At 36.3% G+C, this 72089-nt stretch overlaps 2 protein-coding genes and 1 long non-coding RNA gene across 4 annotated transcripts; all 3 read right to left on the reverse strand.

The window, feature by feature from the left end:
- Positions 1-525: 525 nt before the first annotated feature.
- On the reverse strand, positions 526-13335 carry LOC126816043 (transient receptor potential cation channel subfamily M member-like 2). 2 transcript variants are annotated; one of them, XM_050542170.2, is made up of 13 exons: positions 13241-13335; positions 12531-12631; positions 12120-12226; positions 11186-11432; positions 10435-10506; positions 8765-8893; positions 7651-7905; positions 7098-7275; positions 5258-6380; positions 4127-4247; positions 2818-2932; positions 2640-2684; positions 526-2104 (listed from the first exon to the last, which is right to left on the reverse strand). In XM_050542170.2, exons 1-9 carry the CDS (start codon positions 13254-13256, stop codon positions 6220-6222), a joined length of 1266 nt encoding a protein of 421 aa, XP_050398127.2. In that variant the 5' UTR covers positions 13257-13335; the 3' UTR covers positions 526-2104; positions 2640-2684; positions 2818-2932; positions 4127-4247; positions 5258-6219. The 2 variants fall into 2 exon arrangements, with proteins under 2 accessions (XP_050398127.2, XP_055956023.1); XM_056100048.1 differs by lacking the exon at positions 5258-6380.
- A 266-nt stretch (positions 13336-13601) lies between these two features.
- Positions 13602-21514, reverse strand: LOC130010543 (transient receptor potential cation channel subfamily M member 2-like). Its single transcript, XM_056099324.1, has 10 exons — positions 21457-21514; positions 19287-19467; positions 18720-18898; positions 17741-17942; positions 16582-16676; positions 16047-16111; positions 15311-15507; positions 14531-14649; positions 13728-13881; positions 13602-13621 (listed from the first exon to the last, which is right to left on the reverse strand). Exons 2-10 carry the CDS (start codon positions 19351-19353, stop codon positions 13602-13604), a joined length of 1098 nt encoding a protein of 365 aa, XP_055955299.1. The 5' UTR covers positions 19354-19467; positions 21457-21514.
- LOC126816044 (uncharacterized) lies at positions 21515-24493 on the reverse strand. Its single transcript, XR_007678193.1, has 4 exons — positions 24392-24493; positions 23207-23347; positions 22616-22731; positions 21515-21561 (listed from the first exon to the last, which is right to left on the reverse strand). It is a non-coding gene; the product is annotated as an uncharacterized LOC126816044 (long non-coding RNA).
- Between the last annotated feature and the right edge of the window lie 47596 nt (positions 24494-72089).

Consider the following 72089-nt stretch of genomic DNA (forward strand, 5'->3'; position numbering starts at 1 on the left):
CTTTCTAACTTTCTTGCACTTAATAACCTACTTCGTGTTGAGTGGTCGTTAAAATTGTTGAAATAAAGATAGACCATATCTCGAAATAACTCGTTAAACGCCATCTCTCTCTCACTTGAATACGTTCAATCGAAATACCATTCAAGGGACGTAACTCTTACAACCAAACGGATGCAGACCACTATTGATTTACTCATTGCCTTCAATGTTACTTCTGGTCTGCACCCCCCCCCCCCCCCGCGCCTCCTCAATATTCTTGACCCCATATTCTTTATTCCATATTCTGTATGATGTTGACCAATAATATTTGAGATACACAAGCTTGAAGTTGCATACTAAAACATGTAACTATAGGTTATTCTTCCGCTTCTATTTCTACAGAGTAACGAGATGCTGAAATGTAATGGTGGCCTGCCTCCTATATGGTTTTATAAGTTCATATATCAGCAAAATTTTTACTTCATAGCTTTACATTTATTCTAGCATCATTTGTATAATTCTAAATCAAAATAAAATAATAATTGCAACAATGGTGACCCTTTAAAGTTACGTGCTCTTTTGTAAACAGGGTTTCAGCTATCACTAACATTCCATTTCCAATAATGCAAATTGCTGCACGCTATAATATAAAGTTTATCGTGGAACTTATACAGATTACAGAAAATAAAAAACTGAAATGAAATGAAATGGGGTTTAACGCCTTATTGTTCTGCTCCGACTTGGCTAATGAAGACGGGCATACGCCATACAGTGTGCTATGCGAGACATTTTGCCGGGGCAGCGGCACTATCGTCTACTCTTATATCGAATTTCATCTGCCAAGGGATCTTTAACCTGCAAGCCAATGTATACACGGGACCTCGGTGATTTGTCTCATCCGAACGACTAGACAGTTGCCATTCCCTCCGTCCTGCACCACGAAATAAAACAGTTTGATAAAATCAAACACATACAGATATAACAATATACTGTAGTATTTTCTAAAACGAAAGCCATGCAAAGCGCGAAATACGCCCAAACAACAGCTTTGTCTCAACTGCAGCTTATCCCAAATGAAAACTTGGAGATTGAGAAAATTTGAACGGAAACTTGCAGAACGTTTAATATCGACAGGATTCATCCTCTCATTACCTCAATCCTTGAAAGAGATCCGTTAAATACAAGGGTGATTGGGAGGGGATATTACTCGTAGATATAAAGTATTAGAACGCTGAAAATCGACATACCTCATCCCTCCGGACCCCAATACTATAGTCTGTATCGCGTTAACAGTGCTTTTGGCAAAGGGTTCATCCTCACATGAATCACATATAATGCATGCTTCCCATCAAATTTGTCAAAAATCGGTTAAAAATTTGGGACTCGCGGAATGCTGAAAAGCAATAGGGTTCATCGATTAATGGCTCCAATGCTTTCCACCAAATTACAAAAGCATCCGTTAAAAACTACAGCCGCTATCGCGCACACGATGTTTTCTGAAAAGGCGAATAACCCCGGAACGAAACATCGCGGTACCCTGAAAGTCACTAGGGTTCATCCTCTCATGACCCCAATGCTTCCCACCCAATTTGAAAAATATCAGTTAATAACTACGGTTTTCGGCAAAGGGGAATTACTCAGGAATGTCAAAAACTGTAGCTTCTATCGCGTTGACAAGTCAATTGTTGACGGATCGACGGACAGGATGACGACATAAAGCGCCAACACATATAATAATAATCTGTAGGTAGGCAGAATTGGAACTCCGAAATGATGCCTAATTTAAACATCACTAGTAACATTAAACCGGTGAGAATTAAAATGTTTGTATAAAGGGATTGATCACAGCAAACATGACACATTTTAATCGTGATGTTTAAAATGTGTTAAATATAGAACACGCAAGATCTGAATTAGTTTCAACATGTGCTCCATTGAAAAAAAAATTTTAAAATACATAAAGTTGAACATTAACAAAAGAGAATTTCACATATTATCTGAAGGCCTCGCTATAAATGTTCATTGGTAATATTATAATCTGAGTACTGATCTGAATTCCGGTTACTGCCATAGTCCTTTATGGTTTCCTTGGCGAGTTCATCAGCTCTTTCAACGTCTCGTTAATCTACAATTTTGAACACAAAACAGTAAAAACGAAATGAAATGAAATCGGGTTTAACGTCCCTATTATGGGATTGTTGTAAAATGCAAAGGGAAAAACAAAATACACGAACTGCTAATAAATCCCAAAATACGTACATGTGTATAGTAATAAACCATGAATTTGTAGTTCGTACATGTGTATAGTAATAAACCATGAATTCGTACTTCGTATATGTATATAGTAATAAACCATGAATTCGTAAAGAAACCATGAATTCGTAAAGAAACCATGAATTCGTACAAATATATAGTAATAAACCACGAATTCGTACACAGAGTAATAAACCACGAATTCGTATACAGAGTAATAAACCACGAATTCGTACACATAGTAATAAACCATTTGTACATGTAGTAATAACCATGTATTCGTACACATAGTAATAAACCATGAATTCGTACAAGTATATAGTAATAAAAAGATGAGAGGCCGTTAATATCTGTATCCTGCTTGAAGAGTCAAAATAAATAATACCGTAGAGGTATACTCTGCTCACCTTATCATCTACCGTTTTGGTTATTTCTTTCTGAACTTTGCTTATCTGTAAAATATATTCATTAAATTTACAGGTCTAGAATATCTGTATACATGTCAGTAGACATAAAACAGCCCCCGCGGCTCCCGAAAATGATTTTGCTATTATAATATTTAAAGTGAGGGCAATATGACCCTACCTCTTTTTTGAATGACTGTCTCAGCTTTTTTATTTCTGTTCTGAAATCATCTTTGTTTAATGAAGGTTTCTCAGACTTGGGTGTATTTATAAACTCTTCTAGATCAGACTGCAATCTTGTAAATAATAATTAATTCATATATATATATATAGACATGTATTGTAACTTAGATAATTAATTCTATTTTAAGGCATAAACATATAATTTATATTTTCTCTTTTATATCCTCGAGGATTCGAATCCTGACACAGGTCGAGAAGAACCTTCAAGGGTTTTCCATCCCGGCCATCACTTGTCAGTGTTGATGTCTGCGGGGTTGACAAGAAAAGCCTGCCTAGTCGTTCGGGGGGAACAAAAAGCGGGGGTTAACCCGTTTACATATTGACGTGGCAGTTGGAAATTGTGGGAGGGTGGGCAGATTTTCCCAACGACGCATACTGAAGTAATCATAGAAATAACAATCATTACATGTTAGTCTTAAAATAACCAAAGTGTTGTGTTGGAAAGTCATTTAAATTCCATGGGAGAGAGAGAGAGAGAGAGAGAGAGAGACAGAGACAGAGACAGATATAAGGTTTAACGTTCACTCGACACAAACTAGGTCATTTTGGGACTAGCATATGGCTTAATTTTATTTTAATAATTCGCTTGTGATTAGGGCTCTTTGGCAGTGGGACTGGGAGGAAACCGGGGGATCCGGAGAAAACCCACGAGGTTGGACAGGCGACCCTACTCCTTATCACGTACAACCGGGCAACCAAAACCACACCAGTTTACTCAATGATAGACCTTATGATACAGCGCGCATGTGCTAAACATTCGACCATCCTATCCCCCAATATGGCGGGGTATCGGGTCGGGTTCAAATTGCTATCTATAGTAAAAGGTAGAGAATAAAAAAGTGCATTAAAACCTGAAGCTTTTCAACTTTAAACTCTCAGAATGAAAGTTATAGGTTTCCACCGTAAAGATACCCTTCTGGATAAGAAATTTCCTCTTCTTACTTTGAATTTCTGCTTTTTACCCTATATTGCATTTTGAACCCGATACTCCGCCATATTGAAACAGTTAAAAGAAATATCAACCTAACTTCCTGGTTTATTGTACTATTCATACTACTTTATATTTTATTGGTTATCCGCTTAAGCCTTCTTAATTTCGAAAGCAGACTAACCCCGTCATGACATAAACGTAAAATATTATTCAATTTCATAAAGTGCCAATATTAATTTGAATATATTTCCAGTATAATTTGATTGCTTTTGTCCCCATAGGCCAAAAGAAAGGGTTTGAGTGACTCTTGACATACCTTTGAAAAACGTGTTTAGAATTATCGAAAAATTCTTCTTTTCTTTTCTGTAAACAAGCTTTAGCCTCCCGTCGTTCAACATTGTCATAATACAGATGTGTTTTATAATCTAAATTAACATCTGGAATACGAATAGAACCGTTGGAAAATTAATTGCACTATGCATTCAAGCTTTACTATAGTATATTCCTGGTAGATAGTAAGGCACAGAACCAATTGACACATGTCAGATTACCAAAGTTTCAGACTACTACTGTATAGGTATATGGTAAAGAATATAAAATTTGTCGGCGGGTTGAGTGCGGTGTTGATAACAGCCACAGTCTTTCATACTAAGTATCAAATATAGACCATACACAAGAATTACCACGCATAAGAAGTAGTATTAGCAAAATACAAAGTTGTCAAAAATTATATAATTTGATCGCAGTTAAAGCGAGAAATTTAAATTTTCTAAGAAAGTCAAAACATAATTATTTCTATGTCTTTTGCTCAATAGGTTATCAAATCACTATTATACGATCATGGGCATTATTTCCCACCCTTAAAAATCTATGACACAGGAAATAACAACACAATTACCTCCCCTGTTTTGCTATTGACAACATGGGGCAGCCATTTTCCAACGTTGGAATTTGAAGTTAAAAATGATATTTTTGCCAATTTCTCAGCTGGCAATAGCGAATTATAGGATTAATAGGATTATTCTTTAACAAGGTAGGACTGTTTATGGATACCATCTATTTTAAGGCTTTATTTTCATACATTTTAAAAATATAACTTGATGATTTGCTATTGCAACTTTAACGTCTTATTAAGGCTATGTAAAATTCACATTATACTGGCCAGTTGACAAGTGAAATATAATTCACCTCTATCGGGGCCACGACGGCACATAATTTTTAATTTCAATTATCTAAAATACCACCGACAGATATCATTGTTAAATTTAAATCCGTAAACTTTTTATTAGCATGGAACATTTAATCAGCTTAAGAAGAATAAATAGTTTCTTTCCACGAGGCCAGTTTTTTTAATCGTTTAAACTACTATCGACTCTTATAAACATGCATATAGCACACTCCCTACTCGAAACCCGCCACATTCACCGTTATTATTAAAATAACATACCAAAATTTGAGCAAGAGTTATATGATTCTGGATTAAAACCATCTTCAACTTTGTTTAAATTGCCACATCGAGCTCTACAAGATTTATACAATCTATACAGATGTTCACAGATAATCAGCGGAGGTGGAAGAACAGGGCGTGCATAATATTCTTGAACCAAGTGGAGATAATTCAAACACCAGTACAGATGAGATTGGTCTTGTATACTTGAGAATGTATAACTGTTAAGATACAGAAAAGACTGACATGGATGGTTTAAACTAGTATTTCATTGATATTGATCTATACTGCTGAATTTCAGGCAATCAACGTTTCCCAAAGTCCACGCTGGCTCCCTAACAAGCAGGTCTTGAGTACGATTCAGAAGTTCATTTGGATTTTCCAGCCTTTTGCCAAACCAGTAATACAGTACTGGGGGTTTGGCAAGGAACAAGTGTGTAGTCGTTCAGATAGAACGAACACCAGATCCACCCGTAAAAGAACCCATCACAATTGAATTTGATGACACGTAGACGGAAACTCCGCACACTGCATGGCTTATAACTGTCTTCATAGCACACTGCATGGCGTATACCGTCTTTATTAGCCCCATGGGCGCTGAAACTTAGGTCGTTAAAACCCATATTAACACATTTCCATTGAAAGTAGCGCCTATTTCCGATTTGCTTAGGTTTGCTAAGTATTTCAAAGGGCTTAAAGATCTTAACGTTGCTTTAACCATGCTCATTGGCCTGTAGATATTTGGTAATGCCCTTGGTCAGCTCTTTGACTCGAGTACTGTGAAATGTGAGGAAGGGGGACACATGGAACTGTTGGGCAGCTTGTACAACGAAATTAGCAGGACTGATTTCAAATATGAAGAAAACGGAATGCTTCCTGAAATGCTTCCCCACCCTGAGTCAACGCCAATAGCCTTGCTAATCGTTTGGCCTATTTCTGTTGGAAGTAAGTACTATAATTATTTACCTGAACATAGCAATCAGTAAATTCAACAATAGAACATTAGTAAACAGTACATATATACCAAGTAGAATAGCTGCGACATATTTGCCCACTTCAGATGGACATCGTAGTTGATTGTAGTCCTCGTATAAAGCTGGATCATCAGTACAATCAACATCGCCTGTAAGAAAACGGTCAACGACATTCAAATATCTGAGCTCCAGAGTCCTCATTAATAATCTGTCAATCAGGTTTCATCTACAACCTAAATGTTCCATTTTAATTTCTACATTAGCGATTTTATAGTCGAAAAAATAAGTATTTATTGAAAATGTTTTGTTAGTATGAAAAATGTAAACAGATTAGAACCGCATAACACAATGGTATACTCAGTTTTGAATATGCCCGCCATTCAGATAGTTATATGTGTGCCGAATGTGAATAACCACCAGCTGTGGAATACCCGGAGCCATTCCTTTGTCCCTGTTTATTCTATTGAATAGGATAACACACTGAGGCATGATCAAAGCGCACAAGGTTAAATGTTTTAATCAATCGTATAACATTTTTTCAAAAGGATGGGTTTTAATAGGTCTTGATTTGAGATGTTTTAATAATTTCTAGACGATTGTGTCACTGTTTAAGTGAAGTCTCTGAGAACCACTGTTTTTACATACGATCGCTTAGCCACCTACAAACTCAGAGACATATTTTGAAAGGGATTCTTTTATTCATTGGAATGATTTAAAAATAAGGATAATATGACTGCATCTCAATGAAATATAGATTCGCGAAGAATAAATTATACACAGTGAATGGAACTAAAAGTCCGAATCGAAATCACATCTAAAAGTGTAATTATATTAGTTTATTATCTATACACATTATCTGACATTACCTTCAATATTTTCCAAGAACAATTCGCCGTAAATTTGCCAGTATGCCTTTCGAGGTAGTTGATAAACCAGTTTCCATGTGAGTTCTGTGTTTGGATATAATATAGCTTCTGATGCAATAGCATAAGCTACTATAAACAGCACGAAGATGGCCAAGAAAGGCAACAAATCTCGCCAGATCTAAAATAAACAGTATCACGTCAGTTTGTTATGACTTATGACGATGGCCAATTATGGAAACAAATCTCGCCAGATCTAAAATAAACAGTATTCACGTGACTTGTTATGAAGATAGTCATTACAATTTCGTCTAGTCGAACATCTCCAGGGTGTTGACACGGTATCATAAATCACGGGGAATAATTCTGTCAGTAAATTGTTACAAATCTGGAGGACCCTGAGGAACTCATGACATTGGACAGGCAACTCTACTCCATGTCACATAGAGGCGGGGTATAGAAACCACTTGACTCAGTGCCAGGCCTTATGATCTAAAGCGCAAGCGTTAAACCATTCAGACACCCACCCCTGAATATTGCTGGAAAAAAAACTTACCATTCTGTTTATCATAACAAGTTTGGGTCCGAGTTGCTCATTTGGTACAAACATGCGCAGTAACCGGACAAAACACAATATTAAATTAATGCAAAATACCACTCTGGCTGCCTCGAAGCTTGAAGCGTTTGGTACAGATCTTAATATTATTCCAATTATAAACAAACTGACGGTTAATATGTCTAATATATTTAATGACTGGCCTATATATTTCCCGAGCATTGATTCCGTCGAATTTGATTTGATGATCGAGAGCTAAAGAAAAAAATAAAATATGTATATTATATTTTACAAAAGAACAAACCTTGAACTATAGTGATCGTCTCAGTATGCAAAGAAATATATACCAACAATATAGGATAAATGAAAAGTGTAATTGGAGCCACGGTGACTGGTTTTATTACCAGGATGTCCCGGGTTTGATCCTAATGTTGATCGAGGAAGTTTCTCCGGATTTGTTAGCATGGTTTCTCCTTCTTAGAGTTGCAGGATGGCAAAATTGGTAAGATTGACAAGGAACATCGTATAGTCGTCTAGATGAGATGAAAAACGCAGGTTCTGTATACCCTTGGAAATCAACGAAGAGTAAGCGGAAACGCTGTTGTCTGGCCAATATTGCCATCACAGTACACGATACGGGATATGCCCGTCTTCATTAACCCGGTTGATGAAGATAGAAAGGACGCTAACTCTATTTCATTTCCGAATTACATTAACTACGTGGAAATATATCCAAGAACTAACATAATTTATGTTTTTTGTTTTTTTAAAAACATTAGCATCTAGTAAATATTTTTACATATATCGTTTATGACATGTTGCAAACTGAATAGGTTGCTTCATTAAATAATGTTATTACTAGTATTAATATTATTTTACCATTTCTGATCCAACATACTAACGCATAAATTGTTTAAGTGACATTTAGTAACTGAATGAGAATAACATATGGCAAAATTATAAAGTATACAAGTTACTTAAAAGTTTATTTCTGGCGATGTTTCGACGCGGGTTCTCTCGACATTATCAAGCAAAGACTTCTAAGTAAATGTAATCTGTATTTCATATAAGGGTATCATAACAAACAATGCACAGTCACAGTTTCATTACGTACCTGTCTAATTTCTTCACAAACCAAAGTGAAAACCCAGAAACAGAGAATGCCACCAAAAACATTAAACTGAGGTTTAAAGCTAACAAGCATGTGGTAACTGTACAACCCCAGAAATACGATATACGAGAGCTGAAATACAACATGTTCTCAGTTTTAGAATCACAAATTAACGTTCCTACTAATCTCCGACAAGAGCGTGTTTTGTATTTTTTGTAAATATCGCCTAATGTATTACAAAAAGTAATCGACAAGGAAAGCTGTGTTATAGATATTCACATTTTACACATCATGTCCAAAGTTAAATAAATTTAGATAAAAGAATTTACAAAATATGGATGATTGAAATATTGATAAAAACGATCTTGCTAATCACCGACCGACAAGAGAGAGAGAGAGAGAGAGAGAGAGAAATGGGTTTAACGTCCACTTGACACAAACTAGGTCATTTCGGGACTAACATATGGTTTAGTTTTATTTCAATAATTCGCTTGCGCGTAGGGGTCTTTAGCAGTGGGAGGAAACTGGAGGACCCGGAGAAATCCCACGAGGTTGGACAGGCAACCCAACTCCTTGTCACGTACAACCGGGGATTCGAAACCACACCAGTTGACTCAATGACAGGCCTTATGATACAGCGCGCACGTGCTAACCATTCGGCCACCCAACCCCCCACCGACCGACAAGGGCAGATGTTTCGTTGCCAATTTCACTTATTCATAATTTTGCCAATTTTTTATGTAATTATTTAAAATTTGCATATGATGTGTAGAATATGCATATTTATATATTTAAAACATATATTGGCGTGTCGGCCAGTTCTAGCAATACTGTAGACGATATTGACAAAAACGCTTTTTGGTTCTTGCAATGTCGGTGATTAGTAGGACCCGACATTGACGTCCTCGAGAAATAAACCAAACCATTAGATACACATCTAATCACAGTGACGGTTAAAACGTTTACAATTTGTCTTATCCCAAATTAAATAGGTTTTCGTCTGATCAACGTCAATTAAAAAGACGTGATGTTTATGTGTTGATCTCTTAGTCTATATCTATAGCTATTGTTGATATACAATTGATTATGTGTTCCTGTGTAGACACATTAAAGATACATTATGTAAGATTGAGATAAAGAGCTAGCCATTTTGCTATAATAGTTCGAACATAGATGACGTAAAATGAATAATTTGAAAATTTCATGCAAATTACTCTATTGCGATCGAAGATATTAGCCATTGAAGGTTTGACAAGACATGTGCAATAATTTCAACCACCGCATTAGTTGTTCGAAGCTAAGTCTCGCTCCTCCATTATTAGATTAAATCAAAATATATATCTTAACCGTTCTAATCTATTTAATATCTGAGGAATCAGATGCCATCGAGGGTTGATTATGGCCTGGACCAGTTAATAATTTAGAAAACATTTCAGGCCTAAAGAAAGACCTGCAATAGGCAGATTTAGCTCTTGAATAATGTATGTTTAAGCACAAAATCAAATACAAAATAGTAAATAAACCCTTAACCATTCGACACAGACATTATCGTAAGAGCGTGTCTCAAAATAACACATCATATATCAGCCCACATTAAAACATGTTTTTTTGCCCGGGTTTCGTGCCTTACATAAATAGGTCGCTTCTTGTTTTGAAATCAAAGACTAACTCACAGAATTAAACAAGAATTTCGCCACTGGAGCTGTACTTAGTTGTTTCAGTCGACTTCGCTTCCTCAGAGAAACCTGAAAGGAGAAACCAATACAAAGAGTCTTTGGGACAATTTATTCTGTGTTTCAAAAAGGAGTTATTTAAATGATTTCATTTAATGAAGACACTGGGGAGTAAAGACGTTAGTTCTCTAACCTTGAGGTCATTGAAAGTTCATCAGGATTTTCCGGTGTGGTTTCCTCTTGTCAGTGGTGCAGGACGGAGAACCCGACAAGAGACAACAGAGAGAGGGAGAAATGGGGTTTAACGTCCAATCGACACAAACTAGGTCATTTCGGGACTAACATATGATATTATTTTATTTCAATAATTCGCTAGCGCATAGGGGTCTTTAGCAGTGGGAGGAAACCGGAGGACCCGGAGAAAACCCACGAGGTTGGACAGGAGACACTACTCCTTGTCACGTACTACCGGGGATTCGAAACCACGCCAGTCGACTCAATGACAGACTTTATGATACAGCGCGCACACGCTAACCATTCAGCCACCCCCCCCCCCCCAAGAGACAACAGATAATTGCACTTACATTGTAGTGCACTAAAAGAACCGTTGACAGTTGGGATTCGAAATTAGAGTAGACTGTAGTGTCGCTGTCCAGGCAAAATGTTACCCATGACACACGGTATGGCGTACCTGCCAGTTTTCATTAGCCCAATCGATGCTAAACCCCATTTCATTTCATTTAATACTAACCGGTCGTTTTATCGATATTGTTCTTGTCCTCGGGGTGTTATTTTCCAATTTATCATTTCCCCACCATATGGAATCTAGCAATTCTTGACATGCTGGTCTTGATATAAATACCCTGTTCTCTACTTCTGAAGCTATTGATAAAACAGAACCATCTTTCCAATATTTTAACTGTCTACGTAATATGTAGTTAGACGATTTATTTTCGTAGCATGCATCAATGACCCCTACTGCTAGATCTGTGAATTCACTAAAACATGATTTAAAAGTCTGTAAATTAATGATTCGAAAGTACTCGACTCTCTACTGAAAAAGAGAACTTAAAGATAAAAAATAAATTTGTCAGGAATGCGAACACATGAAATGAGTTCTTGCTTTGAACTTGGGAAATTTTATGCAATATGTGTTGAGACATTAATTCATATAATTTAGAGTTGCCTCCCTTATTTTACTTAATATTGATATCCGCCGAATGACGTGTGATATTCAAAGAAGATACAAATAATATATGTTCTTAGTCCCAAAGGGGTTATGAAATACGAAATTGCAATAAAACGAAAAGCAAAATCAAGCCTATGGTAAATGGTCTCACAAAACGGTAAACCATAAAAAGTAGTAGTAAGTAGCAGGGGTCTCGTAAAAGAATAAGCATGGTCTGTGCACGCTTTATGTAAGTATTTGTTATTTTCCAGAAGTGCTATATTCCTGATAGATAATTAAACTGGTTAAATAATTATATTGAAAATACTACTGTTTCCAGCGACTTGGGATTTGGCCATCCCACTAAACCAACAGTTCCTAATTATGGACCAAAGATGAAGAGACACGCTACTGATGGCGGACAGCGTGGGCCCAGACTCTATTACAAGAACAGTCACTGCCACCTGTCACCATACTATCATCCAGCCACACTATTTCTAATAGGTAATGTGCTTACTTTGAAATCTTTGCGTACGTCATTAATATTTCTGAGTCCTTTATCTCGGCCAAATCGATGACAATCTGATGTAATCTTTTGACTGCTAAGGCAGCGAAAACAGGTTCCTGTGTTAAAAAAAATACCATTCCAATAGTGTTAACATCGTAATGCATAACATATGATATAAAAGTTTATACCTAAACTCATCTGTACATTATTTTCATTATCATTTGCTTGAAACGTTGAGATCAGAACCCTCAACGAAACGTCGCTTTAATTAAAATAGTAATTGTGTTCCATATTATTTTTTTGTGTGTATTACGTATGTCAATTGCTAAATGCCGCTCAAAGAAGATAAACTCATCTGATTGGGAAATAATCAAAATGTTATGATTTAAAAAAAGTAAAAGATTAACTACTCGCACGCACATCTAATTCAGTCCAAATTATCTTCGACATTTCGTGCTTTTTAAATAAGACACTCAATACAAACATCTGTTCCAGTCCTAAAGTTACTTCATCAGCTTTAACTGAAAAAAAAACAATGACACATAAAAGTGACTGTCAATATTCCTGGATATTTCCTTGGTCGAGAATTGGCCTGGCATAACTGGCAGTTAACGTGTTCTTTCAGAAAACAAACCTTCAAATGAAAAGTAATACTTTAGCACAATCTAGCTACCCTATTAATATTTAAAATACAGATGTGACGTCATCCTTTGATGTTGGCGTACCATTATTTCTAATAATGTACGGGCAACTTGCCAATCATATATTGTCTATACTAGATGAAATATTGGACTCGCGTGACGTATTTCATTGAAAAGCACGTGCGGGATAGTGTCTGTATTATAAGTTGTTTAATGGTCTCGATCTAAAGATATAGTGTGATATATTGAAACAACACTCGGCTGACGCCTCGTGCAGTATCAATATATTACTAAATGTAACGTCTCGCTCTCGACCATTAAACCATACCTATAGTAATTCCGGTTATTGTTTTCTATTTTATTCATATCGTCGCACGCATGCCAACCTACAAATACACCAATAAGCGATTCTTCTGAACAGGTATTCTGCCAGTGACGTAATAAAGCAAATTAATAAGTTTTGACGATGCGATGTAAATTGAAACTGACCTTTACCAAAATCCATTCGGCATTTTATACTAGGAAGAAAGGGGGATCCATATCCAAAGTCATTTAATTTTTCAAAAATTGGAATTTCATCGTTGTTGTCTATCTGAAATTACAAATGAATTCATTATACCGCCCATGTTTTGCATTTCGCAGAATTTGATTTACAGCGATTTTTTTCAGATATTTCATTTTTATTTTATTTTAGATAGGAGGCTGATAGCTGGAGTGGAGACATGGTGAAATCAAACCATGAAGGACGTGCCGAGTTCCGGGCGAAATTATTTGAAAGCGTTTCTGGTCTTTTCTGCCTCAGCAATCCATTCAATCAAAACAGACAGACTATTACCCGCGGAGCGGTAAGTTAGTGGCGCAAATTCGATTCTGTAAGGTTAATAAATTGTAGAGTATTTAAAAGTATTATGAAAGGATCGACGGTATGGCCACAAAATATGAGAAACAAATATTATTATATTTATATAAATTACACTTGCCTTTGGCACCACTGCTTTGTTTTCTAGAAAATACCGTTGCCATATCTCGAAGTCCAATAACTGTCTCGTATTTATTCCAATTTCAAAAAATACATTAAGGCATTCATACTTGTCTCGAAGGAAAATTTGATGAATAAAATCTTGATAACACTGAAATAATATAACTATATGCTATTTGTCATCATATTTTGTCATAAAGCTTTAAAGAATTAAATCATGCCAGATTGGACACAAAAATACCTACATGATATAAGGATACCTGTGCAATAATACTGTAGAATATAACTGTATCGGTTTCTAATTAATAGGACGATATCTATCACTCAGTTATATTAAAAATATCTAATAATCTATCACTCAGTTATAATATATCTAATAACTACACATCTAACTAAGTTATATATATATATCTAATAACTTTATATCTATCACTCAGTTATAATATATCTAATAACTTTATATCTATCACTTAGTTATAATATATCTAATAACTTTATATCTATCATTCAATAATAATTAATTTATATCTATCACTCAGTTATAATATATCTAATGACTTTATATCTATCACTCAGTTATAATATATCTAATGACTCTATATCTATCACTCAGTTATAATATATCTAATAACTTTATATCTATCGCTCAGTAATAATATATCTAATGACTTTATATCTATCACTCAGTTATAATATATCTAATGACTTTATATCTATCACTCAGTTATAATATATCTAAAAACTTTATATCTATCACTCAGTAATAATTAATTTTATATCTATGGCAATAGTAAAGGTACCTCTGTATATTTGCCACTCTGCAACAATTCGGAAACAAGTTTGGTGTCGCCAGACCGAATTGCTCGTTTCATTTTTTCTTCGCCGGTCGTCTCCTGTTTCGACTTGGTATTCTGACCACCTGCATTACCCATCAAGAGATCCGAACGAATAAAGAAGAATGACGCTGAGATTAGAAAAAAACTAAAAGACCAGCAATGCTATTGTTGACTGTGCACATTAAATATGCATTTGTGTAATTAGAATTTCAGCGAATTTTATAAACCTGGTTGGGGTCAAAACAGTGATTAAGTATTAAGTTTCTAGTTAAATAACTATAATCATATAATTTACAAGACCATTAGATTTTACAATTTATTTTATTTTACAAATTTCAACATTTTGGCTAACCTTGACATCGGATTAAGTGGTTTGGGTTAACACAGCATCATCTATGCTCAGAATACATAGGGCACTGCTGAAAATTACACATAAGCCGAAATACCCGAAGAGAGCTATTATATTTGCACAGAGGATCTGCAAGCGGTGGTTCTACAAACTGTTCATGAACAAAAGCGACGGCTCTGTAGACGAGTCGAGGATACATTTATAAAAACCGCCTTAACTTACCGTGAATAATATTTTCAAGAATCATTCTGAAATCTTCTGCCGAAATACCCGAAGAGAGCTATTATATTTGCACAGAGGATCTGCAAGCGGTGGTTCTACAAACTGTTCATGAACAAAAGCGACGGCTTTGTAGACGAGTCGAGGATACATTTATAAAAACCGCCTTAACTTACCGTGAATAATATTTTCAAGAATCATTCCGAAATCTTCTGCCTGATCGCAACTACCTAAATCAAATACTGTCAGCAATTCTTTATTTTGAAGAATTATTTCGATATGTTCAACGGTTCTAATAGACTCTTCCTCCGTTAATGCATTTCGTAGCAAATAATCGTCTTGTTCAATAGCAGACTGTACAAGTTCTTTTCTCCTGCAATTGGATAAAAGCTACATTGCTCGAATGATATCAGTGGTAGAATTGCACTAATATAGGTCTAATGTTGAATGTCGCATTAATGTTTTCAGTATGGGTGAATGAAACAAATGCTGATCCGATGAATATCGAACGTTGGTCTATGTAACTGGCTGCAGTATTTTTAGTTGTATAAGGTAAAGAGTTATTTATTTATTATTGGGAGCCACGGTATAAGTGGATAATATGCTCCCGTTTTTGTCCGAGAAAGTTCTTCTAAATTTTTTGGCGTGGTTTCCCTTGTTACTTGTGCAGAATGGGCGGTCTGACAAGGACAGCTGTCGTTCGGATTGGACGAAAAACCGAGGTCCCCTGTACAAATTGGAGCGCGCGTAAAAACCCCTTGGCAGTTGGAATTTGATATAAGAGTAGGTCGTAGCACTGTCCGGGCGTATACTTGTATGGCGTATATTTGTCTTCATTAGCTCAGTCGGAGAGAACAGTAGGACGTTAAACCCCATTTTATTACTTATTATGACGTATATATCTATACTTACTTCTTATCATCCACTTGAGTCAGATTTAAGGCAGACGATATTATATCTGCTATTCCACCATACCCCTTTCAATAAAATAAAATTGGTAGATATGTTAGTGTGAATGTGCTTGAATAATTTATAACGAAAACATTTAATGAAAGTCGTACCCTGTTCTAAGTCACAGCTGCAAAATAAGGTTTAAGGCACGGTGACTCACTAGCCAGGATGTACCCGGTTCGATCCTGGTGTTGGCCGAGAATGTTCCTCGAGATGTTCCAATCTGGCTTCCCTTTGTGAGTGGTGCGGGACGGGGGACATTGGCATTATATTAAAATAACCCATGAAAGTTGGAAATATAACTAAAAGCAGATTGCTGTCGTCACAAATTGCCTGGCATATCACACTGTGTGACATGTTCCGGTCTTCATTTGCCCCTTTGGTTCCGAAAATTAATACCTTAAATCTTTTTTTTTTCAAAATGGATTACTGTGCCATTGAGTTATGTTTACAATTATATAATAATGTTTTCCTCGGATAATTTATAAATGGTCACCTTGATTAAAAGTATGTCTTCCTGGTTTTGAGTAGCTTCATCGATAAATTTAATGGTCTCTAGGCCTCCTTGTAATACCATTAAAATAAATTTTCCTAAAACGACAGATTATTTAAATCATGGCTATACTATATATAGTAACACCGATTTTAAAAAATGGGAGCTTTAGAGAGAGAGAGAGAGTGTGTGTGTGTGTGGGGGGGGGGGTAACGTCCACTCAACACAAACCAGGTCATTTCGGGACTAACATATGGTTCAATTTTATTTCAATAATTCGCTAGCGCGTAGGGGTCGTTAGCAGTGGGAGGAAACCAGAGGGCCCGGAAAAAACCCACTAGGTTGGACAGGCGACCTTACTCCTTGTCACGTACAACCGGGGAATCTAAATCACGCCAGTTGACTCAATGACAGACCTTATGATACTTCGCACATGTGCTAATAATTCGGCCACCAAACCTCCCGTGTGGTAATAATATATCCCGGCCTAATATTAGTTTTAAATAAGCTCTATTAGATGGGACAGCATGAAATGCTACGACCATAGGTAATACATTAATTAAAATGATTCATCTTTTAACAAAATATACATATAGGATAATACTTCCATTTCCAGTATGATTTGTCATCTTGTTTTCAAAAAAGTGAAATTTGACATATGATTTCGATGTCAACTAGTTTTACAAATTTGGATACATGTACTGTTTACATAGAAAATTAGTATCTCCACATTTATTTCATGCATATTTCTTGCATAAAGTTTGGACTGTAATTAGTACAATTCGGGGGTCCTAGAGGAACAGTATGTGTAGCGTTGTCCGATGTTAGCCACGCTGGTTAGAGCAGAGTTGAGAGAGACCAAATGACATTTTATTTTTTAGTTCATTAGACTTATGCTTGTACCTGTGTATCCTGCTTTATATAAATACGCATTTAGAAGAATAGTGATTTACAGAGTCCGTGGAGACGTCTAAGTTGAAGTCCATTAAGAAACATAATGTGAAGCAAAGAATTACTACCTATTTATTTTGGTGCCGTTTTGCAGACAACGTTAACACCAGATCTATTTTTGAAAATCGACAAATTTCTCATTTGAATTCACTCTGTTATTTTTATTGTATCGATCTCTAAAACAAGGTAGCAGACATTATATAATACTCACCTTCTAAAGATTCACGTATAATTTTCTCTAGTATAAACCGGAAGTCTACTGTTGCTGCGTTATTATTATCAGCATTAATATCCACAAATAAAAAGTTTGTGTGATTCGAATCAAGCATTTCCTTGTACTTATCGTGGATTTCTTCGCGGTCGCCGGTAATTGCTTGACCGATTATTTGTCCATATTTTATTGGCCATTTTCCCTAAAATAAAACAGGGTTTATAGCAGGCAAGTCTCTAACTCAATATCATCCACGGTCTTCGATATTGCAAACACGACTTATTGGCCAATTTAAGTCAACATTGATGTTGTTATCTTACCGTGAAAAGACGGCGCGCTTCTGATACACAATATTTAAGACAAAATGAAAATTTTAAAATTGGCACACGAATCACGTGCCAGAATGCTTTCCAGGGCAATTTATATTTAAGCGACTTGAAGAACGAGGTTAAACATATCCCACAGGAGAAACTACCAGACTGCCATTCAATTTTCGCCGAACATAACTGATTAGAAATTACAGTAAAAGCAGAAACAATTAAATGTAAATCAGTTTATATACATTATTATATGCGTTGGGAGCACGGTTCATTTGTGCCCATTTCTCTAGGTGTCAACGAATAGAGATTTGGCTCCTTTAAAGCTTAATGTACTGCACCGGGGTGGGCTAATGTAAACAGGCATGCGCATTGCGGTGAGCTATGAAACAACTTGTACCCGGACAGAGGCGCTACGGCATACTCTTTTATCCAATTGCCAACTTTGAGGGGGTCTTTAACACGGAACCACGGTTTTTCGTACATTTAGCTGGACAAGACAATTGTCTCACACAACACCGACAAGGGGAAACTATGCTAGCAAACTATTAATGTAAACGAAGCAGTTAATAATCATGGACACGGATTTAATCATTTGTCAATTAAATTAAAATATAATTTAATAAAAAAAAAGTGGTGTGAAGTAGAGTTATTGTACTTACATCCGTACATATGAGTTGGTCATTCCGTTGAATTGTATTCCACGGTACGACACCTATAATTGGGGTTGCAGATTGGTTCCAATCTGTACCCGATAACAAATGCTTTGTCTTGAACGCTTCACCAATATATTTTGTAACAGTCATATTGGTACCTCCTGTTATAAACAATATACCTTCACCTGAAAGAGGCATCATAAGGTTTGAAGTAAAGTAAATACTATAACGTAACTTCGAGTGTGCCATATAATTATGTCATTAATTAGCTAAAACGCATAGTCCTTTAGTAATGGGAGGAAACTGAGAAACCCGCACAAGATACGGCAGGTAACCCTGCCCACGTCCCATCCTTTACCCGAATCCATGCAACATGGCTATTAGAATAATGATAAACTAGCACAATATAAACTCTGTCCAAAACCCGTACAGCCTTATTCAGTAAATCTAAAAATATGTTAAGAATGCTGCCTTTTTATTAGTTACAGACTAAAATTTGTACAGAATATAGATTCTCAGCCAATGAAAATGTTTAAAATATTATAGTTTAGTCTATTGTGATCGTAACGTTACCGTTCCAGGTAGCTTCTCCTATCTTCGTCAATCCAGAATACAACATCTCATTGGATTGTTTCGTCATACGAAGATTCTTATCACCACCAACGACAGAAATCAAAGCATGTGGTGTTTTCCATTTGTAAATGTAGTGATCCAATAACTCTGGTAGTGACGTGCCGTCATCGACACGAATGAACTATAAGAAAGAAAAACTTAAACATACATTATGCAAGCGCTAAATCTGCCTATTGCATGTCTTTCTTTAGGCCGGGAACGTTTGCTAAATTATTAATTACACATTAATTAACTTATCCAGGCCATAATCAACTATTGATGCCATCGGATTTCTCCGATATTAAATAGATTAGAACAATTTTGATTTAAGCTAAAAACGGAGGAGTTAGACTTAGCTTTGAACAACCAGTACGGTGGTTGAAATTATTACACACGTCTTGTCAAACCTTCAAATTTGTCAAGGGCTAATATGTTCGCTCGCAATAGCGTAATTTGAATGAAATTTTCAAATTATTCATTTGACAATATCTATTTTCGAACTATTATAGCAAGAATGGCTAGCTCTTTATCTAAATCGTACATAATGTATCTTTAATTCCCTGCTGAAATAAATAAGCTATATGAGCGATTAAATGAAAAGGGGGCTCAAATCAGGTTTTGACATTTTTGAATAAAGGATATGAAATAACTGAAGATGGTTAATACAGTTGAACTGCTTTCTTGATTTGTGGAAGTCGTGGTGACTCAGTGAGTAAAATCCTAGGGATTTTCCGGTGTGGTTTTTCCTTGTCAGTGGGGCAGGGTTGAGGTCCAGGCAAGGACAGTGCACGTAATATAACCATTGACATTTGGAATTAGAAATAAGAGTATACCGTAGTGCTGCTGTCCGGGCAAAATATCCCTTACAGCGCACTGTATGACGTATACCCGTCTTCATTAGCTCAAACGCTGCAAAAAAAGTTGAACGTTAACCCCATTTCATTTCATTTTCTTTGTTTATTTATATTTCTAAATGCGCACCTAAGTATGTAAATTATATAGACAAGCATTACATCAAAGTCATTATGCAGACAGATCAGTGCTTTGGTGCGAAGAGTAACCGTAAATTAGCACATGGGGACATACGTTAGAACACTAATGGAAAAATAATTCAGTGTCAACCCTTTTCTTTCTGTCTCTGCTCAAAAATCTTTATGGATAACATTCACTAGATTTATTAACTGCAACGTTTCAAGGCGGATACTATCACCGTTATCATACTCTTAAAAAAAGTAAGGGATATTCAGAAACAATACAAAACAAATATGGTCGGCTTATCTGACGGCCCCATTTCACTCGCAAAGCGATACACCGTCAAAAGTGCAAATGGACGTTTTTGATTTTTTTCGTAATAATGAGTAATTGCTCCACCAATCCTCAGACATTCAGCAATTCGTCGTGGCATGCTCCTAATCAACCGTCCAATCACGATTTGGGGCAATGTGACCTACTCCTCTTGCAGTGCCACGACCAATTCTTGCAGTGTTGTCGGTTGACGTTAACGTCGACGAAGGCGTCTCCCGATCAAATTAAACGTAACACACTAAAGCAAAGATACGCTAAACAGTAAATCTTATTCAAGAACCGATAGGAAAGCAAACATGGATAGATAAACCAGAACGCGGCAGTTTTCATCAACCCTTCCTTGAAGTGCCAAATTTGACAATGAACCCCTCCCATGTGTGTTGCATGTGTAGCTCAGTGGTTCTGTTGGGGCGATAAGTTCTTCATCTGTGAACATACTCTCAAAGCATATCAATTGTCCATGGCTATTTATCATATCGCAACCTGCATAGGTATTTGCATTTCAATATCCCCTAAATGCCTTTTAAAGATGAACCAGGTTGTTACAAACAAGTGGGACGTTAAATCATTTTATCACCAAATAACACATTCTACAGTAGATATCGCTAGTGTGATAACTTTCATATTCTAATTAGCGGTATCTCCTAGGGGATATCGTTTTACATGAATTAAAAATCTATACCAAAGAATTATATTTATTTATTTGTGCGTGTAAGAAAGGGTTGGGTGATAAATAAAATTGTTCCCTTTTAGATGTTTTGATATCAAAAAAATGACTCGTTGGAGATTCTCTATTTGCTACAAATACCGATTTTAAAGTACTCACCTTTGCAAGCTGGTTACTATCATTATTAAATTGTATTTCACCAAAAGCATCTGTAGAATCATGCGTTTTCCACAAGTACACATTGGATTACGACTGCGGAGGCGGCTTTAAAAAAACAATCAAAACCAGTTATGTTGTTGGTGTCCTGTAAATGGTTATATTATATTTGTAAATATCTCTCACTATATAAACTTGGTGGCTCAGGGGTTAGGGTTAGGGTTGGCTCACTAACCTGGAGGTCCACCCCCATTTCCTAATGTCAGTGGTGAGACTGGCAAGAAAAATTATCGAGTCTTATGGATGGAACGCCGAGGTACCTTGTATACTATTTGCATCAGCACACTAAAGAGCATCTGACAGAAATGGAAATAATAATAGGCCGTAGCGATGTGTATATCTGCCTTCATTAGTCCGACTGGTTTCGGGGAGTTAGATGGCCGAATGGTTAGCATGCGCGCTCTGCATCATACTGTCTGTCATTGAGTCAACTGGCGGGGTCGATTCCCCGATTGTAAGTGACAAGGAGTAGGGTCGCCTGTCCAACCTCGTGGGTTTTCTCCGGGTCCTCCGGTTTCCTCCCCTACGCGCAAGTGAATTATTGAAATAAAATTGAACCATGTCTTAGTCCCGAAATGACATAGTTTGTGTCGACTGGACGTTAAACCCCATTTCTCTCTCTCTCCGACTGGTTTCATCCCTTTCAAATGTATATACTACTACCTTTAACTTGGACGCATTGTACAATATGGAAATGAAATGTGGCTTAACGTCCTACTGTTTTGCTCTGACTGGGCTAATGAAGACTGGCATTCGAATTCCAGCTGCCAAGGGTTCTTTTACGTGCAAGCCAATGTGTACATTGGACCTCGGTTTTTCGTTCCATCCGACCGACTATACGCTGTCCATTGCCAGGCGCTCCATCCTACACTCTACAAGGGGGAACCACACCCTGAAATCTCGACCATCGCAGGAATCGAACACGGGACCTCCACGTTAGCGAGCAAACGTCCTACCCAGTGAGCCTAAGTGCCCACCTGTACAATATAGTAAAAAAAAAATATTTAGTGAAGAACATTAAAGAATTTCCCCTTCGTTTTACCTATAATTTTGTTAGAGAATTTCTAAACATTTACACAAAAAATCATAACCGAATACTTACTGCGATCCAAAATGACTGAAGCTTAGTTTTCCCGCGTACAACGGATGGAGGTATTGGTGTCCTTTACAATTCTTTTTCATGTGGGCTTTAATCCATTTGGTTTCACTATTTTGTTCCTTGAAATAAAATTAATTAACTTTTGCATGTCGATGGAATTTTGTACGGAATCCAAGCCAGTGAAACGAGATGGGTGATTAATCGTACAACATTTCATTGCTTCCCACCACAAAATAATCAAAAGTTTATTTCTGGTGTTAACTGTTCTAAAAGAAGGCGAAGGCGAATTATACCAGTATCATTCATATTTATGCGTTTCGTTTTATTTCAATCACATGGGGCATTATTATATAGAGTCAAAAGATTAAGTTCCCTGTATTTTAAAGTAGCTGTACGGTGGTCTAATCGAAGACAAGTAATTGTAATTGATTCTCCGCTTGTACGTGACAAGGAGTGGTGTGTTTTTACCAGGTACTCCGGTTTCCTGCTACGGCTAAAGACCCCATGTGTTTAATAAATAATTTTGGTAGATATTAGAATAAAAAGCAAAAAATAAACAGATATTGTCCGAAAAATGTAAACGTTTTAAGTAACCTTATAAAAATTTGATATGCTGTATCCATCACATTCATCACATCCATCCTCATCTTCGCCTTTATCATCATCTTCGGTGTCTAAATGGTCCATTTTAGATGCAGTTTGAGATTCAGGGTTATCTGTCCTTTTGTATTTTTCCTGAAAAAAGGGTGGCACTTTGGTTTTACGTTTATGATCTTTTATATCAAATAATAAGCATCTACCAAAATCTCAAGAAATTCTAAAGCAACGCATGGGAGAAATAATATTTTGTACATATAGACACACTAATTCCTTTATCCAGAAATTAAATGTCTTAAATCTCATTTCAAATCCCATCATTACGTTATTCAATTGTCTAGACCTTGTCTAAAGCTCTAATAAAAGAATGTCCCAGAACATATTATAATTGGTCGTATTGGCCAACAAGTGAAATGAAAATGAGTTTAATGTCCTACTGTTTTGAACCGACTGGGCTAATGAAGACGCACGTCGTATTGTACAGGTTATAAATGTATTCTCTAATGAAACAAATAGACAATTAAAAATTGCTAACCATTCACCCAACCCAATTACGTGTCCTAGTCGGTCGGATGGTATGGAAAACCAAGGCCCCGTGGACATATTGGCGTGCACATAAAGAACTCTTGAGAGTAGGCTGTAGCGCCGCTGTTTGGGTAAAATTTACCCCTTAGCACGCACACCACATATCCGTCTTCATTAGCCCAGTCGGCGTAGAAAAGTAGGACGTAAAACCCCGTTACATTTCATTTATTACGTATAAACTAGTCCGTTACATTTGTTATGAATATTAATACTATCAATCTACCAGTCGCGAACCCCCGGAATTTGCAAAGAGGGTGGGGGTGGGTGATCGGTTCGAATACAGAAGGTCATGAATCCAGAAGCTAACATGCGAGTTGGGTGGTGGGAGGGGGCGTGGGTGCTGCCCGGAAAGTAAACTTTTGGCGGTGTCTAGTTGAATATAAAATCTGATTATTTGAACGATGTATCAATGTTAATTAGATTGATGACTCATTTGAAATACAACAGTAAATACATCAATCTGTGATTTTTTAAATGATAAAATTAAAAATTCAACAACTCAAAAACAAATCTTTCATGTATACCATTTGATCCATCATCACCCAGCTGTATAAAATAATACATTAATCTATTAATGTTATAACTATCTTAACTAACCTACAGTTCCAAACTTCTCAAATCTAATAATTTCATAAACTGGCTTCTGTTTACTGCTGTATTAATCGAACTGCATAAAGTCATTGAAGCTGTTCAAATGATATACTTATCAAATGCTTGTAGTAAGCAGTGAAAATACATAGTTGTAAGTATTATTTAACGAAGGCCATTTATACAAAGAGACTGTACAATAATATAATGTAAAATACTCAATTCGAACGAATATAATAGAACTATTCCGAGTCTATTTAGAAGAGTGTTTAAGACTGTTTTCATCATTATAATGCACCGCAACAATTGTATCAATAAAAATAAAAAGTATTTACAAATTTTGAATAGTCAATATTTTAAAAGCTGGCCTCAAACCACAGTGGTATAGAATTGAAGCATTAAACCACGATTTATAATATTTATGGGAGACCGTTTAACTCTAAAGTGGAAATGAAAATTAAATGGGGTTTTGCATCCTACTGTTCTGCTCCGACAGGGCTGATGAAGACGGGATTAAATAGAAATGACTGCGACTCGGGGGTCACTAGAAATGGTAACACTACTGATGTATTCCGCCTTACTCCAGCCAAAGTAGTAGCTCGTTCTACGGAGTTTCTGTGAGCAAGTCTTTTAGTCAAATGACTACAAAAAGTTTACTGGCCTATAGCCCCGTTAATTTACACATAAACTGACTCCAAACTGTACTGCACATAGCTTAACATATAATAAACCAATTCCCATTGAAATAAACGTGTAGCCTTACCGCATTATTATATGGTTTGATGAAACCCAACTGTTTTACGCGAAACTTGGCGAGATTTCATCTGGCTGGTGTCATAGCGGCTTACATTAGAAGAAATGTCGCTTTGAAAATGTAGAACGCATTACCACAAAGAAAAACTGTTCAATAACTATTTTAGTGATTCAGTCTTCACTGTTTGTGATTGAATTACTTATTTCAATACAAACTGTAATGATATGTGTTGACAATTGTGCGTTTGAACCTATTTGTACTTGCGTAATGTGTTTTAGACTGTATCAATTGTAGCGTTCAACAGTTTAACCCTACGACATTTGTAGCTAAGGGGTCACTTTCGATGAAGTGATTCTATTTTCCTCACAATTTCCCTTTACTGAAAACAAAAAGGTTAAATCAATAGCAAGTATTACATTATTTTGTCAACTGCTTTACATGGACTATTTACATTTATTCACCGGGGCGGGGTGGGGGGCGAATGGTTAGCACGTCCGCGCTGTATCATAAGATCTGTCATTGAAGAAACTGGCGTGGTTTCGAATGCCCGATTGTACGTGACAAGGAGTAGGGTCGCCTGTCCAACCTCGTGGGTTTTCTCCGGGTCCTCCGGTTTCCTTCCACTTCTAAAGATCCCTACCCGCAAGCGAATTATTGAAATAAAATTGAACCATGTGTTAGTCCCCAAATGACATAGTTTGTGTCGAGTTAAACCCAATTTCTCTCTTTCGGCATTTATTCACAGTGTGAACAAACTAATAGAGTTATCCCGAAGATGTGCCATATTCAATACTCTGGGGAATACTCGATTGAATTCCGGAATAAAATTCTCACAATTCCAAAAATAGTGGCAATCAAGTGAAAAGGAGAATTTCGGGGTACAACGCATGTGCCGACTGCATAAAAAATATCTCAACCAATCATGACAGCTGGAACATATGTCACGATTCTACCCACACCACCTCAGCTGTCGGGACTGGCAGAGCTTGACAGGGCTGAATTCCATATCACTTGATTGCAATTCTGTCAATTCGGGACGTTCGAGCACGTGAAAGGGAGGTAACTCTAGGATGACAAGCAACTTTTCGGAATAAGGTTAGTATATTTATTTATTGTCTTCATATTTAAATTCATGTCGTATCTCAATTATGCAGTTATGACGTTATTTAAAATACATAATAATATTATGATTGAGGCTATTATGTCAACAAGGAGCCTAATATATCACAACTACTTTGTCAACAATTTTACAAGAGACTGCTCATGACCAGTTCGGTTTTATATGCGATGAATCGATAGTCAATATGTTGTGTCACCTACACAATTTTGATGATGGACTTAAAATTTTTTTTAATGCATTAATGTTCCCCCAAAACCCGACGGATAATCTTTTTTTCCATTCTAGACTAAAAAGTCAACACAATCGACATGCAGAAGGGAGGGATACAGATTTTCTATCGTAAACCTCAAAAATTAATTAGTCGCTGTTTTAGGCTTTGTGTGGCGAAGGAGGCCGTCTTTCTATAAAAAAAAAGTCGAACTTGAAAGCTAATTTTTTTTTTAAACAATATTTTTATACAGATTTGTATCTGACTGAATATGGTTTGGGGAACAGGCATAGCCTATATCAAACACCTCTTAATCCATGTATTGCCTTGACTATGTTGAACAGGACAGCTACAGAATCCATGTGTGTTATATTTGACAAGAGTCCACATATATTATAAAACACTGTTGTTGTTATTTTTTATTTTAAGAGACGCGTCCATTAACTGATTTAATCAACCGATGGAATATTATTCGTTTGATATATAACTCCACACTCCGCTTTAATTTAAAGATGCATTATGTAAGAATTCAATAATCAAAAATGATGAATATATTGAAAATTCCAGTCGAATTACTTTATTCTGTGAGATGTAATGGGTGTTTGAAGTTTTAAAAAAGGTAGCGTTGAGTATTTATCATTGTAGCAACGGTACTTACCCTGAAGTCGCGATCATCTTTTGTTTCGTTAAACTCTTAACTTGTCGCGGTAATCTTATCTACTTAAATCGGAGCCACCCGATGGCCCAGAGAGTTGGGCACGGGCTTGGCATATTAATAAATGTTTAAATCTACATAAAATTAGAAGCCAGAAAGAAGACATATATAGATGTGTTAGTCCCGAGATGACCTGGTTTGTGTCGAGTGGACGTTAAACAACATTTCTCTTTCTCCATCCTTGTCACGTACAAGTGAGGAATCCGCACCATGCGACTTGACTCATGACAGACATAATGATTTAATCCATTTGGCAACCACCCTAATGGATTCCCAACGTATTGTATACACGGGACCTTGATTTTCCGGCCCATTCGCACTACTATACCAAGCTTTTCCTTGTAAGGTTCTCCGTCCTGAACCACAAGCAAGGTCCAAACAAAATTGAAAATCCCTATTTATATCTAACCCTGTAGTGAATACTAATGTCGGGAGAACAAATTAAAGGTTTGTTTATTTGGCATATATTGCATGCCCTAAAGACATGGTGAGAAAAATAATGTTCAAAATGGAATTTATAATCCATAAAAAAAACTAACAAATCACACGAGATCTTCAAATTTTACTTCTATTTAACTAAGAATATTTAGTGGCCATTTTCCATGCCAGAATCACGTTATTCTATAGCATAAATGGACATAGCCCGTTGATTAGCGTCGATAAAGTGTAAAACCAATAGTAGAGACACCCATACTCGCTATACGAATTAATTAACATGAAGCTCGCCTCTATAACATGCAGAGAAGAAATCGATAAACACCACCGCCTTTTAGATATTCCATCTACCATTGATGCTGAATGGGATACTGTAATCTCGATTTCAAAAACATAGCCTTATTTTTCAAGAATAAACACACGGTTCTTGTCTAAGGTAGAAATTATTTGAGTGAAATATATGAAAAACATCAAAGCTTCTTTTTACTCTGTAACCTAGACAACGCACGAGACGAGACGACGCATGCGCTGTGGAATGGATATTGAATTTTAGAGTGTAGTTAATTGTAATATATTTAGTGTGCCGTTATTGGAGTTCTATCGTACGTTTTCTGGTTTTAAAATGGCAGAGAGATGAAATAAGAAGATTTGCTTGCAATCAGAGACCACACACAATGTTTGAGATAATATGATATAGGTAAGAGCCTTTTAGGGAATTACACATAGGCATATTCTTATCTCTAGTTGATGTTATAGTACCAAGAATGTTTCTATAGCTTTAGCTTTCTTAATTTATTTATGCTTTGGTTTACACCTTGAGCTATTAATAGTTAACTCTGCAGAATATATGATTATCATATCATATAAGTAAAACGTACTAATAGGTATAAAATCAGAATATAAGTTGGAATAATAAGTCCAGTTTTTTTTCTATGCCAACATATTCATGCCAATTTTATTACATCAATATCGGACCACATATGAAGTTGGATATTGACTTTATTTTTCTGTGTAAACAAACATATAAATGATTTATTATTGGCATCTAAAAACATGATATATATTACGAACATTTTGTAAATATTGATAATATTAATATTAAATATTTATATATTAAACTGGTGTGAACGTATGAATGTTTTTGCTGATATTGCGTTACAACCATATTATTCCCGTCCTTACGTTTTCGGGGTCACGGTGGCTAAGTGCGTAAGACGCTGGCTGGCTAGCCTGGAGGTCGGGTGTTCGATCCTTGCATTGGCCGAGAAAGTTCATCCAGATTTTCCGGCGTGGTTCCCCTTGTTAGTGATGCAGGACGGAGGGCCTGACAAGGAAGGCTGTCTAGTCGTTCGGATGGGACGAAAAACCTAGGCCCCGTGTACACATTGGCGTGCACGTAAACGATCCCTTGACAGTTGGAATTCGATAAAAGAGTAGACCTCAGTGCCACTGTCCGGGAAAAATGTCCCTCATAGCACACTGTATGAGGTATGCCCGTCTTCATTAGCCCATTTAGGAGCAGAACAGTAGGACGTTAAACCTCATTTCATTTCCTTACTTTTTCTTTTTTTAAAAAAATGCTCAAAACCAATCCAACAGTAAACCAAAGAACCCAATTTATATCGGATCTCCCCATCACGTCCGCATCCGCGTCGTATATAATTATTATATACTAGTCACATTGCCCATTAATCTTTTATATAAACGGATGTTAAAAGGTCACGTATGTAGTAATGCAAGCATTCAGTGGTTATAATTTTAATAATACATATATACATTTGTTTAGATTTTATCTGATAACCGTCTGTGGTTATTTATCAAAAATATAATTTATATTCAGCCCTGGTGAAATACTGACGTTAAAACTTGTCATCGAAGCATTCTGACAAACTAGGCCATAAGATCGGCATTGACGCAAGTGGCGTGGTTTCGATCCCACGCTAGTTGTGACAAGGAGTAGGGTCGCCTGTCCAACTCCGTGGGTTTTCTCCCACTGCTAAAGCACCGAACGCGCAAGCGAATTATTAAAATAAAGAATATCATATGTTAAAATGACCTACAATGTAGTTTGTTGACATTACTCTCTCTCTCTCTCTCTCTCTCTCTCTCTTCCTCTCTCTCTCTCTCTCCATAAAATACATTATTTCTCAATTTAGCTGATTATTGCCTATGGGTGACATTTAGATCAATTAATTCTGGTTAAAAATCGACCGGAAATAAGTAGAAAATGAAATTTACCATGTAAGTATATGTAGGTGGATATGTAAAATATAATAACCAGTGTGTTAATAATTAATTATATATTGTTCATTTTAGTTTATGTTATTGTATGTTGAAGATACGTATCTAAACAATAATTGTTCAGTCCTGACTAATAATATTACACTTCGACCGGAAATTAAAATAATAAACAAATGTTGTCATATGCTATCACTTATATCAGTATTTTAAAACAGTCGCACTATCACGAATATAATTTAATGTCGTACATATGTAGCCATCTCTGAGGTACAACGTACACAAAGAAAATAATTGCCAATGGTTGCGAAATACATGTACGAACTGATATTAAAAAATATGTTGTGTTTAAAGATACATTATAAGTTTCAGATAAAGAGCTGACCATTCTTGCTATAATAATTCAAAAATACATAATGCATATTACTTTATTCTGAGCCAAGTTATCGCTGTTTCACGTTTTGACAAGGTGTGGCAAAGAATGGTGTTTTTAGAGTCTTAGCCTCGATTCGCCATTTTGAAATTAAATCATTAAATGGCGATAGTCTTTTAATCCGTTTAAATCGCGAGGATTGATTTTAGACTTGTCATGTGAATAAATGTTTAAATAATAGTTTATAGAACATTTGTATCCAAAATAGGCAGGTTTAGCTCTTACGTAATGTACCTTTAACTACACACATGTGGGATTGGTGCCACAGAATAATGTAAAGGAAATCTAGAAAGAATGTCGAAATTCTTGTACCAATTAGCTCAAAGTTATGTATGGTGGTCTATTCTGCTACGTTGTTCTTTGTTCGTCGCTGTTTACAATGTTAGGCGACGTCGCTTTCGAACACGACATCGCTCATTGCGCCTAGATTTTATTTATAGATTAAGTCTCTTATGACAATTGATCATAATTATAAATCTTCTATCATTTTTATAATATAATCAATACGACCACTGATAATGTGTATATCTGGCGAATCCGTGGCCAAAACAGAACACCATAGTAACGAGTTGGTCTCATCTGGTATTTTTAATACAAAGACTTATTGAGTCGCGTAGGTTGATACCAGTTCAGTTGCATGTGTTACAGTATGCGCTATCTTGTCATATTTAATTCCGGAACGGCCATGCCTTCCCGGGATCCGGTCAAAACAGCCCTACATTTCATTTCGACTTGTTGCATGTCGGACCACAACTATACCTAGATGGTGATAGAGTCGCCCGTCGGACCTTTTGGTTTCTATCGAATTTAAAAAAAAAAGAAGTAAACAGAAAGGAAAGAACTATCACGTTACGGGTTCTAGAATAACCTAGTTGTGTTGATGGAGTAGATAATGGATCCCTTGTAGGGGTACCTGCCAATTTCCAAATAAATTATTTATGAGAAAGATAGATAGAGATGGGGTTAAACGTCCACTCGACACAAACTATGTCATTTCGGGACTAACACATGGTTCAATTTTATTTCGAAATTCGCTTGCGCGTAGGGGTCTTTAGAAATGGGAGGAAACCGGAGGACCCGGAAAAAACCCACGAGGTTGGACAGGCGACCCTACAAATTATTTATTTTGTTTCCCCTGTTTAATTCATTTTTTGGATTATGTCGAGCGTTCTAACGCATGGGCTCTAGATCCTAAGGCATGTCATTTTGAGATTTGTTTGTAGCGATAATGAATGAATGAACTGAGGTTTTAACGTCCTACTGTTTTATTCCAACAGACTAATCGTTAGTAAGTCAGCGCCCTGTTCACTGGTCCAACCTGGATCCATGAAGCGAAATAAAACCTGGATTTAATAAGAGAGAAAAAAAATTAGTCATCGTTGTTAAATCAAATGAAACGTAACTAACGGATGTAAGGGATATGTCCCTGAAACTTAACTTGTTGTGTCAACCTATCTAACGGTAAAAGTTGACTAGTGCTGTCAACCCATCTAACTGTATATCCCTGAAAGGTGACTAGTTCTGTCAATCTAGCTATCTAACTGTATATCTCTGAAATTTGAATAGTTGTGTCATTCTATCTAAGGGTATGTCTCTAAAACACTATAGCATTGACATTGGCAAGCTTTACTGCTAATTTTTAACGGCATGTCTATAAAAGTTGACTAGTGCTGTCAACCTATCTAACTGTATATACCTGATAGGTGACTAGTGCTGTCAACCTATCTAATTTTATATCTCTGAAATTTGACTAGTTGTGTCATCCTTTCTAATGGCATGTCTCTGAAACTCTACAACATTAAAATTTGCATGCTTTACTGCTAATTTCTAACGGTATGTCTATGAAAGTTGACTAGTTGTGTCAACCTATCTAACTTTATATGTCTGAAAGGTGATTAGTTGTGTAATCCTATTTAACGGTATATCTCTGAACCTCTAGGACCATAGATATTTGCATGCTTTACTGCTTATTTCTAACTGTCTGTCTATGAAAGTTGACTAGTTGTGTCAAGCTAACTTTATATTATGTCTGAAAGGTGACTAGTTCTGTCAACATATCTAGCTGTATATCCCATGAAAGGTGATTAGTTGTGTCAACCTATCTAACGGTATATCTCTGAAACTCTACAACCATTGACATTTACATGTTTTACTGCTAATTTCTTAAAACGTGAGCTCTCTTGGTGTGTCGTAATGATTTTCACAATACTAGCTAATTTCATCAGTGTTGACTACACGTTGTGACGATAACGAAGTCCTCGATCGATCGATATCTTTATTTTAGTTCTTGTAACGGTCGATCGCCATGACATTCTCAAGTTGTCGGCGGCCATTTTAACTGCGTATCGTCTTCCTATTCATAGTTGCTTATCAGTGCCAATCAGCGCATTCCATTTCCAAACTCCCTTGATATTTTCTCTGTGTTTATGCTTAGTATCGTTCTTTTGTATCATAAACAGGATTCCATCTGTAAGCACCGATATATGGTTCCTCCTGTTTATAAGTACACACTTGGTACAAGGCGTCAGTGTGTTGATATTACTGAAATAATACACACTTACTTCTACCGCGATATAATTACATCTTACTTGCGGTATTGGAGTAACATTAGTTGCTGGCATCTTTTCAGGCTTCCTTTCGTATCTTTCTATTAATTCTGCCAATAATTGTTAATATACGTTATCTTAAAGATGCGTATTAAGAAAGTAACGGAATTGAGCATACATCCAAGGCAGCACAATGCTTTCATTGATTTTGAGACTAATATTATATTATTTTCTATAGTGACATATATGTAGTTAAGGGAAATAATTTACCCAGGCAGCTACTTTCTCGATGTTTTAACACAAAGAGAGAGAGAGAGAGAGAGAGAGAGAGATGGGGTTTAACGTCCACTCGACACAAACTATGTCATTTTGGGACTAACATATGGTTCAATTTTATTTCAATAATTCGCTTGCGCGTAGGGGTCTTTAGCAGTGGGAGGAAACTGGGGGACCCGGAGAAAACCCACGAGGTTGGACAGGCGACCCTACTCCTTGTCACGTACATCCGGGGAATCGAAACCCCGCCAGTTGGCTCAATTACAGACCGTATGATACAGTTGGCGTGTGTGCTAACCATTCGGCCATCCCCCCCCCCCCTAATTACCAAAGGATCTGTCACGGGTACTACCCATTTGTCCATTACCAACCGATCCAGTATATATACACAAAATGTTCTTGTCAGTTCACCATCAGAGTACTTCTCGACTGATATCGGGGCTCTAATCCGGGATTTACTAGCCTATATTCAGTGGAATTGAATTATTAATAAAGATAATTTGATTTGTTTGAAATATTGAGATACCGACAGACGGCAGGAAGCCCAACGGTTCTGGTTGGATATACTGTTCTGGATTAACCATTAATTGAAATACGTACGTGGGAGCCTTATGAGTTGTTTTTGTTCCAGCGCCAGATGTTGTAGCTTAACAAGGACGCACGAAAAGGAGGCCCACATACAAGTTAGAGAAGAAAAAAAAACCATACACAAAAATATTATTTTACAGTTTAGTATTATTTTCATTTTGAATTAAACATTATATTATGAGTGGTACTATGATTTTGTTAGTGTTCAGGGCCTCTCAAGGGGGTCTTTCCCTTCTTGTCTAGTCGTTCGGGTCGGATTAAAGGCCAAAGTATCGTGTACACATTGGTGTGTAGGTTTTAAAGACCCATTTTCCGTTGGAATTCGATATCAGAGTAGGGTAGGGTTAGATCTAAATATTAAGGCCACCTGCATAGCGCTATCCCTAACCATAGAACTAGACCTTACCCTAACCAATAAATCCTCTACACAAAAACACATACTTAGCTTGATAACGTTGAGAGAATACTCTTCGAGACGTCGCCCAAATAAATAAGTAGTTGTTTTTTTCCATAAGCATGTGTTTTTGTGAATTGCTCTTTCCAGTCACTGAATGCCTCTAAAAGATCAATAAATCCTCCTCAACAATCACAGGCCCCGACCCTGTTTACATCTAATGGCCATGACGAAATCTGGAGGTGGCCTTAATATTTAGATCTGACCACAAGAGTCGGCCTTATCGCCGTTGTCCAGGCACAATATCCCTCATAGCACATATAATGACGTGTGTCCGTCTTCATCACCCGGTCGGTGCAGAAAAGGCGTTAACCGCATTTCATTTCATTTCTAAAGGTCATTCTCCGGTCCTGAGAATATATATATATATGAACAAGAAAATGTCATTGGAAATGGCATCGTGTATAATTTATATGATTAACCAGTCAAATTAGTCAAATTATAGGATTGATGAAGTCTGGATATTGCTGCTTAGATCGTCCATAAAGCAAGTATTTAAAGAGAACTCGGGCATTTTGTCAACGTCGTTTATTTTACACGCGGGTGTATTTCTGTATAAGGTATTTATGTTCTAGAAGTTTTTAGTCTGGTAGTTATACTTTTTATACGCCCACATTGAAATGTAGTCGTATATTGTTGTCGCCCCGTCCCTCGGTCCGTCCGTCCGTCCGTTGGGTAGGAGTTGGGTAGCCGAATGATCCAGTGTGTGTACTTTAGGAGTTGGGCGGTCGAATGATCTAGTACGTGTACTTTAAGAGTTGGGTAGCCGAATGATCTAGTGTGTGTACTTTAGGAATTGGGTAGCTGAATGATCTAGTACGTGTACTTATGAGTTGGGTCGCCGAATGATCCTGTGTGTGTACTATAGGAGTTGAGCGGTCGAATGATCTAGTACGTGTACTTTAAGAGTTGGGTAGCCGAATGATCTAGTGTGTGTACTTTAGGAGTTGGGTAGGCGAATGATCTAGTGCGTGTACTTTAGGAGGGGTTGGGTAGCCGAATGATCTAGTGCGTGTACTTTAGGAGTTGGGTAGGCGAATGATCTAGTGCGTGTACTTTAGGAGGAGTTGGGTAGCCGAATGATCTAGTACGTGTACTTTAGGAGGAGTTGGACGGTCGAATGATCTAGTACGTGTACTTTAGAAGTTGGGCGGTCGAATGATCTAGTGTGTGTACTTCAGGAGTTGGGTAGCTGAATGATCTAGTACGTGTACTTAAGAGTTGGGTCGCCGAATGATCCAGTGTGTATACTATAGGAGTTGAGCGGTCGAATGATCTAGTACGTGTACTTTAAGAGTTGGGTAGCCGAATGATCTAGTGTGTGTACTTTAGGAGTTGGGTAGGCGAATGATCTAGTGCGTGTACTTTAGGAGGGGTTGGGTAGCCGAATGATCTAGTGCGTGTACTTTAGGAGTTGTGTAGCCGAAAGATCTAGTGCGTGTACTTTAGGAGTTGGGTAGGCGAATGATCTAGTGCGTGTACATTAGGAGGAGTTGGACGGTCGAATGATCTAGTACGTGTACTTTAGGAGTTGGGCGGTCGAATGATCTAGTGCGTGTACTTTAGGAGGAGTTGGGTAGCCGAATGATCTAGTACGTGTACTTTAGGAGGAGTTGGACGGTCGAATGATCTAGTACGTGTACTTTAGGAGTTGGGCGGTCGAATGATCTAGTACGTGTACTTTAAGAGTTGGGTAGCCGAATGATCTAGTGCGAGTACTTCAGGAGTTGGGTAGCTGGATGATCTAGTACGTGTACTTAAGAGTTGGGTCACCGAATGATCCAGTGTGTGTACTATAGGAGTTGAGCGGTCGAATGATCTAGTACGTGTACTTTAAGAGTTGGGTAGCCGAATGATCTAGTGTGTGTACTTTAGGAGTTGGGTAGGCGAATGATCTAGTGCGTGTACTTTAGGAGGAGTTGGGTAGCCGAATGATCTAGTGCATGTACTTTAGGAGTTGTGTAGCCGAAAGATCTAGTGCGTGTACTTTAGGGGTTGGGTAGGCGAATGATCTAGTGCGTGTACTTTAGGAGGAGTTGGACGGTCGAATGATCTAGTACGTGACTTTAGGAGTTGGGTGGTCGAATGATCTAGTGCGTGTGCTTTAGGAGTTGGGTAGCCGAATGATCTAGTACATGTACTTTAGGAGTTGGGTGGTCGAATGATCTAGTACGTATACTTTAGATCATAACAAGGATTTTTATCGCCTGTTCAACCTCGTGGGATTTCTCCCACTACTAAACGACCCCTATCTAAGTGAACTTCCCAAATGAGAAGTGGTAACAGGTGATTTAGAGAGAAAAAGCAATTCCATACATAAAATAGTAGAAGGATTATGGAATAGCGCTAAAAAGTAGGCCCAGTTAGTGCAGAAAAAATACGACATTAAACACCATTTTATTTCATTTAATAAACTAATGGATCCACACGGAGAGATAAAAAGAAATACTATTCGGAGAAATACTATACGTTAAAAGATATACTGCTGAACGCCTTTTATCCACAACAGCTTTTAACACGCACGATTTTACAAAATACAAATTATAGTAATTTTGCAAGGACAAATGACTATTACACTCTGTCAGACTGGGCGATATCATTTACAAAATAACTATAGCTTAAATTTTGTATCACGAGATTTAAAAACCCAAGAGATTTCAACACGACAAATAATAATAAAAAAGAGTAATTGCAGTAATGCGCTAAAGACAAACTATAACAATATTATATCTTGTCGAGTAACACATCTGTTAATATGGTCTTGTCACAGTACGTATATTATTATAAATAAACCATTGTTAGATTTATTGATTAGAACTGATAATGCAGACATTATTAATAGAAAAACATCGAATCAATTATATAGAATAGGTTTTTATTCTTGGTTGATTTTTAGAAACTGTGGATATATATTTATATAATGCTTACACTTTCCGGAACACCCGATACGGTTTCTCATTTGAGGAGTTCGCACAGCTGATGTCGTTTGTTTTTTTGTTTTTTTTTGGGGGGGGGGTACTTTTCTTTTGTATGCAAACTAATACGAAGATGTTTTACCGTGTGTTAATTACATGTATATACCATCGTGTGACATTGTGTGAATAAAAATATAACACCGTATTAGTATGTGTGAATTATAATATACTATCGTGTTACTGTGTGTGAATTATAATATACTATCGTATTATTGTGTGTGAATTATAATATACCATCGTGTGACTGTGTGTGAATAATAATATAACACCTTGTTAGTATGTGTGAATTATAATATACTACCGCGTTACTGTGTGTGAATTATAATATACCATCGTGTTACTGTGAATTATAATATACTATCGTGTTACTGTGTGTGAATTATAATATACTATCTTGTTACTGTGTGTGAATTATAATATACTATCGTGTTACTGTGTGTGAATTATAATATACTATCGTGTTACTGTGAATTATCATATACTATAGTGTTACTGTGTGTGAATTATATACCACCGTGTTACTATGTTTTAATTGTACCATACCATAATTTTATGTAAGAATTATAAAATAATAATTTGACGACAATGTTTTCTAATAAACAGCGTATGCCTGTCTTGGTATATAACCGTAGGACGTTAAACCCCATTTCACTTCATCTAAAAAAATCCAATATGAATCGCTGCCTTATTTAATCAAGTACATTGATAATCTACAAAGTTGTAATATACGCCATGTGTATATCATTCCCTTAGACAAATACAAGCTGTTTTGAGTTGGTACAATACAGAAAACATATGTCTTCAGGTCAGATAACATAAAGAATATTTACTATCGATTCTTTGTAGGCGATATTTAAGTGATATTGGCTAGAAATGCTATCTGTGATCAACTACGTTTAGAACATCATTCATATATTGATTATGGTCATGTTCTATTATCTTTTTCATCAGTCCACGTTTTATTAGAACATGTATTATTGTTAAAGAAAATGGAATCTAATGGACGGTACATTGTACCAAGATCCACTCGAAACACCCACTAGAAACTGTACAGCCCAGCCCAACTGTGTGAAGGATCGTCGTTGCTGTCTATGCACGATATAATTATAAACCCTTAAACTGCTAGTAATGTGTATACTATGGCAGATCTAAATATTAAGGTCACCTGCGGATTTCGTCAAGGTCGCGAGATGTAAATAGAGTGTATACTAATATGCTCACTTCTGTGCATGTAGGGAGCCACTGTGGCTCAGCGGGTAAGACATTGGCTCGCTAACAAGGGGGTCCATGCGTTAAACTAGAGAGTTCATCGGGATTTCCTCAGTGTGAGTGGTGCAGGACCGAGGACTATGAAAGGAAATTTTGCCCGGACGGTGGCGCTACCTTACACTTATTTCGAATTCCAACTGTCAAGACTTCTTTTACGCGCATTCAGTTTAGTCGGTCCATTTTAGAAAAATAGATTATTCAAAATCTGAATGCACCGAACTGGCTAATAAAGACAGGCATGTGCCATACATTGGGTTGTGTGCGACCTACTTTTTCCATTGTAAGGAGCATAACAGTAGGGCATTAAACCCCAGCGGACGTAAAATACAACTAACCCACACAAAATTTCTTTACATTATCGAATGGTGTTTTACATACTCGGCTGAAAAGTCCGCAAGTGTTCGCCAGGATCGATCCTAGAAGTAGTTAGTCAAGCGGGGACAAACACGTCCCTTTTAGTAATTTTACCGTTGACAAATTACATAATATGTAATTCTACAACAGGTATGAGATATTATTACATACACTCTGTCAAAATACACATCATGTGTTGTTTTTTGTTTGTTTTTTGTTTTTTTTAAATGTTATTGTACCAATTTATGTGAATTAACATCATGGTAAGTTTACATGTACTCCATTTCCAGATATGTAATTTTACCTTGTAAGTATAATATCTAGAGGTAAAGTTACATTACAGACTGTGACATAACATGCAATGTTAAAATACAGTTATTACGATGGCAATATTTCATCCAGTTAAAAAAGGGTAAAAATACATAATAATTTTAACAGTGTTTGAACTGTAAGGAAATAATAGCGATCTTCGTGTTAATCGTTATGCTGTTTGTAAGGAGGCTATAATAGTTGGTAACAGTTAATTAACATTCATTTGATATTTATATGTACAATTATAGTGTGGTAATACATCTATATTACGTCATTATATTACATAGCTGCCATATATTATCAACTCTATTACTTATATAACACAAGTTATTAACAAATTATCGGGGAGGATTGTCAACGTTAAATATAGGAGTTTGTGGCGAAGGGTGGGTCCGAGTTTGCAAGCAAGCGAATTGGTCGTTAGCCCCACTAAATTACTTTATATACTTTTATTACACAAGTCATTGGAGAGGATTGTCAACGTTAATCATAGGAGGTTGGGTGGGGAGGCGGGGGAAGTTTACGAGCAGGCGAATTAGTCGTTCGCCCCCAAATTACCTAATCGGAGTTGATTGAGGTATATTAATTGACTAAGGAAATAGAACCGTTGTCTTACATGCTCTTACTGTGGAAACTTAGACTGAAGATCGCGATATTTGCCCCCTCACCCACTCTTCCAAAATTCTACTCATAGAATAAATTTAAATAAATTTAATAAAATGATATATATATATATTAAATATATCATTTTATATATATATATATATATATATATATATATATATATATATGCACTTTTGTTTCAGTCGTCGAAATTTGAGTTAAAATTTAAAACAAAATATGGTTTTGATGCAAAAGCTCGCGCATTTTTATTCTGTTGGAACAGTAAAATTGTTATTACTCCCACTACGCGCCTGAAAGGAAATTTCACTCTGATTTTGTCATTTTCAAAGTATGTACTTACTAATTTAAGCAGTCGTCGTTAGCCTGGTTAGTGCTGAATATTAGGATTTAGGTTTCATTGTAATGCAACAGCGGTGGCGGTCGAATGGATGGACACTGGTCTTTCGACTCGAATATCTCTTGTGGGAGGCGGGGGGGGGGGGGATTGGGGTTCTTACCAAAGACGTTAAGTTAACCACAATTCATTTTATTCCATTTGTATACAAATACGAGTAGATTTCACTTTCCAACTGTAGCATGCTGTTATCATTCCATGTATGTCAATCAAACATATCACCAATAGATATAGGTTGCCAATCACCGCAACCGATATAATAGAAATAATTGTATTGGTTATAATTTCGGATGGACATAGGTTAGGTATGACGTCATCGTCTGGAACTCATACTACGTTTGATCCATATGTGGTCTTTACGATAATGGCGAGTTTCGGACTTGACAGTATTGGACTTTAACACGCTTTATCACCCATTAATACATTCTACAGTAGATATCGCTCGTGTGATATATTTCATAATCTACTGCGATATCTCCTTAGGAGATATCGCTTTACATGAATTTGATTGGTCAGTTGAAAAAGAGCTACTTTTTTTTATTTTCAAAGAACAGTTCATTTCTTATTAAAAGTAATTTTTTTTATTAAAAATGAACTATTGTTGTTCAATTGACCTTGATGGAAACACTGGGGCAATATAAAGGACTTGGCAATGGTTGAATTAGTGTCAAAAAATGATGTATCACTACGCCTTACTGTTCAGTAAAAGTGAAATCTACAGTAAAGAATTATATTTATCTATTTGTGCATGTAAGAAGGGATTGGGTGATAAATAAAATACTCCTACTCGTCTTTTTTGATATCAAAAAATATCAACACTCGTTTTTTGTTACTTTATCAACTTGTGTTGATATTCTTTGATATCAAAAAAGACTGGTAGGAGATTCTCTATATAATGTCTAAAGTAGCTACGAGAATGTAGTGAGGGGCATTTACCATGACGAAATATGCAGGTGGCCTTGATATTTAGACCTGACCCTTCCAGACCCTAACGTGTAAAAGTGTACTAAGATTTACGTTCCTTTCGAATGATTACACGCTGTTCCTTGTCAGGCCCCCTCTTGCACTAATGACAAGGTGGGTAGGCTGGAAGATCCCGATGATTTTTCTCGATTAACACCGGGATCGAACCCTAGACGCCCTAGTTAGTGGGCCAGCGCCTTGCTCACTGAGCCATCGTAGTTAGAATACAAAAGACCAATATTTAATACGGGTAACTACAAAGTGGTGAGTGGCAGGTTGCATTATTTAATACATCTTGTTTAAATCCAATAATGCCAATCAATGTCATTTATGTAACTTATTTGTCAGACTGCAGTTTCATTACATTAAGTCGGTCGATGACCTTATGCCGTTGTATAGCATGATGGAATCGCATAAGAAATAATCATTATTACATTTTCCTGTTCTGTAAATAAGTGAATAGCTAAATTAAATAATACAATCACGGTATTGATATGGTTAGGAACTAGATCACTGGTAGACGAACTAAGTTCTGAATGGGCAGTTAGATCGCAGAAAGGACCATTAAAACGAGTTCATATATCTATCTGTCTGTCTATCGGTCCGCTTGTCCTCCATTCCCGCCCTTTGTACTACAATAAAATCTCTCCTAATTTTTGGGGGGTTGGAATGTTTAAAATTTGTGTTGAATTTGGGTGAATGTCTTTCCGGAGATCGATGCTGAACATTCTCCGATGCTGTTATAAGCCCGTCGTACACGAACAAATTTACTCGTGTACGAGCGGAAATTTGCCACATTTTCATTTTCCATATGAGATTTGACAAAAGCTGGCATGCATAGCTTTTCGTCAAATAAATGTCTCAAAGATTTGGAACTTATGCTCGTGTACGATAGGCCGTCAAATAAATTGCTGGCTTCGTACACGGTCAAAGAAAATTTGAAGAGACCGTCAAAGAAATTTGAGAGTGTTGAATCCTTGGATATAATTTTATTGCATTAATACATACATATTTGTAAATAAACGTTTTCTGTTCAAGTAAGCCCGTCTTGTCAAAGAAAATTTGCTCGTGTACGAGAGGAAATTTGCCACATTTTCATTTTCCATATGAGATTTGACAAAAGCTGGCATGCATAGCTTTTCGTCAAATAAATGTGTCAAAGATTTGGAACTTATGCTCGTGTACGATAGGCCGTCAAATAAATTTGCCACAAATCTGCGCACGCATCTAATGATTTCACTTTCATTTTTCGACGCAGGGGTGGATAAGTGCAAAGAAAAAGTAGTTGAACTTTCGATTATCGTCTCGTTGATTAAATTCCAAATATGCCTATTAATTGGACTGATCGAACGGTAGAAATCCTGCTAGATGGACTGCTAAGTCGCGAGTGCTTATGGAACACTTCAAGTAACCATGTGAAGTGGCGCTGTGATCGTCAAATTTATTTGCTGGCTTCGTACACTGTCAAAGAAAATTTGAAGAGACCGTCAAAGAAATTTGTCAAATTTTCTTTGCTCGTGTACGACGGGCTTAAAGACGAATTCTGAGCAATTTGAAAAATGATTATGCAAGCCATTAATGAACGGCATCTATTAATTGTGGAATGTAGATCTGGACATCTGTCTCACTGTTGTGTCCCTTGTCAGAATATCAAAGAAATGTCATAAGTTGACAGGGGACTACTGCGTGTACAAATAATAAAAAAAACTTTTTATGTTCCCAGTAAACAAAGTTTGTCGCCTTTTCGATATTAATTATGATTAATATTTGTATTTGATGTGTTTTAGGTACCAGGATGTCTGAATTAACAGTTTATCAATTAACATTAATACCATTTATCCTGGCATTAATCAACTTCATCTTACCAGTCAAAGGTAATCTTATTTTCCTTTAATTTTCCTTAAATTTACACATTCCATATCTTTATTCAATCTTATTTTTCATTAAATTTCCTTAACTTTACAACTGGCGATATTTGATAATTATCACTGTTCAAACTTATTTTCTTTAATTTAATTTTCATTAATTCTCATTACATTTACAACTGACAATATTCAATATCACTGTTGGGTCTTATTTTTTTCCCCGCCTTTCGAAGAAAGCAGGGGTCTATTAAAATGTGTCTGTCTGTCTGTCTGTCTGTCTTCCTGTCTGTCTGCCTGTCTGTCCGTCCGTCCGTCCGTCCGTCCGCCTGTCTGTCAATCACACTTTTTGGGACACAATAACTCTCTTTTTAATTGAGCTACAATGTTCAAACTTGGTGTAGGTGTTTATTAGGTCAATGTCTTGATGGAGTTCGAAGATGAGCATTTTCGACTTAGGGTAAGCAGAGATAAGCAATTTGATTGGTTGATGCTTTGGGACACGATAACTTTAGTTGTAATTTAGTGAGAGTTATGAAACTTGGTGTATAGTTTCATTACATCAATACCTTGACTAAGTTCGATAATGAGCATTTTCCGCTCAGGGTAAGCATAGCGATAAGCAATTTGATTGGCCGAGACCTTGGAACACAATAACTCTCCTTCTAATTGAGCTAGAATCTTTAAACTTAGTGTAGGTGTTTATTAGGTCAATGCCTTAATGGAGTTCGACGATGAGCATTTTATGCTTAGGGTAAGCAGAGATAAGCAATTTGATTGGTTGATGCTTTTGGACACGATAACTTTAGTTCTAATTAAGTGAGAGTGATGAAACTTGGTGTATAGTTTCATTACATCAATACCTTGACTAAGTTTGATATTGAGCATTTTCTGCTCAGGGTAATCAGAGCGATAAGCAATTTGATTGGTCAAGACTATGGAACACTTAAGTCTCATTCTAATTGAGTTAGAATGTTCACACTTGGCATAGGTGTCTATTAGGTGAATGCCTTGATGGAGTTCGAAGATGAAAATTTTCGGCTTAGGGTAAGCAGAGATAAGCAATTTGATTGGTTGATATACATGAGACAGAATAACTTAAGTTCTAATTTTAATTGAGGTAGAATGTTTAGACTTGATGTAGATGTTCATTAGGCGAATGTCTTGACTGAGTTCAATGATTAACATTTCGAGCTGAAGCTAAGTAAAGCTAATCAATTTCTTTGGTCAATGCTTTGGGACAAGATAATCTTGATTCTATCTGATAGAGATTGATGAAACTTAGTGTATAGTTTGATTGCTTGTTACTTTTGAAAAAAAAAAGTGCGATTAATTAATGTGTGTCATCTATTTATTTTGGGATTTCGGCAGGGGACATCAGTCTCACTGTTGGCGTGAAATGAAATGGGATTTAACGTCCTACTGTTCTGCTCCTAACCTGGGCTAATGAAGACGGGCATACGCCATACAGCGTGCTATGAGGGAAATTTAGCCCGGACAGCGGTACTACAGCCTACTCTTATATCAAATTCCAACTGCCAAGGGATCTTTTACGTGCACGCCAATGTGTACACGGGACCTCGGTGTTTCGTCCCATCCGAACGACTAGACAGCTTTCCTTGTCAGCCCCTCTGTCCTGCATCACTGACAAGGGAGAATCACGCCGGAAAATCTGGATGAACTTTCTCGGCCAATGCAGGGATCGAACACCCGACCTCCAGGCTAGCGAACTAGCGTCTTACCCACTTAGCCACGTGATCCCCCACTGTTGGCGTGTTCTTTTATTATTTTCATTATTTTCCGTAATTTTTCATTAATTTTCATGCCGGCGGACACTTGCTGGTTGGACAATTGTCGGCGAGGGCAACTGCCGTCCATTTTATTATATATTTATTATTTTTATTATAGTTTATAACTGTTGATTTTATTGCCAGTGTTTTTATTTGTTCTTTTTAGTATAATTTATTAAATGATAAATGGGGTAACAATTATAAACTATACTAAAAGATATATATAAACATAACTGTTAATCTTATTGCAAATGATTTCATTGGGTTTTTTTTAGTATAGTTTATTAATTGATGGATGAGCACAATGCATGTAATCATTATAAAAATAGAACTTAACAGTGATGAGTCTGTATTAAACATTGCCCGTAATTTCAACAGTCACCATTTGTTAGACTATTTACGTCAGTCACTTAGTGGGTGCTATAATAGATAATGTGTTACGTCATCGGAACCTGTGTGATAATAATAAGAATATTTAATTATTAAACATACATTATGCAAGAGCTAAATCTGCCTATTGCAGGCCTTTCTTTGGGCCTAAAATGTTATCTAAATTATTAATTAGACATTAATTAACTTATCCAAACCATAATCAACCCTCGATGTCAACGCTGGCCTGCGATATTTATTGGATTATGATCAGATTTGCTGCTCAATTTTCATTCATGATTTAATCATGAACTGGATAATCGAGACTATGTTCTTTATCGTACCGACTTTAGTAATGATGATCGAGGCTAGGCCGAAATATCAATCGCTTAATTCTCGGTTCCTAGTGGATCAATTTGACTGAAATTTTCAGCAAATTGCCTTTATATTATCTAGTTTGTAACTATTATAGTGAGAACTGCTAACTCTTGATCTAATCTCCCATAATGTATCTTTAAGTATTGGTTATTTTTAACAAAAACGACATAAATACAGAAAACAAATCATGTCATTGGCAGTTGTCCCGCCGGTAATTGTCCTGCTCCCAAATGTCATTACATTTACAATTGGCAATTTTCGGTTTTCCCAGTTCAATCTATGAACACAATTAGATCCTAATTGATCTTCTACATTTCTGAGTGGTTATATGTTTGCATCTACGCAAAAAAAACTGCTCTGGAAAAATTTGGTCTCATAAATTCTCCTTCCGGCCCCCCCCCACCGGTCGCCCTTTAGCCACCGGACTATAGCTGAACCACTGGGGCCCTAGCTGTATTAAAAGTCCTAAGCTGTTTTGAAGTCTCGACTTTTATTATCAACAAAGTCATAAATATGAAATGATACAAGATACTGCTATAGACATATTAAACGATTGATCACTGTGATTCATTAGTGGAATATTGATCTGTACCTAGTGTCACTTTATAAACAAAACAACACAATATAAAGTCATATAGAACAATACCCTAACTGTGTCGTATAGTTAACTTGAGCAGACTTTAACAATTTCTGACTAATTAAATATAACTCAATTTTGAAACGATGTCTGGTTGTGTCGTTTCAAGTGTCATTATTGCTTTATTTATAGCTTTGAAAGGAGATTATTTAATAAACAAAGCCAGACTTTCGTTCTTATAATTTTTCAATATTTTCCTGTTTTTGGACATATTTTCGAGATTTATTATTTCCTTTCTTGTATATTTATAGTTAACCTGCCCTATTTCTAGTTAACCTGTCCTATTTCTAGTTAACCTGCCCTATTTCTAGTTAACCTGACTAGTAATATGCAAATACCATGAAGGATTGAGAAAAATGACACGAATATTACGCTCCAAAATTACCAATCACCGCCTACCAATTTTTTCCGAAATTTACCGACTATATAGGGGACATTTTGCCCATACAGCGCCGTTTACTACTACTCTTACTTAACTTAACACTGTCCAGGGAAATAAAATAAGGTTGAATCTATTTATGAATGGTGTAAATCACTAGACGAACTGTATCAGTAGAGTTGTGAAATTGCAACCAGCAACGTCAAAGATTTTATTAATAGTCAAGATTGATTCTAAATGTGACACTATGTGACAGGGGAGAAGGGATAATAGTGGCTCATACGTCTTAATGAGCCTTGATTTTACCCATTAGTTGTGTTTTGATAGATTAGACCGCTCGCTCACTATGCATTCATGAAATCAGAATTGTGCAACGGGGGAATCCATATATGGAACTTAATAACTCCAGAAACGTCACATAGGATGAACCACGATTTGCTTCGCCAAAATAGATCATGTAACTAGATATGGGTCTTTAGTAACTTCAGGAACGTCAAATAGGATGAACCACGATAATACAATATACCAAAATAGATTCATGTATATTATGTCGAACGTTGTCTTAGTCCTCTCTCCATTTATCATCACTCTATAAACGGTTACGTTGCATTTTGTAAGTTATAACTATTTAAAGTACAATGAAATATATTCTGCAATTTTACCCAAAAAATCGCGTGTTTGCGCGTTGAACTCCTTTGCATTTTTGGGGGGACATGGGAAAAACCCATGATGTTAAACAGGTGACCCTTCGTACACACCTGACATCGAAACAAGATACAGTTGACCCATTCGCACCACCACCCCTTCCCTCAAATACCTTTCTATACTAGAATCTATCTACATGCTGCCGTCTTAAGGGCATGAACAGGGCTCACACTGGCTTTCATTTTTTTCACGCCAAAATGGATCACAATTTTTATAAAAAAAATTGATGATATTTTTTTTCCGTCAACTTGAATATTTTATCCACCAAAAATTTATGATAAAAAAACAAATACTGTCAAAAGGTAAAACAATTTTATTTGCATATATTAAAATATCATACACAATTTACAAAATTTTATTTCGGATCTTTTATTTAATTATCATTTACAAAATCCTCCTTTACTTTACATTAGTCCAATTGATAAATGACTTTTGAAGATCTGGTTGATTTTTAGTTAGAGTGATGGACATTAAATCTGGTTTTAAATAGTTTCTACTGGCCGTTTTAATTAAATTTTGTTTACTGAATCCCCGTTCACAATCAACAGTTGCAACTGGTATACACAATAATCTACTTGCAATTTTATATACAACAAAATTTTTTTTTCTTTTAGACTAAGTTTCAATACATCATCATTGTTGTCTATCCTATAATCAACATGGTTTAAATAATTCCTGAATGACACAATATCTGAAACAGTCATTAATGTTAAGATCAATTGTTTGAAAATAATTACCCAATGACTTAATATAAGACAGATCTACATCACAATTTACATCAAATAATTTACACAATTTATTTAGTACAACACTATCCCCCTTTTCCTCAAATCTGCCGCATGAATATCCCCGACCCCCTTAGGTGTAGATCATGCGTTTACATTAATTTACAGAAGCTGTGGGGATCCAGTGAATATGTCGCTATATTCTCCAGGGAGCTACGATGGCTCAGTAATCAGGAGGTCCTCGGGTTCGCTCCCGGTGTTGGCTGAGAAAGTTCATCAGCTGTTTAGTCGTTCGGATGGGACGAAAAGCCGAGGTTCTGTGTACACATTGGCGTACACGTAAAAGATCCCTTGGCAGTTGGAATTCCATAGAAGAGTAGGTTGGAATAACATAGTAGAGTAGGCAAATGTCCCTCATAGCACACTGTATTGCATATGCCCGTCTTCATTAGCCCAGTCGGAGCAGAACAGTGTGGCGTTAAACCCCATTTCATTTCACTTTCGAAATGTTCTGTAACCAGGAAGTCCAGGTGCCGGAGAAAGTCTCTGGTAAGGAAAAGCGAGAGAGAGAGAGAAATGGGGTTTAACGTCCACTCGACACAAACTAGGTCATTTCAGGACTAACATATGGTTTAATTTTATTTCAATAATCCGCTTGCGCGTAGGGGTCTTTAGCAGTGGGAGGAAACCGGAGGACCCGGAGAAAACCCACGAGGTTGGACAGGCGACCCTACTCCTTGTCACGTACAACCGGGGATTCGAAACCACGTCAGTTGACTCAATGACAGGCTTTATGATACAGCGCGCACGTGCTAACCATTCAGCCATCCAACCCCCTCCTGGTAAGGAAAAGCATCTAGTCGTACGGAAAACCAAGGTCCCGTGTACCAGTAAAAGAAGCCATGGCGGTTGGAATTCCATTTAATTTGATTGCACTTTACTATGTTGGTATTACCCAATTGGGAATAATCCTGAACTCGATTCACTGTGCCTGTTTATTTCTGTTCGGATTTAGCCATGCAATTAAATGATTCGTACTGTGAAATTGTGAGTGATGAAAATTAATTATTCATTCACAAATGTGTGCGAACCAACACGGTTTAATCAGTTATGTTTATTTATCCCCCGGTAGTGAGGTAAGATAGGTAGCATTTATAGGAATAAATCTGACAATATTCTATGTACATAATCTAAACCAATTCCGGTTAAATCGTCAATAGTCATGCAACGATAATCGATTTTGACTTCTGGCTGGCAAATCAATACTACTTAGTGGCACGTAATGTTTATAAATTATTCGATTATTACTGAGTGACTCGTTCCTGGTTTGGAATTGGTTATATAAAGTATTTCTTGCTGGAATCTCCCCATTTGTTGCCTTTGATACCCAATGGTTATTAGAAACCTGGCCGTTTGTCTGGTGTCATATAGTAACTGTGAGCATAGCTATAGGGTGTCCCCGACTGGAAAAAATCTCGAAAACTATTGATATTCTTCGTACTATATTTATATATATATATATATATATATATATATAACAACTCTACCTGTCACAACAAACCCCACCCCACCCTTTAATCATGAACAGAGAGAGAGAGAGAGAGAGAGAGAGAGAGAGAGAGAGAGAAATGGGGTTTAACGTCTACTCGACACAAATTATGTCATTTCGGGACTAACACATGGTTTAATTTTATTTCAATAATTCGCTTGCGCGTAGGATCTTTAGCAGGGGGAGGAAACCGGAGGACCCGGAGAAAACCCACGAGGTTGGACAGGCGACCCTACTCCTTGCCACGTACAACCGGGGATTCGAAACCACACCAGTTGACTCAGTGACAGGCCTTATGATACAGCACGCACGTGCTAACCATTCAGCCATCCAACCCCCCTTAATCATGAACAAATGTCCCTTCATACTGTATTTAGTAAGATATAGCTTTTTTCCCCTATAGATTTCGTTCATGGCGTTTGACATGTTGTTGGAGATTCTTCAGGGCCATTGGCGTTATGTGCTCTTGTTTGGAAATTATTCCCGCTAAACAAGTATTTCACGGCTGATTGATATTATAGGAAGTGTTACATACAGCAAGATAGTAATCGGATTCCGAAGATCAGGAGTTAGGCAACCCCACAAAATTTAAGAGCCTCATATAAGCATAGAATCCCGTTAAAATTAAGATTGAGTTCCGTTTCTTTTTTTCTGCTTCTTTGGAGTACAAATTACAGCCACATCCCATTCAAGTCTTTGTATCCAAGAATGTGTATATTTTTTATATCCAGTGTAATTGAGTACGCATCTGAACCGCACTCTCATCGAACTCTTTTGTATGTTTTATACACTGTTTTATACACCCCCAAACCCTGCATGTTGTTTATACATCCAGTATATTGGAGTAAAGCTTGCAGCGAATCCACATTTGAGACTTTTGCATTTGTTACACACAGTCTGTTGGAGTAAAGCTTGCAGCAAGGCCCCCATTCAACCCCTTTGCGTTTTATTTGACTAAAGCTTGCAACAAACACCCTAGTCACAATCCCATTCAACCATTTTGTATGTTTTATACACCCAATGTATTGGAGTAAACCGTGAAACCACACCCAATTCAACCATTTTGTATGTTTTATACACCCAATGTATTGGAGTAAACCTTGAAGCCACATCCCATTCAGCCATTTTGTATGTTTTATACATTCAATGTATGAGAGTACAAATTGCAGTCCACATCCTCGCTCAACCCTACAAGCCCGATATTTATGGAAATATTAACAAATAATTATTATTATATTTTAGGTGAAGCAATAGGATGTTTTGCCTGTACGTCGATTAATCATGATAATCCGGACTGTGAAGATAAGTTCAATAATACAGGAGGATTTTATAGAGAGGATTGTTTAGCCTCTAGAAGGGGAAGATTAGGATTATTTCCGGGTACACAATGCATCAAAATGATAGCTGAAGATGGTAAGTAATGCCAACAGATTAACACAATCCCTTATTAACGTACGAGACTATTTCCAGTAAAGGGCATCTCTTACAAAGCCATCAATGTGCACAGATTCATAAATGTGTCCTGTCCTGGTTTCGGGTTTTTGCAGTGTTACGTAAATGGCAGTTAGAGCATGGTATTAATCAATTATATTAACGAGAATGATATTATATCATTCATTAATATCATGCACCCATTAATATCACGTTGTCGTTAATGGTATACTCTCATTAATACCATGTACTTGTTAATATCATGTTCTCGTTAATATCATGTTCGCGTTATTTTCATGCTCTCATTAATATCATTCATTCATACCATGCTCACATTAATACCATTTATAACATGTTCTCATTAATATCATTCATACCATCCTCTCCTTAATATCATTTATACCATGCCCTCATTAATATCATACATACCATGCCCTCATTAATATCCATACCATGCTCACATTAATACCATTTATAAGATGCCCTCATTAGTATCACTCGTACCATCCCCTCATTAATATTCATGCCACGCTCTCATTTATATCATATATTCTGTGCTCTGATTAATAGCATTCTACCATTCTTACAGATGCTGACCTTAAAATTATTTCGTAATTACGGGTTAACAATAATAAGGGCTAAATGTGTCGTAAGTACGAGATAATTGTGTTGTAGTTGCGAGCTATTAACTCGTAATTATGAGTTATGCAGAATGTTTGGGGTTTTTTATTTGATAGACCCCAATAGTCTTCCATAGATTTGATAAGTAAATCAATGAGGAAAACTTGATGATTTTATTGTAAACTGTGTTTGATCATAAATTGCATATATCATATCAGTTATTAATTTCACGCCCCTATTGCGTACATGGTATTAATGAAGAGGATTATAATATCATTCATTAATACATGTACACATTGATATTAATGCTTTCATTAATACCATGATCATGTTATTACGGGTTGATTTTGCCGTATATTACGAATAATTATGTCGTAATTGTCGTTATTACGAGATCGTAATTAGATTGGTTGCCTGTCTTTAACTTCCATTTACTTTTATTTATTTTACAGAGGCCTCTGGATTTTCAATGATTGTCAGGAATTGTGTTTCGGACAATGGCGGTACAAACTCTGAGACCGAAATTGGACGAATTGGACATTGTGGTTGGATGCGAGTGATTAAATACGACGGAAGGAGAATGAGGGGTTGCATCGTCACCTGTGATACTGATGGCTGTAATCATGCAGCTTCGGACTATTCATCAGCCTCTTTCACTTGTTTATCTTTGGTGGCTTTATGGACATATAAATTGATCGTACTTAATGAGTAATGAGTAGCTCTGGAATGACGAAGAAACATCTATATCCTAATGTTGAATTGTCCTAACAATGAACCAGAAGACATCAGAATTTGCAGTTTTTTGTTATGAAAAGGTGTTGATTAGCCAACATCCAGTTGCTCATAGTGTCTGTGACTATTTTTGTGATAATAAAAGGAAGAGGAACGCGCCATTTTGTGTAGGGTATGCACAAGAATGTGTGCATGAAGCCATTTATATTTACTCTGTTCCTTTTTTTCAAATACTTCACCAACAGTTCTATCTACACCACATTCTAAACAAGCTCAAACCTGCACAAACTTCGATCTATATTCTCCAATTTTATGTTTAGTAACTTTATCTGAAATCGTCTCATTACTAAGCGTTACTAGATTGCTAAAGCCTTATAATTTCAATTTCGTCATGATACGGCTTCTGGCTATGAATGGATATAATTTGAAAATATTTAATCAGTAACATCCTTAAGTGTGAATTTTATGAATACGTCCATGTCTAATTCTGGCTTCCCATTTATGAATTAATATTAAAGCCAATAATAGTCTTGTAAACTATAATGGAGTATTATTTTGTGTTTACACTACATAAGTTAATTCGAATTAGAGTTGAGATTACGCCATTGATTTTCGTGAAATCTAAAAGTGAAATTTATATGATTTAATTTATGGAATGAAATGTTTTACATTAAGTTTTTTAAATTCGTATATCAGGCCGATTGAGATAAACTCAAACCGATTGAGTTTTAAAACCGATGGAGATATGTTCGTAGCAATCTGAATAAAATACAGATCCAATTTTGTTTCGTTTTTTATAGTTCAAAATTTCGTTTTACTTGTCTTTTACTACACTAGAATCTGGAAGAGTTGTTATATTACCGGCGTTATGGTTGAAGTGAGGGATTCGCCAATGAAACTGTCTGTTACGGCGAGTTCTTGGTGGGCGATGCACGGAAGTGTGGGTAAACCACTAGAACCGTCAACGCTGATTGATTAATCAATGTCTGACGTCATACGATTAAAAGCCGCTCGTACGACCTCTGACGAAACCTTCCAGTACAACCGGACAGATCTTCATGGAGTGTAGGCCACTAAAAAATCAGATTGTGTTCGTAGATCATTTCCATTGACATAGAAAAAAACCTGTACGTTCGTAGATCAAACCAACTGAGATAAAACCTTTATATCTGTAGATCAAATCAATTGAGTTAAAATATTCAAGTTCGTACATAGAAATAAAACCAATTTTGTCTTGTCTTGGCCTTGTAACTTTAATTAGGATTAACTAATGTACGCGTAAACACCATATTAGATGAAGTTATTTAGCATACAATATATATAGTTGAACATACATGTGTGTATATATAGCTGATATCAGTTTTTTCTATGTAGCATATACATGTATAGTTAAATGTATAATATCATAATTACCATCACGGACAAGAAATCCATTTAGTTTCGTTTCTCTGTTCAATTATTTTTTAATAATTTTAAAGTAAAATAATTATTCTCTAAGTGTGAGTAGATGTACATATAGGAATCTATAAATGTCTCAATTCTTAAAATGGGGCTTAATGTCTGGCATATTTGATCCCGAAAGTCCATATATAGATCAGCAGCCTTTTTGACGAATGCTGCCTTTTCATTGGCTAAAAACTAAAATTTTAATTCCTAGCCAATGAAAATATTGAATTCTTAACGTATTTTTAGTTTAGTATTCGTGTGAATAGGGCTCCATGTTCTAAATCATTATGCTTTCCCGAATTCATCCATTGGGCTAATTATTTTCACTACTAGTTAGGATCCATTATATTTTACCCCTTATTCGTTTATTAACTATTATCAGTGCCGTGTGTTTGATAAAATATTAATATGTTTAGTCAATACATTTCTATCTGTGGGAAATATTTGGATGTGTTTGACCGTAAATTGATATTTGTATTCCATTCACTTCTTTCCTTTCTGTACGTATTGGACCATAAATTGATGTTTTAGTCAATCCACTTCGTTCTGTGGGAAGAATGAAACGGGATTGCATTCTGTATGCACTATGAATCAAGTGGACCTTTCGTATGACAAAAGTCAAATGGCCACACGAAAATTATGAATAATTATATTGACGTATCGCGTTGTGGCGTGTTTATTTCAAGGGAGATTACTTGTTGTAACAACGCAGGGAGTTTTTTTATCACCTGTTTAACGTAGTTGGCGTATTTTTGGGGAGATGGGTTTGTTGTTCAGTGTCGTAAAGCACCCAGAAATAAGTTAATTGAAGATATGAATGATATTAATTCAAAACCTTAATATAAAACCGTCAAAGCAATCTGAAAGCCAAGTTAGTGTTTGTCTATTTTTACGCAGAAGCTGGGTATAAAAAGGATGAATAACGGAGATGACGCTGGCTAAAGTATCAATTGGTAAAACGCTACATGACGATCAGTATTTGGGAATTATAAACTAATTTGACTACTAGAAGATATTATTGAATTTATAAAGTTATTTAAGACTATCGGTATATGGGTATTGTAAATTAATTTGACTGCTAGAATTTATAAAGTTGTTTAAGACGATCAGTATTTAGGAATTATAAACTAATTATACCACTAGAATTTATTATTGAATTTATAAAGTTATATTAGACATCAGTATTTGGGAATTATAAACTAATTTGATTACTAGAATTTATTATTGAATTTATAAAGTTATATTAGACATCAGTATTTCGGAATTCTAAACTAATTTGATTACTAGAATTTATTATTGAATTTATAAAGTTATATAGGAATTTGTTGTAAATTATTATTTGTTAAGATATGCTGTATAATATTATTATATAGGCTTAATTAGAACTTTAAGTATTAAATAAACCCCCTTTTTTATGTTGTTCGTGATCATTGTAATTTTAAAACCATGATGTATTACAATAAAATGTTAATAAACTTGTTACTCTATTTACCAATTTAATGGAATCGTAATTTTGTTCTATCTTTTTGCATTTCCAGGCCCCATTCCAATTTGCCAAATATGTTTTAAAAAAAGACACCGAAGGCCACAGTATTATTATTATTATTATTATTATTATTATTGCCCCATTCAAAAAGAAAGTTATGATTTCGATAATAAGAGGGATCCGCGGTGCTTCAGTGAGTAAGACGTTGGCTCGGTAACCAGGAGGTCTCGTGATCGATCCCGGTGTTGGCCGAGTAGTTTATAGTGATGTAGGGTGGAGGCCCTGGCAAGGAACAATTTGTATAGTCGTTGGGGTAGGACGAAAACACGAGGCTCCTCGTCCACATTTGGTGTACACGTAAAGTAACCCTTGACGGTTATGTGTTCTATTACGGGTCGGGGTTTAAGAGATAGAATCGGCTCTCTGGGCTGTAGATGTATGTCAGCCAAACAGTACCACGGAGATAAAAAAAAAAACTAGCTGTATAGAACTAAAATAATACATGTCTTTGATGACTCCTTTAGCGACATATTTTCTGTATTCTTTATTTAAATTATCGTCGCCCCGGTCCGCCGGTCCGTCCGTCCGTCGGTCTGGCTTTTGAGGCTAAGATCATTAGACGAAGACGCCTTTTGATTTTCAAGGATTTCTGATAATTATTGTCAAGAGCGATGGCGCTTGATCACTTTGAAAATCTTGTGGATAATGCTGCTAAAATCCCTGCGGATAATGCTGCTAAAATCCCTGTGGAAGACAATACTATAAAGATGTTGACCGATTATGTTCAGACAATTATGGAAGCTCTTTATTCAGTGTTCTTCTTAATTCATAGTCCTTGATTCCTATTTCTTCATTTGTTGTTGTCGTATTTCCACATTTGTACACTAAAATTAACATTTGTACACTAACATTAACATTTGTACAATAACATTTGTACACTAACATTAACATTTGTACACTAAAATTAACATTTGTACACTAAAATTAGCATTTGTAAACTAAGATTAACATCTGTGCACCCAAATTAACATTTGTTTTACAAATCAAACATTTGTCATATCAAATTTGTAAAATGTAATTTTGTTTAACTTAAACATACATTATGCAAGAGCTAAATCTGCCTATTGCAGGTCTTTCTTTAGGCCTGAAATGTTATCTAAATCATTAATTAGACATTAATTAACTGATCCAGACCATAATCATTAATCAACTCTCGATGTCATCGCTAGCCTGTGATGTTTATTGGATTAAGTTCCGATTTGCCGTTCGACTTCCATTCATAATTTAATCATGAAATGGATAATCGACTTTAGTACCGACTTTAGTAATGATGATCGAGGCTAGGACGAAAATTCAATCGCTAAAATCTCGGTTCAGAGTAAATCAATTTTTCAGCAAATTGCCTTTACATTATCTAGTTTGTAACTATTATAGTGAGAACTGCCAGCTCTTTATCTAATCTCCCATAATGTATCCATAATGACGACATGAGCGCAAATCAAACTGGCATAAATAAGTCACCATACAATAATGGGGAATCGAGCAAGCATATGCATGTTTACAATAAGAAAAATCGCTCGATGACCACAACTCTAGTGAAACCATGTGCGTAATATGGCTAATCGGGCCGGGCCTTCGATAAAGAAAATAACTCGTGTAATCATAAATGTGCCAGGGAATAAGTAACATATTGAAAGAGGGGTGACAAAATACTTCCCCGTCATGCATTAGACGATAACCCGTATTTTAACTTTTAAATACCCCCCCCCCCTACTAACTTAACAGTATTTAGCGCCATCCAACTGTAATAACCATTTTTAAACTATGTAAATAGAACTGTGCCAGAATATAGTTTACATTTCTGAAAAGGTAAATGAAACCTCTTTTCAGTGGTATTCGGTGTGATATCTGGAATGTCGTAGTATGGCCCGTATATTGACATTTTTAAAAGACCCCACCCCATCACTTAATAGATATTAATACCGTACAACTTTTCAAGTTATATTTTGCACATTTATATTTAAATACCTTGAAAAAAGATCAAAATTCTACGGTACTAAACTTTATCAAGTGAGCGAAGGGGGAGGGGTATTTAAAGAAAAAAAAACGATCTTAATAAGAAATTCTCGATATCTGTTCATACTGCTGGAAAGTATGTTTATTGTTTGTTACAAAATGTAAATTGTTTTCTGGCACATTTATATTTACATATACCTACGGGCCATAACACGAAATACAAGATATCGGGGTGCATCACTACTATTTAGGGAAGGAGGCGGTATTTAAAGTAGCTAAGTCTCTAACTCAATATCATCCAAAATCTTCAACATTGAAAACACGATTTATTTGTCAAATTAAATCAACATTCATGTTGTGATCTTACCGGAAAAAGATGGGCTTTTGATATCCAATATTTAAGACAAAATAAACATTTTACCATTGGTACACGAATCGTGTGCCATAATGCGCTTCAGCCCCAGTTGTATCAAGAGACTCGAGGGACGAGGCTAGACACATTGCACCAAATCAAACGGCGTATGTAGACTGGAATAACCAGACGCTAGAAATTTGCACTCGCTTGACACTGCTGGCTTATTTCGCCGAACATAACTGATTTGAAATTGGAGTAAAAACGGAAACCATTGAATGTAAATCAGTTTATATACATTCATATTACAGTATTATATGCGTTGCGATCCACTTTTGTCAATTTCTAGGTCCCAAATGTTAGCGATTTAGCTCCTTTAAAAGTCAAAATACACGTCTTAAAACGAAATTTCAGCTTCACCGGAAAGTATTGTCTATCGCTCTTTGAATAAACGAGTATTAGCTATTTTACTGAAACACTCAAGATTACATGATTTAGAAGAGATAAAGTTCTCTTTCGTTTGTCGTTATCAAGAAATATACTAATTACTAAAAATAGACTAGTTCAATTTATTTTATGTAATGCTAGATCAGATTAACCAATATACATGTATATATAGAAACATAACGCGATTTCACTAAAGTCATCGAGTGATTTTTCTTATTGTATATATATATATATATATATATGTTTGCTCCTCGATTCTCCTTTATTGTATGGTGACTTACTGTATGCCAGGTTGATTTCCGCTCATGTCATAATGTTCTGGTTCGATGAATTTCGAGAAATGTTTTCTGAGAATTTTTTTGCAAGATTTGTGTGTGTGTGAGAGAGAGAAAGGGGGGGGGGGAAACGGGGTTTAACGTCCACTCGACACAAACTAGATCATTTCGGGACTAACATATGGTTCAATTTTATTTCAATAGAATATCTAAGAGCTATCTATAGAGAATTGATGATTGTCTGTAGTTGCTCTGTGCGTAACACATTACATTAATAAATCATCCCTGTAGATATACACATGATGAAGACCCCTGGGAATGAAACATCGGCATATATTTTAATGAATCAACCTGGCATGATTTGAAAAGAAAAATTGTATAATGTTTTGTTTAACTTGATTTTAATGCTGCATTTTGGACATTCATGTCCATAACTTGACATTGCTATAAATTAATACACCTGTTAGAAGGTTCACATGGCGTGCTTCGAACAACGGCCAAAATGTCAAAACATACATTTTCCGTAAGGTGAAGACATGAATGGTGCAACAGAATCCAAATTTTGGGGGGTACTAATGACAAGGACGAAAAATATGTTGAACAGCAGCGGTCGATTTTCTTTATTGGAGATATTGTTTTGGGGACTGTAATAGGAAATAAATGGGGTTAAGCGTTATACTTTCTGTAATTCCGGGCTTATAAAGACGGACATACTCCATGTTGGGTGCTACGAGGGCAATTGTACCTAGATAGTGGCATTTTCAACTACTCTTTACCCAATTCCAAAAGTGCATGGGGGAAACTTAGTTTTACGACCCATCCGAAGGACTGGTAGTCCTTTCTTGTCTTATCACAATCTCTCACCGTTGAACTTAGATACCCAACACCATTGACACAGAGGCATCGTGACGCCCAGTAATACAATCAGATTGTTCGGCATGAACAGTCTGTAATACCCTTCATACATAACTTATGCTTACATAGAAGTGTTGATTTTCTACATTGTTTATAATATCAATGGAAATAGTTCTTCTTGGGTTGATAGCCACACCTTTATTGAATATTTAATAGTTTTCTGTTATACAACGAATTGACATGTGAGAAAAGCAGCCAGGTATAAATAAAGCGATAAAGCGTAAAAAAGTATATGTAACATATCGATTTAAAACTAAATATCCTAATATATGTACCTCATATTAATACGTTTGTACATTATTATATCGAATTATCAATATCAAAGAATAGTTTCAATCTGATTAAAATACAGATTCTATTTTGTTTCGTTTTTTGTAGATCAAAATTTTGTTTTACTACACTAGGATCTGGAAGAGTTGTTATATAACACGCGTTATGGGTGATGTGAGGGATTAGCCAATGAAATGGTCTGTTACGGTGAGTTTTTGGCGTGAGGTGCACGGAACTTTGGGTGAACCACTCAACGTTGATTGATTAATTAATGTCTGATGTCAAAAGGTCAAAAGCCGCTCGTATGACACCTGACGCGACCTTCCATTACAACTGGTCAGATTTGTATGTAGTGTAGGCCATAGAAAGTATAAAAAATAAAACGAAACATAGATCTGTATTTTAATCAAATTTGAATAGTTTAATTTCCAACGTTTGCAACTGCTTTATTTACAGACCTCCCTCAAGTAAATGAAGTTCACAAATTATTTATTTCAATCTAGCTTTCTGAAGTATATATTTTTCTCATTCTAATAACTGGATAGTCATGTTCTTCATTATTATTTTTCGAAAACGCGGAAACCATGCAGGTGCTAATACGAGAGATCGGGAGATCTAATAAAACAATCAAAAAACACAATATGGCTACTAAACTAAAAGATAATGTACCTAATGTAGATTCAGATGCTTTTAAATTATCAGCTGTTCTTTTAAGTCGAACATTTTTTGACGTAATGTTTTTGTCTATTTTCAGTTCCCTTTGATTTTTCTTAGCAAAAGCTATCCCATCTATGAGCACCGATGTCAATTTCCTGCACGGACATGGGCACTGACAATTGGCGCCATGAAAAGGAGGCTTTAATCCAATAGGTTTAAATGCATGTGATTTGTTAGTTATTGGTTGTTGGACGATCGGTGTAACGCCCGATTGCGCTTTTTCTCCCTGTTGTGGAGTTGTTAAGTCTTCATGTACTGTTGTTATCGCATCTTGCTGAGTTGTTATATCATCTTGCTGAGTTATCTCATCTTGCTGAGTTATCTCATCTTGCTGAGTTGTTATCACATCTTGCTGAGTTGTTATCTCATCCGACTGGGTAGTTGTCTCATCCTGCTGGGTTGTTATCTCATCTTGCTGAGTTGTTATCTCAGCTTGTGGAGTTGTTATATCATCCCGCTGAGTAGTTGTCTCACCCTGCTGAGTTGTTATCTCATCATGCCGAGTCGTTATCTCATCCTGCTGAGGTGTTATCTCATCCCGCTGAGTAGTTGTCTCATCCTGCTCAGTTGTTATCTCATCCTGCTGAGTAGTCGTTATCTCACCCTTCTCAGTTGTTATCTCATCATGCCGAGCCGTTGTCTCATCCTGCTGAGTAGTTATCGCATCCTGCTGGGTTGTGGTCTGGTCCTGCTGAGCAGTGGTGTCCCCGTCTTGCTGCGTAGTTACTACTGTATCAGTTGTCGTAAGTTCTTAAGAATACACAAAAATATAATTGGAAATCAATGAAACAAAATATATAAAACTTAATAGAAAGTGCAAGAGAAACACGGCATATTTAATAACCAAATGAAAGCTTTATGAACTACCAATCGAAATTATTTTTCAGATCGAAATGGTGTAACTTTTGTAGAAATATCAAGGGGTTCCAAGGATTATGGGTTTTCAACTATTTCACATTCAGCAATGATATCAAATTTTTTGATAATACCTATTTTGCAATCATCACCCGCATATCCGGGTAAACAGCGACATCTGTAGGACATTCCTACTTCTAAACACCAGCCGTTGTTTTGACATGGTCGTGAAGCACATTCTTCGAGACCTAATAAATAAATTAGATACGTAAATATGTCAATCTTAAACATCTGAAACATCATATCGATCTCGACATAAACTTAAATACTCATGAGGTATGATGAAAAAATATCAAAAGTCGGGTAAGGATAAACAACGTTTAATGAAAGTAATGAAATGAAATGGCTTTGGACTTCTTCATTTTTTGCACCATGGGGAAAAATGGTGATGCGAAAACCTCATGCAGTTAGTCCGGTTGCCAAACCCAATATTTCGAGTGAACCTGGAAATTGTATACATTTGTATATATTACAACCGGTCATCCGCCATGTGGCTCATCAGACGTGGATGCAAGAGTGACAGCTCATGCAGTACGTGTGCTTGTAGCTGCACTAGAATATACAGTATTTTGCCTTTATGCTGCCGCAGGTTGCAGCCAGAAACACTACTAAAGGACTAAACTGGATATTACCTAGATTTGTGGGGGCTATGTTACTGTTTTGCGGGTAGGATTTGGTTTTTTAAATGTTCAAAAAACAGCTTGTGCTTCCTTTCTCAGGACCGACCCATGCAGCCTAGGAGCCCCTGATAAGGGATGTAGGTGGTGTTTTCCTACCACATCTACATTGTACGCTCCTGTATCCAGAAATGTATTGAAATGCAAATACCTATGCAAGTTGCGATATGATAAATAGCCATGGACATTTGACATGCTTTGAGAGTATGTTCACAGGTGAAGAACTTATCGCCACAACAGAACCACTGAGCTGCACATGCGACACGCAATAGCGCCATACACGTGGGAGGGGTTCAATGTCAAATTTTACACTTCAAGGAAGGGTGCCGCGTGCTGGTTTATCTATCCATGTTTGCTTTCCTATCGGTTCTTGCATAAGGTTTACTGTTTAGCGTATCTTTGCTTTAGTGTGTTACGTTTAATTTGATCGGGAGACATGTTCGTCGACGTCAACGTCAACCGACAACACTGCAAGAATTGGCCGGGGCACTGCAAGAGGGGTGGGTCAGATTGTCCAAAATTGTGATTGGACGGTTGATTAGGAGCATGCCACGACGAATTGCTGAATGTCTGAGGATTGGTGGAGAAATTACTCATTGTTTTCACTTTTGACGGTGTATCTCTTCGCGAGTGAAATGTTTACGTTCATGTGTAGGCTATTGGCCTAGGCTGTTATTAACATACACTGGTTATCTCTAATAAAAACAGCAGTGCATTTCCGCAGTTTTGTATTGTTTCTGAATATCCCCTACTTTTTTTAAAAGTTATATATAAGTGTGTCTCTAGATATAGTTTGGTTCGGTGAAATAATCGCACCCAACGGCCGCTAACGAGTTAAAGGGTCATGTTGTCTACCATGTTTGATTTTACTATCATCTAATCACCCCACAACATAATGGAAAGAAAATAGGGTTAGACACCAACATTATTATTCTAGACTAAATACAATGGGAGTTATAGGGGATTTTTTTAAATGGCGACCGTCTTAGACGCCATCTTGAATTTCTCAAAACGCCCAAGGGTGACCGAGGTTCACCTGGCAGATTTTGAAAGAGGACACCCCGATCTAATAAAACCAATCATAAAAAAAACTTTGTATACAATTTCGGGGTTCAGCCTAGTTCTGTCAGGCTATGTGTGCTGTGACGGAATATTGACCAGACAGATTCGCTTAAGCCAACTCATATTTCCATTTCCAATTGCCAGGGATCTTTAACGTGCTGGTTTTTTTCCGTATTATCGATTAGACGCCTTGGTGGTTCAGCGTTCGATCCCATTTTTTGCCGAGAAAAATCCTTGCGGGTTTAAAGAATAGCCCACCTTCCCCTACTCCTTGACAGTGGTACAGGACAGAGGGCATGCGGCTTGGGCAACATCTAGTATATTACATTCTAAGATAATAGTCTAGGGTCATCGCAAATGTAAACAATTATGAATAACAAGAAACAGGGTGAATACTAATCAGATAAATGGACTTACCTGAAAAATCAGTCAATGCCATGCCTCCTGGGTAGCCATAACCTTCTAGCATACCAAAGCCGTAGGAAAGAAGAAAAAATGAAAAACGGGACCTGTAATCAACTATATCAGTAACTAAGAGTATATGAAACGCCATATCACAGATATCGTCGAAACTGGTGATTTGTGGTTCAATATACGATCTTGTGGCTTTGTCAGAAATAATTACCGCATAATGGAAATTCGATGTACTCATGGATACATTTAGTGTACAGTGTTTCGCGTATCTATTGGTCGGGGGTATGATCATCATGGCGGCATCTCCCATATATTCTGATGAAGACGAAGTGTTTTTGCCTGTCATGTACATTGCTACAAGAACCGGTTCGTTGCTAGTAACACATACTTTATCGGCATCACTCAGCTGAACTGTTTTATACTCGCTTGAATCTAACGTAAAACTTTGTGATTTTATGTTTAAAATTGTGCCATTATTTAATGCAACAACTCTTAAGATGGCGGGATAATCTTGACCAATCGGTGCTGCTATAACAAACGTAGTTCCAAGTTCCGATGTAGGCGGAAGCATTTCTACCATATGATCACAATATGACGTGGACGGTAAATTGACACACCGATTTCCGCTGCGAACTGCTACTGGCTTGTCTGACTTTATAATCGAACCGGAAGTGTCTCCATAGCAATAGATATTAATAACATCGTGGGCATTTAATGTGTATACAAATGTATAGTTGGTTTCTACCCGAAACCATTCAGATGAAGCCGATAAATAGCAATGGTTTAGACTTGGCAACTTGATTTCTACTGTCGTACCATCTTCTACGGCTATAACAACAATCTGGGCTGAAATTAAATAGAAAAATAAACGTAATTATGGAGAAAAGGGGCGCTATAGAAAACAATATGCAACGACCTTCTAGCCCATCTCAAGAATGATACATTTTTAGTTCTTATAACCCATTGTGCGCGTGGAAACAATAAGCACGAGCGGAACGTCATCGCAGACATCTTGAAATTGTGACATCATTATACCAAATCGACACACATTCCTAAATTGGCGGAACCTAGGGCTTTTTTCAAAGAGCGTTACCCCCAAGAACAAGAACAAAACTATGAGTACCACAGGAGAAGGGAGTATACGACAGTAACAGATGGACAAGGGAAAAGGTGGTACTTTCTGAGAAATAGGCACGTTGAATAAAATAATGATAATATTGATACGAACATGAAAGCCTAATTATTACTTACGTCTGCCGGTGTCCATATTGACAGCTAAATACATTGTTCCTAATGATGAGACTGGTAATGCTAAATAACCATCATCCGTTCGGGCACCATCTGTAAACCCATAAACAGACACCTTGGCAGATGCTTCAACAGATATACCCTTCCTTCGTAAAACTTCAAGATACGGTGTGGCACTAGCAATGGTACCATAACTGACACTCTTAGATTCTCCAGCAGCAATTGTCAGTTCCGTTGTCTGATTAATTTCATGAAATGTTACTGTCACATCCGATGATTCTCTTGCCGTAACGATAACATAATTGACGTTTGGTTCTGAGGCATAATTTCTTAGAAATGACAGCACAAAATGTGTTCCCCAGTGATCAATGTCAACACCTAAAAAGGAGAGAAATCAGAGTATGGTATTACCAGACTAGAATGCCGTTTATCTTTAATTTCTGTAGCAGTTGGGGAAACCGAATGACTCCAGAAACCGGAGATCTAACTACATCACGACACTGGATTCGATGACAGAACTGATGATGTAAACCACATGTATCATCCAACCTCCAACATGTTAAAGATACACATGCATATATCAATTTTGAGTTTCTGACTTTAAATGTAATGATATCGTTAATGCTTAAAGGGGGCATTGGGTATGATTAGATAAAGAGCTGTCAGTTCTCGCTATAAAAGTTTTAAAAAAAATAGACAGTAAAAACAGTATATGCTGAAAATTTCGGTCGAATTGCTTCACTCTGAACCGAGATATTAGCCGTTCAATTTTAGGCTAGCCTCGATTGTCATTACTTACGTTGGTACGATAATAAACAAAGTCTTGATTATCCATTTTTACATTAAATTATCCATCACGAAATGTATTCAAATCCACTAAATATCGCAGGCTAACGATGGCATCGAGGGTTGATTATGGTCTGGATAAGTTAATTAATATCTAATAATCTATATATTAGCATTTAAGGACTAAAGAAAGACCCGCCGTAGGCAGATTTAGCTCTTGCATAATGCATGTTCAAATTTCTATAAAGTATGACAGTGAAAACAGTGATTTGTCGTCACCGTTCGTACAGAGCAATAGAATGGGATTTAAAGCTCACTTGAAAAGCTTCATAATTTTTTCAAATAATGCACGTAATTATGTCAACATTCTTTTCCATAAGAATAACACGATCCCGAATGTCAATGTTACCTGCCACAGGTAAATTTCAACATGAGCGATTTCCGCCGTTCTCCGTGAATAGTCGTAACTTTCCGCAAATCGCGGAATTCAGTCCTGTCACAGTTCTGTCAGTCCCGACAACGGAGGTGGTGTGAATAGAATCGTGACGTAATTAAACCTAATGAATATGTTTCATCTGTCATGGTTGGTTGAGATATTTTCTCATGCAGTCAGTGCATACGTTCTAGCCCAAAATCCCATTTTCACTCGATTGTCATTATTTTGGGGTTTGACAGAATTCAATTCCAGAACGTTCAGTCGAACATCCCCTTGGATATGAGCAGAAGGGCTAAAATGACGTCACGGCTATTTTATTCACGGAGAACGGCGGAAATGGTAACGTTGAAATTTACATGTGGAAGGTAACATTGGTATTCAGGATTGTGTATTTTTTATGAAAAAGATGTTGTTATGTTGACATAATTACTTGCATTATTTAAAAAATATCTGAGGCTTTTCCGGGGAGCTTTTTCTGTTTTGTCAACACAAAACATATAGCAATGTTTATTTTTATGGTTACGCGTGAGATATGTGGTAGAAGAATTTTGCCCGAACAGCGACATTTCTTCCCACGCTTCTTTGATTTCCAAATACCAACATTTCGTTTTTCATTTCCCCCAAAACTAGGTTAGAAATGTGTTAGAGTACAACAATTTTGAAATTGCCCAGTTTGAAATCATATTCCACCTAATCACAAACACAATTTAAAAAAAAAACATATAAAACCTACCCTTGCAGGCACTTAGATGTAAAAGCAGCCACGCAGTCTGAAAATAGAATGAATGAATGAATATCTGGATATATTACATTAATAATAATCCATGTGACAAAGAAACAAGATCTTTTTGAGCAGCTTATAAAATAGTTTTACAATTTATCAAGATACACTCAGAAAACACATCGACAAACGTATTGACGATATATATCAGATTTACAGTTTAAAGTGTCAAACAGTTCCATAACTGTTTTCATATAATATTTGTGTTATATATTTTCAATAAAAATAAAGCAAAAGTTTACCAAAATGAATCTGCTGCTCTGGTTACATTGGCATGCCATGTCTGAATATTATAACAATCAGAGTTTTATAACAACGATGTTAAATTGTTGCAAGAACAAAGTTATCTCATCCCAAGTCCTACATGACTTTCTTGGTCGACAGATAAATCTCGTATGTCATAGTTGTTTGTCTACATAACCTCCCGGGGGAGAAACTACATGGAATGCGTTATTGAAATCACAACCGTAAATGATACATTGCAGGAACATCGTTCATAACATTAACAATTTCTTTATAACATATGACAATATTGATGTAGACAACTATGCGTGTTTTACAACACAATATTTTGTCATTACGACGCCCACCCATTCTTATTATTAAGAAGAAATCTATCTTAACGACTCTATCCGTGTTTTACAATATCGATGTCATTACAAAGCCCACACATTCTTATTAGTATGTAGAAAACTATCTGTAAGATACATTAGTTAAGAGTTTAATAAAGAGTTGACCATTCTTGCTATAATAATTAAAAAATAGATGATAAAAAAAGAAAATATTGAAAATTTCATTTAAATTACTTCATTCTCAGCCAAGTTATCATTGTTTGTAGTTTTGACAAGATGTGTGCACGGTGGTAACCAGGGCACTGGTATAATCTGGACTTAGCCTCACTTTCCTATTTTTAAATTAAATTTTTAATTTAATCCTTATAAGACATATAGAAATATATTTCACTAAAAATAAACACATTTGTATGGATATACTACTTCTGAATTTTATTAACATGATACGTTTCAATACACATACCGGTATCGTTATCAAGCAAATAATGATTAATTAACAAAAACGTGGTGCAATATATAGATGAACACTTTGGAAGCCATATAGCAGATAAAACAATAAAAACAAATTGATTAACAAGATGAAAGATGTTATATATAGACAACAGGTAGAAACCATTTAGCAGATAACACAATAACAACAATTAATGAACCAGATCAAAGATAACAATTAGAAACCATTTTGCAGATAAACCAATGACCACAATTAATTAACCAGAACATATATATATTTAACAAGTAGAAACTATTTTAGCAGATAAAAGAAAAAAAAGGAAAAAAGAACAGTTTTTTTTTATTTTTTTTTTTGGGGGGGGGGGCATTAACCACACACTAATTAGGGATTGGGTAAATCTACCCATAGATTTGGGAGAAAATGTCCCGTGTCTCTGTTTAATTTAGGCTTATGTTTCTGGATTTCTAGGGCTTCTCCGATAATTCTGTTTTCCACACTGTGAAGTTGATTGCATGCTGCGGGTTGTTGAAAATATGTTCTGCAATTGCTGATTTATGATATTCCTGCTTTCTAACTGCGGTGTGATGCTTTTTAATTCGCACTGAAATCGGACGTGATGTTTCTCCAATATAGCGTCATTACACTCACATTTTATTTTATATATAACACCCTTGGGGTCGTCTCTGGGTTGTTTTATTCTGCCATTTGCGTTTAACATGGTTTTTAGTGTGGTTCCGCTGCTAAACATTACATCTGCATCTATTTGCTCTTTTAAAATTCTTTAGATTTGGTGACTGACTGGTCCTACGAATGGAATTGTGATGAATATCGAATGGTTATTTTTTACAGCTTCGGGTGGTTTGCATGTATGCGTGAGGGTTTTCTTCATTGTCGATTTAACTTTGTTTTCAGGATAGTTATTGTATTCTATTAGGATATTGTTGATGTGTTGTAGTTCATCGTCTAGTAGTTCTTCGTCACACAATAATTTAGCGCGTCTAGTTAAAGTAGTTATAATTCCTGTTTTGACTTTGTTTGGATGGTTTGAACTGTTATGTATATATTGGTCTGTGTGAGTCGGCTTACGGTAAACAGTGGTTTTTAGATTGTCAGCAGAGTTGTTCACCAATACATCCAGAAAGGGTAGCTGGTTGTCATTTTCTAGTTCTACTGTACATTTCTTGCGAGGGTGGGCGCCGTTAAGAGGATCAAGAAGGTGCTGAGGATTCTTACTTGGTTCCATGATATAGGTTGGAAAGGTGTAGAAAAGAGGGCAGTTTCTTCAAAATGCGTCATGTACACTTCCGTTATGAGTGGACTGATTGGAAAACCCATGGGTAACCCGTGGACCTGTTCGTAAATATCGTCTTGGAATGAGAAGTAAGTAGAGTTGATACAATCCTCTATGAGTTGAATTATACTACCTATTTTGAGGTTCAAGAAGATTCTAGACAAACCAGCAGTTACCAAACATAACCTAACTAAAGCTGAAACCGATTATATTGTGAAAGCTATGAATATCAGTTCGAAAATGGTCCAATTCCGTCATATGCTGCTCCCTATAGTTACAAGAGCCGCCATGTTTATTTACCTGGGACCACAATGATGGGCTCTTTTTTTTAAATCCGATTGAATACACGCCGGAAAATTATCTAACGTTGGTATTTTCAATTCTGTTTTATCCATTCAATGTTAAATAATCAATCTAAAAAAATGTTGTAATTTTAAAACCATGATGTATAACAATAAAATGTTAATTAACTTGTTACTCTATTTACCGGGTTAATGGAATCGTAATTTTACAATTTTAGGCACCGAAGGCCACATTATTTTTTTTATTATTGCCCCATTAAAAAACAGTTATGATTTAGATAATAAAAGGGTTCTGCGGTGGTTCATTGAGTAAGACGTTGGCTCGGTAACCTGGAGGTCCCGTGTTCGATCACGGTGTTGGCGGAGAAGTTTATCGATATTTCCCTTCGTAGTTCCCCTTTGTCAGTGATGTAGGGCGGAAATCCCCACTCGATGAACCCCAGCAAATTCCAGTACCCTACATTTAGCCTCAGCTGTATGACGCAGTCCGCCATTGGAACTACTTTCTAGTTCCCCGATTACCAACGGCTTTGCCCATGTGATACTACGACTCGAAAATTGCTTGCCATTTCTTCAATTTTTAATTAAAATGGTGAAATACCTGGAATGGTCATCCCATTGCTTTATGTCTTGTGAGAATTAGGTTCAGATCAAGCTATATAGCTTTTCTCTCTTGCAAAATCGTGGTTTGTTGACATCTTGGTACTGAAAACAGCCATATTTGGCCTAGTTATCTGGGAGAGCCTAAGTGGACAAGGGGTGCTGGGTTGGCTTTAAGTTGTTTCGCCGTACTTGGACGGGTAGGCGTCTTTTTTATTCGGTCCAGTAGAATATAACTCTTTTGAAAGAGTTAAGCGGCACATACACGTTCAATTTTTTTGACGAAGACAATGAAAGTGCATAGAGGACATTGACGGCGAATTAATTGAACTATTTAATTGAATCAATTAATTGACGGATCAAAGTTCCTTTGATATTTATAGCCGGCTCGTCAATTAAATTGAGCGTGTGAGCTAGTGCCAGAGATTTTTTCATCTCGAAGTTTTCGATCACAATGAAAATTGACGCTAAAACATTAATCCTGTGTGGGTAATGTCAATTTCATCAATTAATTGACGAAAAAATTGAACGTGTATGGCGCTTCTTTATTTACTTGATCCCAGATCACGGTTGTTTGTCCCACTGACTTGAATATTTAATTGCCCTCCGTCCGAGGGTTGTAACTTGTTTATATCGATATAAGCTACATGCAAATTTTAACCCGCTGTTGTGGTGACATGTGATGGAATTTTGGAAGGAGGCTGCAGGACATACTCAAAAATAACTCCGTCAACAATATCCATTGGTTATGGCGGTTTGCATTATTCAGTGGCTTAAAATTTGCCTTGAGAACTGTTAGAAATTTTAAACTTGAGCTAAAATTGGCATGGTAATCAACTAACTGTGTATGGTAGCGTAATTCCTAATGAAACCATCAACAAATAATAAAAATACTATTATATAATATACTATTCAAAAAAAGTAGGGGGTATTTGATTTTGGGGGCATAATACTAAAATATGCAAATGACTACGAAAAAAGTCACTATAGAACCTAACAGAAGAAACATTTCCAGTTACATGTGACGCCCAAACGCACCAATAGCTACCGCATGGAATGCAGGTGATGCTTGAGATCATCATGGGGGTCCAACCCAAGATTTGCACGACTCTGACTTTGAATGTTACAGTCATTGTGGCATTGAATTCCAGGGTGGAAACATCAGTTTAATTGTTTTAGTGACCAGAAAACAAATTTTGATATGCGTCGGCTTACCCAAAATGAAAGGTTACGTGCCCTTGGCATGCTACAGATCGGCACAACACATTTTACCTTATAATGGTCAGTCTGTGCCTTACTTAGTCTAACGATCATTTGGAATAAATCGATGAATGTGAACTTCATTTCATTTTGTCATTTGTTTCTTCGTCAGTTTCATTAGGTGACTTTAATAACACTTAAAAATCAAATATCCCCTACTTTTTTTGAATAGTATATTACTTAGACTGTTATTAAAGTATTAACACGGCATGTGTGACTGCTATCTAAAGATTTAGAAGAGCTGACAGTTTAAATATAATAGTTTAAAAATCGATAACGAAAAGGGAATATATTGACACTTCAGTCAAATTACATAATTCTGAGCGAAGTTATAAATTTCCATTGCTACCATTTTTACGATAATAACAAAATCCCTATTATCCATTTTTAAATTAATTATTATATGGTGATCGTGTTTCACTCCATTAAAAATCGCGACCATCCGATGCTTTAGATGGTTTATTATGTACCGATCATGTGAATAAATGTCTAATTAATTAATTTAAACAACATTTAGGCCCTAAAGAACAACATGTAATAGGCTAATGTAGCTCTTACATAATGCATCTTTAAAAGAAATTCACTTATATACTAGCTATTACCGTGTAAACAGTTTCTAACCGTTCTTAATTTGCTATCCGGTTTTGTAGAGCCCCGTACACAGAATTTACGTGTATATTTAGAACGTAGGCAACCTTTTTTTTAAAACTTTTAATTCGTTTATAATTCACTGTATTCTGTTTCTCAAATAACGTATATAATTGCTTGGTACATTCCTTGACATATCGCGTATTTTTTATCTTGAAATTGTACATAACAATATTCTGTTTCAAGGGACTATATTTTCCTAAGATTTGTTTGTTGTTTATTTTTTCCTTTCTGCTACAACATCAGAAACAAATCTTTTGTTTATAATTCGTTTATAATTCACTGTATTCTGTTTCTCAAATAACGTATATAATTGCTTGGTACATTCCTTGACATATCGCGTATTTTTTATCTTGAAATTGTACATAACAATATTCTGTTTCAAGGGACTATATTTCCCTAAGATTTGTTTGTTGTTTATTTTTTCCTTTCTGCTACAACATCAGAAACAAATCTTTTGTGATTAAAACTAAAGAACTATTTCAAAACAGCTCTGAAACAAAT

This window comes from Patella vulgata, chromosome 3, assembly GCF_932274485.2.
Source record: "Patella vulgata chromosome 3, xgPatVulg1.2, whole genome shotgun sequence".
Classification (NCBI taxonomy): Eukaryota; Metazoa; Mollusca; class Gastropoda; family Patellidae; genus Patella; species Patella vulgata.

What these genes read in the sequence shown, in the direction of transcription:
- LOC126816043 (XM_056100048.1), bottom strand. An exon ending in CAATATCGATAAAACGACCG is followed by an intron (nt 10,507 to 11,185) that starts GTTAGTATTAAA and finishes TTCTCCTTTCAG; the next exon opens with GTTTCTCTGAGGAAGCGAAG. An exon ending in GTTCTTGGAAAATATTGAAG is followed by an intron (nt 4,248 to 7,097) that starts GTAATGTCAGAT and finishes TTCGTATTCCAG; the next exon opens with ATGTTAATTTAGATTATAAA.
- LOC130010543 (XM_056099324.1), bottom strand. Translation starts at nt 19,353, where the DNA reads ATGACGAAACAATCCAATGAGATGTTGTATTCTGGATTGACGAAGATA. An exon ending in AAGACATACTTTTAATCAAG is followed by an intron (nt 16,112 to 16,581) that starts GTGACCATTTAT and finishes TTTTATTGAAAG; the next exon opens with GGGTATGGTGGAATAGCAGA. An exon ending in AGAGTGGCAAATATACAGAG is followed by an intron (nt 13,882 to 14,530) that starts GTACCTTTACTA and finishes ATATTATTTCAG; the next exon opens with TGTTATCAAGATTTTATTCA.